The 53,427-nt window shown below is 55.9% G+C and overlaps 2 protein-coding genes across 5 annotated transcripts in view; one reads left to right on the top strand and one right to left on the bottom strand.

Annotated features, from left to right (window-relative positions):
• Positions 1-22,562: 22,562 nt before the first annotated feature.
• On the top strand, positions 22,563-43,439 carry TRPV4 (transient receptor potential cation channel subfamily V member 4; the record flags this gene model as incomplete). 4 transcript variants are annotated; one of them, XM_084254323.1, is made up of 15 exons in its annotated part: positions 22,563-22,976; positions 23,967-24,139; positions 28,868-29,020; positions 29,946-30,086; positions 30,662-30,960; positions 32,363-32,542; positions 33,903-34,061; positions 34,308-34,400; positions 34,671-34,744; positions 36,253-36,418; positions 36,664-36,730; positions 39,091-39,407; positions 40,240-40,367; positions 42,734-42,855; positions 43,282-43,439. In XM_084254323.1, 15 exons carry the CDS (start codon positions 22,591-22,593, stop codon positions 43,437-43,439), a joined length of 2,616 nt encoding a protein of 871 aa, XP_084110449.1. The 4 variants fall into 4 exon arrangements, with proteins under 4 accessions (XP_084110449.1, XP_084110446.1, XP_084110447.1 ...); XM_084254320.1 differs by lacking the exon at positions 29,946-30,086 and having other exon boundaries at positions 22,591-22,976; XM_084254321.1 differs by lacking the exon at positions 32,363-32,542 and having other exon boundaries at positions 22,591-22,976.
• A 9,856-nt stretch (positions 43,440-53,295) lies between these two features.
• The window catches only part of FAM222A (family with sequence similarity 222 member A), a gene marked incomplete at its 5' end in the record, with an annotated part of 16,845 nt that continues 16,713 nt past the window's right edge, over positions 53,296-53,427 (bottom strand). The window contains one exon of the mRNA XM_084253862.1: positions 53,296-53,427. This exon is cut by the window's right edge and continues 1,374 nt beyond it.

Here is a 53,427-nt window from a genome sequence, read left to right as displayed (position 1 = left end):
GCTCAGGGCCTAGCACCTAGAGGGTGTTGATAAAGGGCAGCTATGAGGGTGATTAGCCCATAGACCCCTCCATCTGTGCCTGGAGAGAATTGTCTTCAGGGTGAGTCATTCGAGCCCTATTTGCTGAGCACCTTCATACAAGACTGGGGGTCCTGCAGGAACAACATAGATCAGATAAGATCATAGATCAGATCCCAGGGACTCACGGTGCACTGGAAAGATTTAGATGGGGATGCCAAGGAGGGCCTCCCTGAGGAGTGGCATTTGAACTGAGATCTGAAGGAGGAGAAAGCCCATGAGAAGTGGCTGACTACAGCCAGTGCAAAGGCCCCAAGGCAGGTGAGAAAACCTGGGTTCTGAGGATGAGGAGAGGCCAGAGTCCTGGAGTCCGGAAACCAAGGGGATCGACAATGAGAGATGAAAGCTAGAGCTGAAGCCAGTGTGGTTCTTGTTCTAAGAGCCCAGGAAGTCAATAAACTTTTATGAGTAGAGGCTCACAGAGCCAATTCGCATGTTTAACATTTTTTTTTTTTTTTTTTTTTTACTTAAGAAACAATGGTTTAGGGCCTCCCCGGTGGCGGCGCAGCAGGTGCGAAGCTGCCTGCAGCCTCTGCAGCACAGGTTAGATCCCCGGCTGCTCCCCGGCCACCAGAGGAGGGTCCCGCATGGCGCGCAGACCTCTCCTGCCGCCCGCTGCTCCCCTCAGCAGTGTACTTCGGTCCTTCTGCCTGCTCTGCTCCCCACTCTGGCCCTGGTGAATTCTCTCACCCTCCCGCGCCTCTGACTGTACCCAGTGCTTGTATAAATGAATGAATGAATGAATGAATGGATGGATGAATAAACAAATAAATAAATAAATCTTAAAAAAAAAGAAACAATGGTTTATAACATACAGGTCCACGGAATATGTGTTAGACCAACACGCACACACTCGCACTCGCGCACACACACATGCACGCACAATGGAATACTATTCAGCTTTAAAAAAAGATGAAATCTCACTGTTTGCAACATGAACCTAGAGGGAATTATGCTTGAAATAAGTCAGATGGAGAAAGATACAGTATGACTTCACTGATATGTGGAAGATAAAAAAGTAAAACAATGATCAGGCAAAATAAGTGCTTAGCCCGTAAGAATAGAGAGGTGGATACCAGAAGGGAAGAGGAAGAGGGTGGATAAATCCGGTGAAAGGGGCCAATTGTGTGGTGATGCAGACTTTGGAGGTACTTTGAAAAGTTGTTAGCCAGGATCTGAACACACCCCTTTCCTGGACTCAGAAAGGGGCTGTCTCCCCCCCAGTCCTGGACTCCATCCCCACCTCCTCCCCAAGCTCTGCTTCCTTGCTGGGAAAATTGAACCTTCATCATCTACATGCTGGGGGCCACAGGCCTCTGTGACAATCAGGGAACTTTCCAGAAAATGCTTATTCATCCCTCTCAGTTTTACTCACATTCCAGCTGTCTCCGTGGACACCCAGTAGCACCACCCCCCCCAACCAGGGACCCCAGCTGGGCAGCCCTGAATTACTAGGATGCTGCTGGCTCCAAGGCCTAGATGCCCCCTCCCTCTTCATGCTGCTGTCAGAGGAAGACTGTCCTTGAAATGACCGTCCAGCTGTGGCTCCTCCACACCCAGGGCACCAGGCCTGATGCCCAGGAGTGGAAATCTCAGCCTGAGCCTGTGGCTGTGCCCATGGCAACGGTCATCTGAGGGAAAGGACTTCCTCCCTACCTGGCCTCAGGTTTCTGCCCCAGGGAGAATTCCAGAAGAGCCTCATTGAAGGTCCCTGGTGGGGTGGGTCTTCTGTCTGTGGGACAAAGCCAGTTATTTGCAGGTACTGGGTGGACAAACCAGTTGATTGTCTCAGTCTCCATATCCTGTCTCCATGGTTTCTCGGTCAAGGTGAGAGCCTGTGATTTCATGGGGTGTGGGGAGAGGGCTGCTGGCATGGTGGCCAGCTCCCAGAGGAAGCCCATCAGAGCTATGTGAGCTCAGGCAGGCCCCTGGACCTCTCTGGGTGCTTCCCTCCCTTCAGCTGGGTGGCGGGAAGGGGTAGTCCATGAGGCTAAAGCCTGCCCCCCACACAGCACGGCCTGTAACATGGGCACCTAGCTCTTGCCGCCCACCCTCTGCCCGCAACAGTTTCTTTGCTGTTTCTTCTCCTCACCATAACTTGAGCCTCCTCTTGGAACCCATTAGAGAAAGAGCTTTAAAAAAAAGTAAAAGGGGCCTCCCCGGTGGCGCAGCGGTTGAGCGCTGGGTTGCGAAGCTGCCCACAGCCTCTGCAGTGCTGGTTCGATCCCCGGCTGCTCCCCGGCCACCGGAGGAGGATCCCACATGGTGCGCAGACCTCTCCTGCCGCCCGCTGCTCCCCTCAGCAGTGTACTTCGGTCCTTCTGCCTGCTCTGCTTCCCGCTCTGGCTCTGGTGAATTCTCTCACCCTCCCGCGCTTCTGACTGTACCCAGTGCTTGTATAAATAAATAAATCTTTAAAATAAATAAATAAATAAATAAATAAATAAATCTTTTTAAAAAAAAATAAAATAAATACAAAAATAAAAAAAGTAAAAGCGTGCAAGTTGGTGCCTTTGAGCATATTCACAGAGGTGTGCAACTACCTCCAGAGTCAAATTTATTTTTTTTTTAAGATTTATTTATTTATGCATGCAGGAACTGGAGTGTAGACCAGAGTTGGGGGGGAGGGGGGCAGTGAGAGCAGCAGCTGAGACAGGAGAGGTCTGCTGCGCCATGTGGGTCAGCTCCCTGATTGGGGATCGAACTCATGCTGCAGTGGCTGCCAATAGCTTGATAGCGCTGTCTTTAACCCCTGTGCCACCAGGAAGGCCCTATTTAAAATTTTTTTTTAAAGATTTATTTATTTATTTATGCATACAAGAGCTGGGGTACAGGCCAGAGGTGCAGAGAGGGTGAGAGGACCCACCAGAGACAGAGTGGGGAACAGAACAGGCAGATCCACTGAAATACACTGCTGAGGGGAGAAGCAGGCGAGACAGGAGAGGTCTGCTGCGCCATGTGGGTCACCTCCTTGGTCGGGGATCGAACTCGTGCTGCAGACTGCTTCATGGTGCTGAGACTTAACACCTTGTGCCACCAGGGAGGCCCCCTGTGCTATACCACAGAGTCTGCCAATCTTGGGTTCCCATCCTCTGTGGGTCACAGGCGAGTCAGCCCTCTGTGTCCTTATCTAGAGGATGGAGAAAGGCCCCTCCCTCCCTTGCAGGCTGTCAGATGAACTGTGTTGCTGGCAGCATCAGGGCTATGGCAGCTGAGGTGCGCTTGTCTTGTGTTTTCTACCCTAGGAGTGTGGGCAGGTGTAAAGTCCTGGGGTGCTGACTCATCTGACCTACCCAACTCTCCCCAGCACCTGGCACTGAGCCTGGCATACTGTAGGTGCTCACTAAGTGCCAACCCGCTGCACTGCCCAAGCAGTGGAAGTGGTCAATACCCTCGGGCCATGCCTGACCCCAGGTGGCCAAAGTTGCTGGGCCCCCCTGGAGCCTCCGAGGGACCCCTGGAATGACATTTTTTTATTCCCCAAGAGGGTAAGTTTTCCTGTCTGTCAAGAGTCTCTTGTCCTTCTCGGCCAGAGACTGGAGTTTCACCAGAAAGAAAAACAGTAAAATCACGGCAGGCCCATCCTAGGAGTGGCTCCTGTTCATTTTTGATAAAATCAACAAGTGTTTTCTGGCCGCCTGGAGCTTGGTGCCTAACTTGCTCTCTGGACTCGCCCTCCACCAAGCAGACCTTCATGTTCCCAATGATCGGGACAGAAAGGAAATCACCACTACCCTCCTGGGTTCTTCTCAGCGGGCAAATAACCCAACACACACCAGACAGACTGGTCAAAAAGTCCAAAAGAAGTTTAATAATAACATGGATCCCTCCTGTCCACATGGGAGAGGCCCAGTGTGGCTGCTTCAGACCCTAAATAGCTGAGCTACAATAAAGGGGCTGGGGGAGGCCAGGTAGGAAGTTAACCGAGGCAGACACAGTTAAATAAAGTTCTGCAGATTAAGTTCTGCCTTCTCCATTGAAAGAAGATACGGAGATAGAGAGAGGTCTTCCCTGCATAGCGAGGAAGAAGCTCTTATAGAGAGAAGTGTTTACAGGGAAATGTTTTTTTCAAAAGCAACCTCTACCCAGCCGTCAGCGCCCCTTCCATGAAATGAACCTTCTGCCAGAAAGACATGTTTTGGGGGCCTCCCCGGTGGCGCAGCGGTTGAGCGCTGGGTTGCGAAGCCGCCCGCAGCCTCTGCGGCGCCAGTTCGATCCCCGGCTGCTCCCCGGCCACCGGAGGAGGGTCCCACATGGCGTGCAGACCTCTCCTGCCGCCCGCTGCTCCCCTCAGCAGTGTACTTCGGTCCTTCTGCCTGCTCTGCTTCCCGCTCTGGCTCTGGTGAATTCTCTCACCCTCCCGCACTTCTGACTGTACCCAGTGCATGTATAAACAAAAACAAACAAACAAAACCAGCAAACAAATAAATAAAGCATGCCTCTATAAAAAAAAAAAAAAAAAGACATGTTTTGGGGTGGCAGGCATTTGCTCACCTACAGTAACCAGTTCTTTAGTCGTGAAATAAACATGTAACATATAACCCAGCACCTTAAGCTACTTATCCATGTACAGCTCAGTGGTACACACAGGGTATTCGCGTTGTACAAACATCACCACCCTCCCCCATAATGCTTTTCATCTTGCAAAACCTAAACTTTCTATGTACCCACTAAACAATGACCCACTGTGCCAGCTCAATCAACCAGGATTTTTAAAGCACCTACTAAGTGCCAGAAGCAGGTTCTGCAGCTGTAAACAAAACAGACATGGTCCCTGCTTCATGGAAACTGATACACATTTTTCAAATGAGGAGACTGAGGTGTTTATGTTGGGGTTCAGTGCGTGGGGTTCTAGGATCCCTCTGAGAAAGAATTCAGCAGATTGTTCCCATTCATTAGCACAAGGCAAGTTTATTAAGGAAAAGACACAGGGGGGCAGGAGAGCTGCATTTGCCAGTGCAAGGGGTGTCTTTTGTAATGTTCTTTGAAGGAATTATTATGGAAATTATCACCGCGGGGTCAAGTTGAGTTGGTTTTCTGTGATTGGTAATCCTCTCTGCCCCTACCTCTAGATAATCTCTTCTGACCCTACCTGGATTTCCTAGAAACTTCCATAGCCGGTTTTGGTTTTTAGTTTAAGATTCATCAGTGGTTCCCACCCCCACTTCTGGTGAGACCTTCCAGCTAAATTTTTCTGCTCTAAGCTTCCCTCCCTAAGAAGGAGAGGCTCTGGCGCTCAGCTCCCTACTCAATGACAAGGGAGAATTTGAATCTGGGCACTTGACCCAGAGGCCAAGAGCCAGCATTCTGGCCGATGAGAGAAGTTTGCACGGGGGAGCCCCAGTTGTCCATTCTGAGAAGTAGGGGTCAGGAGGGAGTCAGGTTAGCTACAGGAATGCCGGGATGTCAGGTGCTGGGCCCTGAGCTAGGAGAAGAACATTCCCAGCCTCATCTCCATCAGGTGCCTCCTTCAGCCTCCTGGAAGCTGGGATTGGCCTTGTCATCTTCATCTGAGAAGGGCTTTTCTGCAGGCCAGCTCTGCTCATCACTTCTGCACGCCCCGGCCTGGGAGGCCCCACAAATAGGCTTTCTGTCAGGGAGCTGCGAGGGGCTCTCTGTTTACACTCCTCACCTCTGCCAGATCGCTGGCCCTTTGCTCTTTTCCCAGCAGGACAAGGTCCTTGTTCTCCCTGCCCTCACCAGGAAGGCAGCAGCTTTGGGAGGGGCCACCCTCTCTTCTAAGCCTCAGTTCCCATCTGCGAAAGGAGCACAGCAATCTTCACAGCCTGCATGGGAGGGAAGTTTACTCGGCAGCCCCCCCCACCCCCCCCATGTTCCATGAGTCGGTTACTAAGGCTTATTTTTGGTAAATATTTCTCATGGGCCTCCCCTGGTGGCGCAGCGGTTGAGCGCTGGGCTGCGAAGCTGCCCGCAGCCTCTTCAGCGCTGGTTCAATCCCCGGTGAGGGTCCCACATGGCCCGCAGACCTCTCCTGCCGCGCCCGCTGCTCCCCTCAGCAGTGTACTTTGTCCGTCTGCCTGTTCTGCTCTCCCCTCTGCCTCTGATGAATCCTCTCACCCTCCCGCCCTTCTGACTGTACCCAGTGCTTGTACAAATAAATAAATAAATAAATCTTAAAAAAAAAAATTCCTCGTGAGCAGTTTGAACACATCTTCTGTTCAGCTTCTAAATTTCCACTTTCTAACTGCTGGGCCAGCACCTCACGGGGGCTGTTTCTCTTGCAGGCTGAGCAGGAAGGACCTGACCCCACCGTCTCAGCGAGAATGAGAGAAAAGGCTCAGCGCATCCCTGGGGCCCCGCCTGCCCCCTGCGCTCCCAGCGGCTTCTCCGAGGCGGGGAAGTGGGAATGTGGCCGCACCCCCCACCCCCCCGCAGTGGGGACACTGAGGCCCGGAGGGGAAGTCGCTGGCTGCTCAGCTGGAGAGTCTCAGAGCCGGGCTTGGGCTCGGGGGTCTGGCTCTGGGGTCCGGCGCCCGGGGCTGCAGTGGGCCTGGCAGACGTGACTGCGGCGCGTGGGGTGTTCGGGAGCCGGGGCCGCAGTGGGCTGCTTGCCCGGCTCCCCCGGTGCAAACGGCTCGGGACGCGCCCGGCTCCTGCTGAGCGCGGGGTGGAGACTCACTTTGACTTAGTCCTGGGCCCACCTGCGGGCGCCCCCGGGCCGGGCTCGCGCCGCCTGCGGGCAGGGACTGTGGCGGCCCAACCCGCGAGCCGGCGCCGGGAGGGGCGCGCCCCGCGCCCCGCGCCCCGCGCCCCGCGCCCCGCGCCCCGCGCCCAGCAACAGTCCCGGGGCGCGGGCCGGGCGCCCCGACCTCCCGACCCCAAACCGCGGGCCTCTCCGAGGAGCGCCTGCCCGGCCCGGGGTCCAGGTGAGGAGCCCCCGCCCCGCGAGGGCAGAGCGCGGCTCCCCGGGGCGGGCGCGGGGGGCGGGGGGCGGGCGGGGCGCGGCGCTGGAACCTGAGCCGGGGGTGGAGAGTCGCGGGCGGGCGGGCGGGCGCCGGGCGGCCGGCGGGGATTCAGGAAGAGCCGCGCTCCCGGCCGCCGGCGCCGCGCGTCCCGGAGGTGAGTGGGGCCGGCGTCCCCCGGGGCAGGACCCCGAGACCGGTCGACCCAGCCGAGATCCCCCGGCGCCCCGGGGTGGGGGGACTCGCAGGCTGCGAAGCCCCAGCCCGGCGCGCGCGAGGCGGCAGGAGCGGGGTCCCGCGGGCCGCGCTGTCCCCCGGGTGCCCGGGGGCCGAGCTCACCTTCCTGGGCTTCACTTGATCACCTGTGAAATGGGAGCCAACGTGGGGCCTGGGGCGCCAGGATCCCGGCCCCCGAGATCCAGCCCAGGCACTCAAGGCAGGAGCCGAGGCCGCAGCCCAACTTGGAGACACCCCCTGGCAGGAGGCTGGGAACAGGGCGCGGGGGGCCTGAGGTTTGCCCTGGGCAGGGAGGGGAGCCTGGAACTTCCAAAGGCCGCTTCGTATAGTTACTGAGTCCCAGAGAGGCGGCGCTTTCCGCAGAGGCCGGCGATCTTTACCTCAGCTCTGCCCGCCGACAGCCAGGGGGTCCCCAGGACGGGGGGAGACCTCCCACAGCCTCGCTTGCCTGGGGATGCCAACCCCAGGCTGCCCGAGCCACCTACCAGCCCCTGCCCGGCCTACTCCCACCCGGCCTCCCCATTCTGCTGATGAGGAAACTGAGGCTCGGCCCTGCAATGTAGCCAAGTAGAATTTAAGGCCGGCGCTGTCTGCTCCACAGCCTTCCCCGCCTGGCGCCCCGGGGCCCTGGAGGTCACCAGGGAGAGGGGGAGCTTCGGATGCTCTGGCTCAGCATCTAAGACAAATGTCTGTGCTGGGGATAGGGGTGAGGGTGTGAACCCCTGAAATTCTAAGCCAATGACCTGTGTGAGGTCTGATAGGGGTCAGCTTGGCCACTTCAGCTCTGAGCGAGGATGGGGGGGTAACTCGGCGACTTCCTCCAGAGGGGGGTGAGAAGAGGCGGCCTCCTTAGGGTGCTGGGGTGGAAGAGGGAGGCCCGGTCACCGAGAGGTCAACAGCAGGGTCTGTGGCTGGAGTCCCCACTCTGCCACCCCCTGCAGTGTGGCCTTGGCTAGTCCCTCAGCCGCCCGAGGGGCAGCTCATCTGGAAAATGGGGCGGCACGAGGGCCCCGCTGGCCGGGGAGGGGCTGGCGCTGTGCCCGTGCACCCCCGCGCTCAGGGTTAACGGTTGTGGTTGCCGCAAACACATTCTTTTTTTTTTTTTTAAATAATAAATTTTATTTTTATATTCCCCATACAATTGCAACCCCCCCCCATTTTGACCCCAATCCCTCCCCTCCCACCCCTCACCCCCCAAAAAGTGTCTCTGGTTCATAGTTGTTTGTTGATTTTGATTTTCACTTTCTTATAGTTATTCTTTTTCCTGGTCCCTTATTTAGGTTTTCTAGATTCCTGCTATGAGTGAGACCATCCGGCATTTTTCTTTTTCTTTCTGGCTTATTTCGCTGAGCATGATCCCTTCCAGCGCCATCCATGTTGCTGCAAATTGCATGTGTTTATCTTTTTTGAATGCTGAGTAATCTTCCATGGTGTGTATGTACCACATCTTCTTAATGAAAGGAGGTGGTTGGCCAGTTCCACGTCTCTCTAGCTCACTCTGCTTGAAGGACAGTAGGAGCTGAAAGGCTGGCTCGCCTCTCCCACCTGTACTGGCAGCTCAGGGTGGGGAGGGTTTCACAGAGCGAACAGAGAACGGCAGTGACGGCCCGTCAGGCTCAGCTTTGTAAAACCATGTGGGGCACTTTCCGACAGGGAGGTTAGCCTGGGTTTCGGGAATGGTCCCTTGAGGAAAAATGTGTCGGAGTGAGCCCCTGGGAAGATGCCTGGGGTTCCCCGGTGAAATCCTCTCCAGATGCCTTTTGCTGGGCGAGGGGGGCTGTAGAAGCTCCCTCACCTCATCTAGTGTGAGCTGAGCCTCAGCCGTTTCCTCCATCCTCCATTTCTAGAAAGCCCACCTGGATACTTGGGCCCAGCCTGGGTTGGACTCTGAGGCAGCTTGGCCCTCAGCCCAACTCCAGCCCAAGGGGGTATGGATTGGGTAGACCTAGAGAGATGTGAGATGGGAAGAAGGCCAGCTCCGGACAGCCGCCTCCCTGCCCCAGGACTAACCCTCGTGCCAGCTGTGACCACCAGTGGGCAGCACCTGTACCTGCGTCATGGACACCCAGCAAGCTGGATGTGCATGGTAGATGCATGGCCAATGGGGGCTGTTGACCCAGTGGTGGCCCGGGCACAGTGGGTGGAGGAGCAGAGGGAGAGGAGATCAGGGAGGGCTTGATCAAGGTGGTGATTGAGCCACTCTTGAAGAATAAACACATATGTAGGGGAAAGGGAGCAGCACTAGCAAATACCTGACTTTACCTGTTTGCAGTGGGCAAAGCAGGGTTTGTGGAACTGGAAATCATTTTGTTTGTCTGGACTATGCGACATGAACAGGAAAGGCAAGGAATTAGACAGGCAGGGGCTAGGTCAGACCCAGAAGCCCTTAAAGTCCAGACCAGGGGTGGCGGGCTCTCGCAGGATGTGTGGTCTGGAAAGGCCCCTCTGGCTGCAGAGTGGGCCCAGAAAGGGAGGCCAATCCTCAGGCTGGGGATTGGGGCCTGGGGACGCCACCTAGGCCTTGTTGAGGGGTGAAGAGGAACTGCTGGAAGGAGATGTAGGAGGGAGAGACACACATGAGGGCCTCACTGTGCCCGGCACAGTAAATGTCGGTGGCACAGTTGAGTGACTGCACACATTAGGAGAGGGCCAAAGTCTTTTGAGCTCCTCAGTCTGTTCCCAGGGCATAGTCCACATGGAGTGGGTGTCCCCACCCCTCCAAGCCCCTGATCTGCTGTCCACTGCAGGTTCCTCCATCAGATTCTGGGGAAGACACTCCAGGTCTCTCTCCAAATCACAGGGACCCAGGGGACAGCGCCTCTTCTTGTCACACATAGGATCTGGGGAGCCAAGAAAACATTTCATGCCGGCTGGCCTTCTGGAATGCTCCGCATCGCCAGTCTGCAGCGGAATTCACCTGTTAAAGATTAATTCACATTTCTTGAGATACTTGTCCTGTGCCCGCAGCTGCCACTCTGAGTTCTGGGCGCAGGGTTCTGCTGGCTTTACCCCCGCTGGGTCGCCCCAGTCATCACGATGGGACCTGGTATTTACTGAGCACTTACTATGTGCCTGGCGCTGGGCCAAACACTGTCAGTACATTGGATCCTAATCTTATTGTACATTGGATCCTAATCCTAATCTGCTTTGAGAGGGAAGAACTGAGGTTTGGGTGGCTGAGTTTGTTGCTCAGGGACTTTTTGCTGGGCACCTGAACTCCATCAGCCTGATTCCAGAATCCATGCTCTTAACTTCCGAGGTGGCCCATGCCCCTTAGTCTGGTCCTCCCTGGGGTGCCCACAGTGGTGGGAGAAGCTTTGTGGCACAGAAATAAGGAGCTGAATTGCTCAGACTCAGCCCCTAGGCTGCCGCTCCCTCCCCTGGGGACTTTGGCCAAGTCACCTGGCCTCTCTGAGCCTCTGTTTCCTCCTCTGCCAAATGGGCCCTCAGTTCCCTCTTTGCAAGGACCACCCAAGATATATGGGCAGGGCGCAGCGGCATCTTTGTCTGCATCCTGTCCCCTGACCTGTTCCAGGACGTGTTTTCCTCCAACTCACCCCTAGGGGCCTCGTGGGAGCCCCTGTGTGCTGGGCGAGCTGGCGCAAAGTCGCGGGGCAAAGCTAGACTTGCGTTAGGATAAAGGAGGCTGCCTCTCAGCTATGAAGTATTTAAAGGTGTTGACTGAGCGCCAGGAGCTGTTGACAGATTTAATGCTTCAAAACTGGGGCTGGGGTTTGGTTCCGATCCCAGCTCCCAACACATTCGCTCACTCCTTGGGCCCCGGTGTCCTCATCTGTGAAATGAATGGCATCTGGGATTAATGACGGGGCATGCTTTGGGGTGGGAGGGGTGCAGACAGGCTGCAGAACAACGTGGACTGTTTTGTTTATAACTAATGTCTGCAGCCTGATGTTGGCTTGGGGAGTGTCACGGCCTTGGCAGAAGCAGGAAGGCTGAGTCCCATTTTACAGCTGAGGAAGCTGAGGCTCAGAGAAGTGGGTTGCCCAGAAACACCCTGCTCGTGGCAGAACTGGACCCACGTAACTGGTCTGCTTGCGTCCCTGAAAATCTCAGTGGCTGACTTAGCTTCCTTCCTGGAAAGTCACCTTGGACTCACCCTTCTTGGAGTCTGATCCGCCACTCACTGCTGTGTGACCTCCGGAAGTGGCTTGGCCTCTCTGTTCCTGGGGCTACCACTCAGGATTTGCTGAAAGTCAGAGTTTTGGCAACTTGAGGGGGGTTCGGGTTATTCTGCCAATCATTCCCACCCCGGCCTGGACACCTCCTGTTTGGGGTACCCCTGGTCCTGCGAGTTGGCACCCTGGCTGGGCAGGAATGAGGAAGAGAGGCCAGGCCCTTGCTTTCTTTGTGACTGACTTCCTTCCTGCCTCTGCAGCCTTCCTGATCATCAGTTTCCCCTTTCTGCCATGAGCCCTGGCCGCTGCTGGCTGTATGACCCCAAGGAGGTCACCCCACCTCTCTCTGACCATATTTCATCATCGGTGAGGGAGGAGCACAGAGACCAGGCCTGGGCACAGGAAGGCCTCCATAGAAGCCCGCTGGTCTGCTCCAGATGAGGTCAGAGGGTGGAAGGGCCTCAGAGGGTGGTAGGGTGCCAGGCACACAGGCAGGCCATTGACCAAGCGGGAATACTCTTATTTTTCTTGAGGTGGTGAGTAACAGCCGCCCCTCCCACCTGCCTGCCCCCACAAAGGGCTCCTCAGTGTCCAGAGGTGGCTGTTTCTCCCTGAGGATGGACTGGCCTGGGTTCCACCCAACTGACCTGGAGGACTGACCACCCCTGGGACAGCTCCTCGTGGTGTGTGTGTCGGAGGGGGGCGCCCACTTCCAGCCTAAGGGCTCAGAAGAAATCCCCACAGACAAGGGGCCAACTGACCTCAGGCTGGGACCCGCCCTGAGGCCTCATTCCCTCCTGGGCCGGGAAGGGCTCGGGAGCACCTGCAGCAGCGTGAAGGAAGGAAGGAGTGAGTGAGTGACTGGACAGGGCAGGGGAGAGAGAAGGAACTGCCTGTGAGGATGTAGCCTCGGGCTCTGAGACGGAGTGAGCTCGCCCAAGTCTCCGAGCCTTTCTGAGCCTCCGCTTCCTCATCTGCAGAAGGGACTTGTGACAGCTGTGGTCCTCGCGGGCCCTGGTGTCATAGCGCACAAGCTGGCAACAGCGATCTGTTAGATGGGAAGGAGCTAGTTAGCAAGACGTTAGTTCAGGAGAGCTAGTTAGGTCGAGGTTCAGAGGGTGGCCTGCCCTGTGGAGAATGACTAAGCTTGTCTTTCCTTTCACTTGTATCCATGCGTCCCTTCATTCATTCATTCAGCAAGTGTATCTTTTTATTTTTTAAAGCCTTTATTTTTTATTTTTTTATTTTTTAAGATTTATTTATTTATTCATACAAGCCCTGGGTACAGTCAGAAGCGCGGGAGGGTGAGAGAATTCACCAGAGCCAGAGCGGGGAGCAGAGCAGGCAGAAGGACCGAAGTACACTGCTGAGGGGAGCAGCGGGCGGCAGGAGAGGTCTGCGCGCCATGTGGGACCCTCCTCTGGTGGCCGGGGAGCAGCCGGGGATCGAACTGGCGCCGCAGAGGCTGTGGGCAGCTTCGCAACCCAGCGTCAAGCGCTGCGCCACCGGGGAGGCCCCAGCAAGTGTATCTTGAGCACCTACTATGTGCCTCATCTTGTTCTGGGGATGCAGTGGTGCTTGGAGCAGGAGTCCCTGCCCTCCCGGGTGTTGTCTCCGAGTTCCCCTCATTCCACACAGTCTTTTGGGGCTGCACTTTACGAGGCTCTGACACCCACAGCGACCGAGGGATGCAGTGGGGGGCGCTGTGACTAGCTCCCTTTTAGAAATGAGGTAACAGGCTCAGAGAGGTGAGCTGGTCCACCCGGAGTCCCACAGCTACTAAGCGGGAAAGTCAGATGACCTGTGCCAGCCCCTCTCCCACTGTGCCAGCCTGCCCTGCCCCGTGAGTTCCAGGGGCCACGGAGGCCTCAGGGACAGGACTTCATAGACCCTGAAGGGATGAAGCCCAAAGAGTTCAAAAGCAGGTGCTGGGACTCCTACCATACTCCCTGCCCGTTGAGTGGTGACCTGGGCGGGGGGCTGGGTATCTCGGTCTCCCCCAGGCTTAGTTTGCTCATCCGTGAAATGGGGATAACAATAGTGCCTGCCGTGGGCGGGAGGTCAAAGTGCAATTTCTGTGCCTGTGGAGAAATGCCAGCCCCCCACATTCTCCTGGGACTTAGCTGGGGCATCCGGAATGGAAACAATATCTGACTTCTAGAGTTAATCATACAACTTGGACGAAAGCAGGCAGAAGATGCGGGGTGCAGCGGCCCCGCCTAGCACACTCCCTGTGCACACACATGCGGCGGGAGCCTCCAGGTGATTCTGAGCCGCCCCCTGGGCGGCGGCTGGTGCGGAGGCAGGCGGGGGCAGCACCGGGCTCTCACCAGGGGCTTCTCCCGCTCCAGGCTCCCTTGCCCTGGCGCCGGCCCTCCTGCCCCATTCACTGCACGCGCTGCGCTCCCTTCCGACTTGTGGCCTCAGACCCTGGTCCCCGGGAATGAGCTGAAGGGGCGTGGGTGTGGGGACCTGCCCCGCTGACTCAGTGTCTGTCCTGACGGTTGGCAGGGATGGCGGCAGAGGAGATGAGAGGCCTGTTGGAAGTGCGGGTCCCTCTCAGCCTCTCCCGTGGTGGAATGCTGGCTGTCCATGGGGAACTCTGAGAATAAAAGGAAAAGGCGCTGGGCCTCCCCGGTGGCTCAGTGGTTGAGCGCTGGTGCAAAGCTGCCTGCAGCCTCTGCAGCACCGGTTCGATCCCCGGCTGCTCCCCGGCCACCGGAGGAGGGTCCCAGATGGCGCGCAGACCTCTCCTGCCGCCCGCTGCTCCCCCCAGCAGTGTCCTTCGGTCCTTCTGCCTGCTCTGCTCCCCGCTCTGGCTCTGGTGAATTCTCTCACCCTCCCATGCTTCTGACTGTACCCAGTGCTTGTATAAATAAATAAATAAATAAATCTTTAAAAAAAAAAAAAAAAAAAAGGGAAAAGGCACTGCCGCTTGGCGAGCACCAGGCAAGGTCTTGAACTCCCGCCATCACACTCAGGCCTCACGGCAGCCCTTGTCGGTGGCGGGGAGTGGGGGGTGGGGGGTGTCCTCTTCTTTTCTTGTTTAAAGCCTGTACAGGACAACGAATATCTACAGAGCAAACAGGCTCACCCCTCCCTGGTGGCAGGGATGACTCCCCTCTACAGGTGGGGAAACTGAGGCCCAAAGAGAAGGGACTCACCCAGCCAGCGAGTGTCAGGCAGGGAACTGAACATAGGTCGGCAACTCTTGCGGCTGCCTCTTCCTCCCGGGGGTGGCCGTGATGGTCCTTGGGGAGGGGCTGGGGTGGGGAGGAAGGGACGGTCAGGTTTGGGGGCTTCCCTCCTCCTGGAGATCACGCACTGAGGGTGCAGCCCCGAGCTGTGCTCTCCCGGGAGGAGGGAGAGGAAAGGGAAGACGGAGCTTGAGACTCCTGGGACCCTGGACTGCGGCCTTGAGCGCTGCCGTGTGCCCTGCCCTGTGCTCGAGCCTTGGGGCAGTTTGGGTCCTCCTGAGGTCCCCAAGTTGCACGAGGAGACTGAGGCCGGGCCAGGAAAGCGCTTGCTGAGCCAAGGTGGCCACGCAGGCAGGGCCCTCGGGATGCCGTGACCCGCATGCCCTCCGCCATGACCCGCATGCCCTCTGGAGTGTGCGCGGCAGCGCTTCTTCAGTGCCGTCGGGGCTGCACAGACACCGCCGCTTGCTAGTTCCATCGTCACCTCCCAAAGGGGCCCTGTACCCGTCAGCAGCCCCCACCCCCACCCCCTTCAGCCCCTGGCAAGCCCTGGTCAGCTTCCTGTCTCTGGATTTGCCTCTTCTGGGCTTTTCCTGTAAGCAGACTCACGCCCCATGTGGCTTTGGCGGCCGGGGCAGGCTCCTAAACTGCGGGGCCCCTGCGCCTGGCCCCTCCCGGGGCGGGGACCCATGAAGGCTGGAAGGGGAGTCGTGTGCCCCGCGAGCCCCGCTGAGCCCCACTGCCCCGACTTGCGAATGACTGACTGCCACAGCCAGGCTGGCCTCGCCTTCCAGGGAGCCCGTGAGTCACCCTAACCCTGCTCCGCCTGGGTGGTGTGAGCATGAGGGGGGCACCCTCCTGGGTGGGGGGCCCCGACAGGACAGTGGGGCTCTGTCCTGGACAAGCCACCTCTGTGCAGCAAACAGGAAGCGGGCTGGGCCGAGACCTGCTAGGTAAATACAGGCCGGCTGGGGAGAGTGCCCGGCATGGCGTGATGCCCCCCCACTGCTGCCCGGCGGGGCCAGAGCCGCAGGCAGCCTGGCAGGCAGCGGGTTTCACCCGGCCAAGGGCCGGGGCTCCCAGGCGGCCGCCAGAGTCCACCTCCCAGGCCCTGGGCCCAGCCACTGCTCCCTGTCTGGCTGTCGTGCCTTCTTTGGGCCTTGGTGTGTTTACTCAGCCTTCCCGTGCTGCTGCTGCTGCTGCTGCTGCTGCTAACAAGAGCCACCCTTAAAAGAACCTTCTATTGAAGTGACAATGCCTTGTGACAGTTTCTGGCCCGTGTCCCCACCCCGCCCCCTGCACCCCACCCATCCCGCCACCTTCCCCCTCTCCAGCCCCCTGGTTCTCATCAGCATCCACCAAAGGCCCCGGTGCTGGCTCTAATCCTCCTCCCCCTCTCAGGGGGGAGGCGACACTGAACATGTGGCTCCGCCCCTCCGAGCCTCAGTTTCCTCACTCGGGAGGGTTTTCTTTTTGGCGCCAGCAGACCGCGGATCTCTGTCCTTCCGGTCCCTTCCCACCCACACCCCCTCCTGAGACTGCCCTGGAACGACAGGTGCTCGCACGTGTGTTTACCCCAGGGTGCCGCAGACGAGGGCGCAGGCGCAGACGGGGCGAGGAGCCCAGGAGGGGGCAGGAAGAAGGGCTTTATGGGGGACAGCCCCAAACGTCCCTCCTCTGCGTGTCTTCTGCCCGCCTGCCCGCTCCCCTTCTCTTTCTCCTTCCCTTCCCTTGCCCAGTGTCGCTGGCCACACTGCTCCGCAGCGCACCCCGACTTTCCCGCGTCCACACTGGACCCGTCATCTTCTCTGCCCTTCATCCCGGCTCAGTGTGAGCAGCCCGCTGCCCGCCCGCCCCTCCCCAACTTCAGAGGCCCCTCGCTTGTCCACGTCCTTTTGGGCTTGGCTAAATGCTGGGGAGACCGCAGGTGCAGGGTAGTCCCCGCTGCTTGAAGCCAACATTCTCGAGAAGAGAGAGGGTGAATTTAAAAAATAGAAGCAAGTAAAGGTTGCATCCTGAGAAGACCTCCGGGAGAGGCTGCCTGAGAGAGGCTGTGGATGCCCGTTTAGACTGGGGGCCAGGGAGCCCCTCCGGAGGAAGTGCAGGTTGAGAGGCGCCCTGAGGGGGAGCCGGTGAGAGAGGGATGAGCACCCCAGGTAGAGGGGACAGCCTGGGCAGAGGCCTCCGCCTTTCCTCCTCAGCAGGGCACTCCCCGAGCTTCCCCCCTGCTTTGCAGGCGGCCCCCCCCCCCCCCCCCCCCCCCGCCTCAGACAGGTGGCCCCAGGGCTGTTGGTGTGAACCCCTTCCAGGAGGAGCAGCTCCCAGGAATCCTTGCCCCTGGGGAGCGACCCTGCATGGACTTGCCCCCAGATTTAAGCCGCTCTCCTCCCTCACGTCATCAGGAGGTTGGGACTTGACAGCGTGCCTGGGTTTCCATGAGATCAGGCAAAGCCGTGGGATAACTCCAAGGATGCAGTCGAGGGACTATTTATACAGGCCCGCTGCGTGCCAGGGGCTGGCCTTGACTTACAGAATTCTCACAGGGCCCCAATTCAGGTCCCCCGGGGCAGGTGAGGAAAGTGAGGCCCAGAGGGGGAGGCCAGGCAGCGTGCTTGTGCCCTCCAGCTAGGGCAGCGGGTCTGGGTCCAAATGCTTAGCCTGGCCCCCCCAGGTGCCCCTCCAGGGAGGGCGTGGGTCTGGTCACGCCCGCTGAGTCCCCAGGGGCTGTCAGGGCGGCAGGCAGGTTCTGGGAAACCTCTGTCCAGGGCAGAGAGGACTTGGAGACTCTGGCTCCGCCCTGTGTCCTCACTCTGCGTGGACCCCTGCACCCCGCCCCTCCCGAGCCTTTTGGTCTACACAACCCTACACACCACCGGCCGGGACTCAGCTCCTGGGTTTGCCCGGCTCTGCCCGCAGGAGGTCAGCAGGGTGGGGGCTTCCTCGGGTTTGTTCAGGCCCGTGTCCAGGGCCCAGCACAGCGGGGACTGCGGCGAGTCTGCTGAGCGGTTGACGTGAGTTGACGTGTCCGATCCTGCTCCTGGGCACTGTGATTGCGACCCCTCCGCCCACCCTGCCGTAAGTATTGCTTGTGCAGGGCGGATAGTTTAAAAATGGAAGGATTTGAAGGCTTACAGCGAGAATGCATGGACCCGCTCTTCAAAGGCGCCTCATGGCACGCCGCGTGTGGGGCCCTTCACGCTGCCTCATAAATATCCTGGGTGGAAGCCCGGATGCCCCGGAGCCAGCCGGGTGCTGCCTGCTGCCCAAGTGCTCCTGGCAGGGGTGAGTCCCTGCGGGCAGGAGAGCCCTGTTGAGCGCGGGCACACGCACGCACACGCGCGGGCACACCGGGAAGGACACGGGTGTGTGGACATGACATTCAGGGCAGAGGAGCTGCTGGAGGACTCAGCCTCGCCGCCCCCCCCCCCCCCCCCAGTCTGGCAAGGGTTTGGAATGTGTAATAACAGCCTACAGGGCAAATTAGAACAGGGAGTGAACTCTTCCCTGACCACAGAGACAGGCTAGTGTTTGGGGAGGGAGTTGCCACAGAGTGGTGGAGCAAGCCCTCTGTGTGTGTGTGTGTGTGTGTGTGTGTGCGTGTGCATGCTGGGGGGCGCACACGCCTGGGTGCTGTGGCGTGGAAGGAGTTCAAGGTCGGGAGTCCAGAGGTCTCCAAGGTCAGCGACTCCTTCCGTGGGCTCCTGGAGACTCGGTTTCCTCAGCCGTCAAGTGGGAACAGCCGCCCGACCTCGCTCATGAGATTCTGGGAGACTGGGGGAGGGGGAGGGGTGGGGCCTGGCTGATGAGTCTTAACAGGGGCCCCAGTGCCAGGTGGTGACACGTGTGTGCGGGGGAGGAGGTGGGGCGGGCTGGGGTTGGGGGCCGTTGTGACGACGCCCGTGCAGGCTTTTGTCAAGAGCGTATTTGGTCCCCGTGAAGCCCTGACCTGCCGCCCATCACGGCCGCTGCTTTGCAGTTTTCAAAACCGGATTCGGAGGGGCTGGTCGTAATGACCCTGACCAACGGCCGGGCTGTGCCAGTCTCCTGTGGGGTGAGGGCACCCGGGACTCCGCAGCCACCCGCCAGGTGGCAGGACAGAGTCCTGGCTCTGTCCCCAACCTGCTGTGTGGCCTCAGGCAAGCCACGAAGCCTCCCTGAGCCTTTGTTTCTGCCTCTGTGAAATGGGCATCACAGCACGGCCCCCTCTAGGACAGGCCCCCCGGCCCCGTCACCGCTGATGTTCTGGGCAGAATCCTTCCTTGTGCTGCTGGCTGCCCCTTGTGCCAGGGCTGGTTGGCAGCGCCCTGACCGTGACCGCTGCATGCGAGCAGCCCCTGCACAACGCAGCAGCCGCACACGTCCCCACACACTTCCCCGGCCCCTGGGGAGCAGGATGACACCTCCCGCTGGGGTGCGCCGGGCCAGGGCTGCAGTCAGGCTCAGAGAGAGCCCGTGCACCCACCGTGAGCGCCAGACAGTCACCACGCGCCGGGGGCTCGTTCCATTGTTACTGTTTCATTGCAGTTAAAATGCTCATAATGATCACTGTGCTCCTTGCTCAAGACTGAGCTGTGACAATGACTGGGAGGGGATTTGACCCCAGGGCCGGCTGCTTCCAGACCCTCTGGTGTGGAGCCCCCTGAGACTCCTGGCCCCTCCAGATCGGGATTTCTCAGGGGCAGGTGGGGGCGGGGGTGGAGGCCCTCCTTGCTGCTGCCTCTGGCCTGAGGGGGGTGGGGGGGGTGGGGGGGTGTCCCTTGTGTGAGGGCTCTTTGTTTGGTCTTGCCTCAGTGGGAGTGTGGGGGGGGGGGATAAATAGGAGGGTGTTGACAGCGGAAGGGACGAGGCCGAAGCCTCCTCCCTCCCGGATTGCTTGTCCCCAGTGAGAGGACAGGACTGGTCCCCGTCCCCGCCTGCACCCCGGCTTGCCTCAGTTTGCTCCTGAGTCCTGCAAAGTCCAAGCTCTTGTGGTAGCTGTGGGGGGCCCGAGGATCCAGGGCTCCCCTGGTGGGGGTCTCACCTGGTGGGGCGATGGGAGGTGGCGTTTCCTGAGGTCCTGCTCCGTGCCTGGCCTGAGTGGGTGCTTCAGATGCTGAGGGTCGCTGCCATCTCCCAAGAACTCCAGGAGGAGGTGTGGTCGCCCGGGCTTTACAGGGAAGGGAACCGAGGCTGAGAGAGGAAGAGACTGACCCAAGATAACTCCGTTGCCAGGGCCCACAGGACCAGGTAGATCTCATTTCAGAACCTGGGCCCCTTCCTGCTTTGATTACAATCATCGAATCCCAGGGTCAGCACATGCCTGATCCCATTTGATTCTTCCTGCAAACCTATGGAAAAGCTCCTGCAAGTGTCCCCAGGTTACAGAGGAGGAAACTGAGGCTCAGGTCACCAAAGTGATCTCCTAAGGTCGCACTATGCAAAAAGCAGAGCTGAGACGAGGAGCCAGGCTTCTTGAATGACCTTACATTCCAGGCTGTCCCTCCCCACTGGTGCCCAGAATGGGGCCCATTCTGGCGGGAGCGCTGACCCTCCATGTGCCCCTGTAACAGGGTGGTCCCCAGGAAAGGGGGAGGTTCCCTGCCCCACCCAAGGGAGGGTGGAGTTGAGCAGGAAGAGGAGAAGCTGCAGAAGAGACTGAGGAAGGAAGAAGCAGGATGGAGCCAGGAGACCTGGAGGAGGCGCATGGAGCCTAGAGACACGTAAAGAAACTGTGCTTGTCTTTTGGTCGTGGACGGGGTGACACAGATGTGGGTGAGACCCGTGGGGAGGTGACCATGGCAGCTTTTATCTTGATGTTGATTTTGCTCTTTTCCTTCCGTGCCTGTCTGGTTGTTTCTGGCCCTTTTCTGTGGGTCCCCACTGGAAGATGCTTTAGACTTGCGGCAGGCTTTGGGGCCTTGCTCTGGGCCGATCCCATATGGATGGACTTTTACCCACGAGGGGACGGGTAACTTTGGGTGCTTCATTTAGAAACTAGACTCTTGGCCTTACCTGTATTGTTTCCTAGTTTTATTAAAGTTCCTTCCCATTAACGTCTCCTATGTTTTGTGTTGATGCGGCGGATGGCAGAACCCATTCAGAATAGGCAGGTTTGCGGGGGTTTGGGCTGCCCCTCTCCCTGCCCTATAACACCCTTACGTGCCTGCCAAGAGGGGCCTCTTGCTCCCACCTCTCTGGCCCAAGTCTACCCTCCTGGCAGCCACAGGACAAACAAGGTGGGAACCAGTCTTTATTTGTTCCTCTGCTAATGTGTCGGGCAGGGAGGGAAAAACGTAGAAAAGAGGGCTTTTCAGACATCTCCCTGTAGTGTGGGTGGCATGAGGGTGTTCCAGGAAACTCACCCCGGGTGCCCAGCCCTGCCCGCCCAGCAGAGCCGCAGGGGGCGCGGGGCTGACAGCCAGCCTGGGCTGGGGCCCTGCCCCTTCCTGCCCTTGCTACTGGCTACCCTTGGGGCGGATGAGAGAGGCCTGGGGTTCAAGGCCGACTTCTCTCCTTCAAGTTGCATGACTCCCTCCTTTTCCACCCCGCGAAGCTCCAGTTTCCTCATCTAAGAAATGGGGACAAATAATACCTTTGTCATAGGGTGCCTTGTGGGGTGTCCTGTAGGTCCTCGGGACTCAGGAGTGAATAAGGCAGATGCGTCCGGCCTCCTGGCACCCAGGACCCAGGAATGAATGAAGCCCGTGAACGCGTGGGATAGGCCCTACGAGGAAGGAGCTCTGGAGGGTCAGTGAGGGCTTCCTTAAAGAAGGGACGAGTGATTAGCTTTTTTCCTGGTCCCTTAGTTAGGTTTTCTAGATTCCTGCTGAGTGAGACCATCTGGTATTTTTCTTTTTCTTCTGGCTTATTTCGCTGAGCATGATCCCTTCCAGCGCCATCCATGTTGCTGCAAACTGCATGTGTTTATCTTTTTTGAATGCTGAGTAATATTCCACGGTGTATATGGACCACATCTTCTTGATCCAGTCATCTATTTTTGGGCATTTGGGCTGTTTCCAAAGCTTAGCTATTGTAAACAGTGCTGCTATAAACATAGGGGTGCAGGTGCTCTTTGGAATTGATGTTTCTGTGTCCTTTGGGTAAGATAATAAAGAAAAAGTCAAAATCAACAAGTAACTATAAACCAGAGACACACTACGGGGGGCGGGGAGAGGACAAACAAGGTGGGAACCAGGGAGGAGAGGCGGGATTAGGGCCAAAATAAGGGCGGGTGGGAATTGTATGGGGAATACAACCAAGGTGAAAATGCAGACATTGTGCAAAAATGAAAAATGATGTAAGAATTATATAAAATAAAATATTAAAAAAACAAGGGACAAGTGAGCCGGGCCCCCCTGGGTAGGGGGCAGCGGAGAGGGAGGGAGGGTTCAGCGCTGCGGGGAGTAGACCGAGACTGGTTTCTTCTGCTAAACGAGGATCTGCTGAGGACGCGGGACGGGCTTACGCGGCAGGTGCAGGCGTTTTGTGAGCGCCGCAAGGTGAAGCGGGCAGTTCAGGGTGATGGCTTAGCAGGTGCTCGCGGCACATCAGGCCCTGTGTTGCCCGCGGACCACTCGCTCTCCGCGCCGGCGCTCCCATGGTACAGGTGGGGAACCAAGGTCCTGAAGTGGCCACTTGCCCAACATCCTGCAGCTGCTAAGCGTGGAGCCAGGGTTTGAGCTGTGCTCCGTGGGGCTCTGGTCAGGAATAAGCCCCCGGCTCCAGGTTTGGGGTCCCAGTGTGACTCTGAGGCCTCTTCTCCAGCGAGTGCCCAGGGCAGCTAGGTCTGAGGCAGAGATGCGTTTCCAGGTCCTTGAAAGAGGCCCCTGTATAGCTCCTGCCCGGGCCGGCAGCCAACCACATCTGGGAGCGGCCGCCTGACGCCCCGTCCTCACAACAGTGGCTTTGAAGCAGCTGGCAGCGGTGCTGTTTGCCCGTGTGGGAGGGGGCTTCTGGGAGCCCCCACCACTGGCCGGGCTCCCCCTGACTCCTCTCCTGTTCTCTTGCAGGCCAAGCAGTGCGCACCAGTCCAGGGTTGGCATGGCGGATCCCAGCGAAGGCCCCCGCCCAGGACCTGGAGAGGGGGCCGAGCCCCCTGGGGATGAGAGTGGCACCCCTGGCGGAGAGGCCTTCCCCCTCTCTTCTTTGGCCAATCTGTTTGAAGGGGAGGATGGCTCCCCCTCGCCTTCATCAGCTGATGCTGGTCGCCCCTCTGGCCCAGGGGATGGACGACCTAACTTGCGCATGAAGTTCCAGGGTGCCTTCCGAAAGGGGGTGCCCAACCCCATTGACCTGCTGGAGTCCACTCTGTATGAGTCCTCGGTGGTGCCTGGACCCAAGAAGGCACCCATGGACTCGCTTTTTGACTATGGCACCTACCGTCACCACCCCAGTGACAACAAGCGATGGAGGAGGAAGGTCATAGAGTGAGTATTGCTGGCTGTCTGGCAAGTGGTCTCTTCTGTGTTGAGTCCATCCACCCATCCATCCATCCATCCATCCATCCATCCATCCATCCATCCATCCATCCATCCACCTACTCATCCATCCACCCATCCACCCACCTGTCCATCCATCCATCCATCCACCTACCCACCCATCCATCTAACCCACCCATCCATCTACCCATCCAACCATCCATCCATCCATCCATCCACCTACTCATCCATCCACCCACCCACCTGTCCATCCATCCATCCATCTACCCACCCACCCACCCATCCACCCACCCACCCATCCATCTACCCATCCATCCATCCATCCAACTACTTATCCATCCACGCACCCGCCCATCCATCCATCCATCCATCATCTATCTCCATTTCCTCATTCATTCAGCTACTTATCTTTCTACCTAATCATCCACTTATCCAACCCATCCACCTATCATCCATTCACTTAAATGTCTATCTACCCATCCATTCATCTGTCCAGCCATCCACCCAGTGACAGCACCTACCATTTATTGTTTACTGTATGGTGGGCCTTGAACTAAACACCTTGAACGAATCACCTATGTACATGATCTCATTTTGGCTCAAGTGTTAGTTGAATGAATAATGAGTGACTGATTGAATAAATGGGTGAGTTGCTTTACCTTTTTGTCTGTGTTTGGGTGTTCCTCCTTTTTTTTCTCACTGTCTTTGTCCCTTCCAATCTCCATCTGGTTCAATAAGTGACAGAGGATGGGTGGGTGGGTGGTTGGATGGGTGAGTTTACTTTTGTCTTTCTACCTGGAAGACTGCAGGTACCAGGTAGTTTATTCCTTTGTAACTCCAGCTCTCCCTCCCTCCCTCCATCTGGTCTGTCCTGAGGGCTCCCACTGTCCCTACTCTCCCACCCTTGGGTCCCTACAGCCAGCGCTGATGGGTGGGCAGGGGATGAGCTCTCTCCTCACCCTGCCTCTCCCCTTCCAGGAAGCAGCCACAGAGCCCCAAAGCTCCTGCGCCCCAGCCACCCCCCATCCTCAAAGTCTTCAACCGACCTATTCTCTTTGACATCGTGTCCCGGGGTTCCACCGCTGACCTGGATGGGCTGCTCCCCTTCTTGCTGACCCACAAGAAGCGCCTGACTGATGAGGAGTTCCGGGGTGAGCCTCTCAGGCAGGGGTAGGGGGTGGGACAGCCAGGGGTTGTGGGAGGCCTGGCATTGGGGGTCCCCTTTCATTTTGTCATGTCCTTGGGCCCATGGGCTCACTGTATGGGAAGTGCACTGGAAATAGAGTCTGGTCCTGTGTGTCCTTCACTATATTACTTAACATCTCTGGGCCTTTGCTACCTCTTCATTCATTCAGCTCTTCTTTTTTCAGCTTTTTAATTTTTTTAAAAGATTCATCCATTTATGCATACAAGAGCTGGGGCACAGGCCAGAGATGTGGGGGATGAGTGGATTCACCAGAGACAGAATGGGGAACAGAACAGGCAGACTGACTGAAGTACACTGCTGAGGGGAGCAGCAGGCGAGACAGGAGAGATCCTTGGCCGCCCGGGGATCGAACCCGTGCTGCAGAGGCTGCGGGTTGCTTTACAGTGCGGCGCTCAACCCCTTGCACCACCAGGGAGGCCCCATTCAGCTCTTTATGAAAAGGCTAGTGTAGTAGGTAAGCAGGATCTATTCACCTCCACTGCCAAGGGACCTGGGGCCTGCCTGGGCCTCTGAGAAGAAATCTTTCCAGAACACAAGGCAACTGGGGTGCCAGGAGCCCCTGCTCCCTCTGAGGGGTCCTCTGGAAGGGCCAGAATATTGGGCCAGGACTCCTGCGTCTGCTTCCTGGACCCTGCCCCACCCTACCCAGCTTTCAGGCTCCCCGCCCTAGGCTTCCCATCACCACAGTCCCTACGACTTCTGCCAGCTCAGAGAGCTACCTGGTGCAGGCTCCAGACACCCCCCTCAGGACACCAGCTTCCACCGCTACCTTCCCTGTAAATTGGAGAAGTTGGCCTGTGAGCCCCTCAACCTGAGTCTGCCACCTGCCATGTGCCAAATACCAGGTGAGCCAGAATCCACTGGCTTGGCGAGCCTCCAGCGTAAGCTGTCGAGAACTGTGGCACCTGCTACAAAGGAGGGTCTGTCTCAGGAAGGCTGGCTGCCACCCTCAGCTCAGGTCTGGGGAAGCTTCTGGGAGGCCATTTCTGAGACCTCGGGCATGTCCAGTAAGTTAAATGCCAAATGAATCTGTGGCATGTTTCATGTCTGCCTTCATCAGCCTGATTCTTGGGGCACTGAAATGGTACCCACAGGTCATGCTGTCCATCAGGAGAGAATTACCAGATTTAGTTATTTTTTTAAAGGTTTATTTATTTATACAAGAACTGGGGTACAGGTCAGAGGTGCGGGAGGGTGAGAGAATTCACCAGAGAGAGCGGAGAGTAGAACAGACAGACAGACCGAAGACACTGCTGAGGGGAGCAGCGGGAACAGCGCTCAACCTGCTGCGCCACCGGGGAGACCCAAGAATTACCAGATTTATTAAAGAAATATTCACTGGCTGTTGCTGGCTTGACCACATGCTTTGGTTTGGGACATGAGCCCCGAGTTGGAGGGTCTCCATGACACTGCAAATGATCCCATTTGGAGATTTAATAAGCTCTGGCCAAATGGCCCCTCTGAGCCCCCCAGGTTCATTTGGCAAAAGCAGGGGACCCCTACAAAGTGGGGCCATGGTGTCTGCCTCTACAGGGCAGTGCCAGGTTTGCCAAGGCTTCTGGCTCCTGAGTGCAGGACTGAGTGGGAGGTCTTAGCCTCCTGAGCATGGATGGGGCAATGCTAAGATAGGCTGGGGTAAAGGGTCCCTGCAATTGGAACGTGTGTCTATAGGGGCTTACAGTGAGGCCCATGATGCTAATTGAGCACCAGGGCCTCTTGCTTGCTCTGGCCCCTTCTAAGGCATTTGATTTGAATTTGATCTTTTTTTTTCTTTTTTTTTTAAGATTGATTGATTGATTGATTGATTTATACATACAAGCACTGGGTACAGTCAGAAGCGCGGGAGGGTGAGGGAATTCACCAGAGCCAGAGCGGGGAGCAGAGCAGGCAGAAGGACGGAAGTACACTGCTGAGGGGAGCAGCGGGTGTCAGGAGAGGTCTGTACGCCATGTGGGACCCTCCTCTGGGGCCGGGGAGCAGCCAGGGGTCGAACAGGCACTGCAGAGGCTGCGGTCAGCTTTGCAACCCAGCGCTCAACCGCTGCGCCACCGGGGAGGCCCTGATTTGAATTTGAATTCATAATTATATATTCACTTTTGTGTAAGTCTAAGCTCCACAAAACCTGGATCTGTCCCTACGTGTTTTTTTAGCCAGAGGCTCACGAGCTTGTCTGATTCTCAGAGCAGCCTGCAACTACCCCTCCCATCTCCCCAAAATTGACAACCTCCAATTTGATGGTCAATTTAAGGCCATTCACTCCATCAGCCCCTGTGAGCAGAGCCACTTCGCCACCTAGTGGTCATGGCCTGGAACTGCATGTCCCTCCCCTCTTCTGGAAAGTTGCTGTTCTTGGCATCTCATCTCAGGACCTAGACTGGCAGCCCCCGCCTGCCTCCCCACCCTTCACCCTCCCCCCTCCCCCGCCATCCCCCTCACTCTCTCCCACTCTAAGCTGGGTCTGGGGGTGTGGAAGCCCAAATCCAGCATCTAGTTCCACTCTCCACACAAGCCACTTTGGGTGTTTGTGGTTTGGAATTACCGTGGTACCCAGCCCACTGTTTATTAAATGTTTAACTCAGCAAATGGTTAATGGAGACCTAGCGCGAGTCAGGTGCTGTGTCCGGCGAGCAGTGGTGAATAGCTTTCTTCGTGACCCTGTCCTCAAGTTGCTCACGGCCTCCTGAGTGAGACTCCTACATTGATCAAGCCGTCTCAGGAATAAACACACAGTTCTACGCTGTAAAGTGGACCAACAGGAGGCAGTGTGGGAGCTTTTGACCTAGTCAGGAAAATCTAAGAGAGCTTCCTGTAGAAAATGACACTTGAGTCTGGACAAATTGCAATTAACCAGGTGGAAAGAAGCACAGGACTGGGGAGGGTGTGAAGGGGCAGAGGCCTGTGACTCACTGCGGTCAGAGTTTGTACTTTGAGAGGCCCACTCCAACCCCGATGTGGGAAATGGATTGGAAAGAAGGGAAATGGGGCAGAACGAGGCAGGTGTTTTAGGCATGGGGGGAGGGGTGACGGGCCAGGGTGATGGCAGCGGAGGTAGATAGCTGTGGAGGGATTGGAGAAATAGTAGTTAAAATTGATAGAACATGCTGGAAGGGGACGGAGAAGGGCAAGGATGACCAGAGGTCCTGGCTGGCTGGCCATCCCCTGAGAGGAGTGCCCGTGCAGGCCGGGGTGGGTTTGGAGGCAGACATGATGTCAGCATGGAGCCTGCGGCTGCCTGACAGTGAGCAAGCACTTAGAGAAAGAGCTCAGCCCTCCCAGGAGGCCAGAATTGAGTGTGGGTGTGTGGACAGAATCCCCACAGCCCAGCATTCAGGGGCGCACACTCCCCTTATGCAGATGGGGAATTGGAATCTGCTAGACATTCAGGAAGTTGTTACCTGCTGTTGGCTCTGGGCTGGGCAGCAGGGAGTGACTGGAAAAAGCTTATCCAAGTAACTTCTCCCCTGGGAGGGTCTGAGAGTTCCCTGAGTTCTCCTCGCTGATTCTCTGCATCAAGGCAGCAGCTCTGGAGGCACCTCCTGTGGAATAACAACTACAGTGGCAATATTTATTAATTACTAAAAGTCAGTTGATGAAAAGAATACTTACCGATTGCCAGCTGCCCGGCCGTGGGCTCATCAACAGCGATCCATTAGCTCATTGATTTCCCTTTGTGGCCTCCAGTTAGCTAGAAGGGAAGCTGAAGCCGAGGGAAGCTTGCATGGGGTTTGGGAGCAAAGCCAGGATTTGAACCCCAAGGTGCCTGGCTCCAGAGCGGGCATCTCAGCCACGCCTGCACCTCCCCATGCCCACCCCATTCCTGCATCTGGCTGTTCCCAAGCCCCCAGCACCGGTAGGCCAGTGGCTGGCACACAGGGGAGTCTCTTTTCAGTGGTTTGCTCTCTGAAGCTGTAAATCAACTCAGGTAACCATCAAAATTAACAGAAGGGAAGGAGACTTGCAGAGACAGCAGCAGGCATTCCTGGGAGGTGTCTAGGACCCGGTGGCACCAGATGGAGACTGACTTCCTGAGAGAGATGTGGCCACGACAAAACCTTGCGCTCGGCGCACCTCACTATTGCTATTGCTGCACCGGCGGAAGCCCCAACGTCCTCGCCAGCTGCTCCTGAGTTATTCATACCTGGGCCGTGCAGGCCACCCCTCGATGCCCCTCTAGGGGCCACTAGATCACATGCTTCCTGGGGAAAGGATTCTAGGCTCAAGCAGGGGGTCGGGGCTGCGAGCTGTGTCCCGCTTTTATGGGTTCACAGCCCCCCAGCATGTTAAAGCCTCTGACAAGTCCTGTAGTGAGGAAATACGTTGACTTTGCTTAATGCTGCATCCCTCCCCTGCCCTCCCCTCCCCACCCCTCCCCTCCCCTGCCCTGCCCTGCCCTGCCCTGCCCTCCCCTCCCCCTCCCTTTATTTGCTTTTCAGAATTCCCTCCACACATGCTTTGCTAAACATCCACCTCTGCCCCGGCTGTGGCTTCCCACGCTTCAGCCCCTCTGCTCCCGAAGTCTACCTGACCCTCTGGGCTCCGCGAGGCAGGTGGGGAGCAGGCTCAGAGAAGAGTTAAGACGAGTCAGGGCCTCTGGCTTCCCGCGCAGCGCCCTGTCCCCCACTTCTGGGCGAGGGGCTGTGAGCTGAGCACCCTTCCGCCTTCTCTCCCCCAGAGCCCTCCACCGGGAAGACCTGCCTGCCTAAGGCCCTGCTGAACCTGAGCGGCGGCCGCAACGACACCATCCCGGTGCTCCTGGACACGGCCGAGCGCACGGGCAACATGCGCGAGTTCATCAACTCACCTTTCCGGGACATCTACTACCGAGGTGGGGCTCGGTGTGCCCCCAGCGCTGTCTGACTCCCAGCGCTGCGGTCTGGATTCCAAGTGCCAGCACATGCCCAGAAACCAGTTTGTTTTTTTTTTTTAAGATTTATTTATTTATGCATACAAGAGCTGGGGTATAGGCCAGAGGTGCGGGGGGTGAGAGGATTCACCAGAGACAGAGTGGGGAGCAGAACAGGCAGATTGACTGAAATACACTGCTGAGGGGAGCAGCAGGAGAGACAGGAGAGGTCTGCTGCACCATGTGGGTCACCTCCCTGGCCGGGTTTCAAACTCGTGCTGCAGAGGCTGCGGATTGCTTCATTGTGCAGTGCTTAACCCCTTGCACCACCAGGGAGGCCCAGAAACCAGTTTTTTGAATGAATAAATGTATGAATGGAAAAGGGGACAATAACTACTCCCCTGACCGTGATATTCTGAGTTTCAGAATCAAAACTTCCAAGATGCTGTGAGACTAGTGATCGGTGAACTTGGGATTCTGGGCCTGAGGTGCTCTGGTTCCAGATGCTCTAGAGTTCTGTGATAGCGAGTCTGCAAGGCAACAGCTTTAAGAGGCAAAAAAGTCACAAGCCCCAGCTCCCAGGGTCTAAGTTCTGAGATTCGAAGTCTCAGACTTGTGATCTCACAGGTTTTTGGATCTAAAGAGAGAAAATGAATTTTGTATTCCAAGTTCAAAATTCTGTGAGATCAAGATGTTTCCTCTCCTTTAGGATTAAAGCCTCCCGTGAGTGTGCAAAATTCCCATATTTGGGATCCAACAAACCTCAAATTCTGCTCACAACGATTCCACATTCCAAACTCATTTGCTGCCCTTGGGTGGAGCCGGCCCAGGCTCTACCTTCAGCCTGCACCCCGCCTTCATGCCCACTCAGGCCTCTGCCCCAGTGACCTCCCCCACCCCCCTCCAGGTCAGACCGCCCTGCACATCGCCATCGAGCGCCGCTGCAAACACTACGTGGAGCTCCTGGTGGCCCAAGGAGCCGACGTCCATGCCCAGGCCCGGGGCCGCTTCTTCCAGCCCAAGGACGAAGGCGGCTACTTCTACTTTGGTGAGGAGGGGCCTGTGGGGCTGGGGGCTGGCGGTCCATGGGGGTGCCACAGACATGACTATTCCCCAAACACCCAGCCCCAGACAGCCCCCTGCATGTGGGGGTCCTGCTGGCCTTGATCCCAGATTCTTGCCTTGAGGGGTAGGGCTCTGCCTCACTTCTCTGAGCCCCAGCTTCCTCCCCTGGGGCTTATGAGAATGCAAAGTGTGATGGGGTGCGCAGAGTCAGCACGCCCCCACCTTACTGTGGGCATCCTTTTATCCGAGCTGGGACCGAGTGTCAGAGAGCTCGGCCCAAACCCCATTGCTGCCACATTGTCCCAGTTGGACAACTGAGAAAATTTGAATTTCACCCCCGCTTAAAGGCACGTCATTTGGGGTTCAGGGGACAAAGTCTTTCCTAGAATCTCTCCCAGCCCCCAATCGCACGACCAGGTCCCCAAATAGCCATGCCTGTCACTCCGGCCTCACCCACAAACATGTCCGGCCACCCTGCGACACTTAGAGGCTTGGGGCCCAAAGCAGCGCAGGCACAGCCCGCTCCGGGCCCCCGCTGACCCCGCCACCCGGCTGCAGGCGAGCTGCCCCTGTCGCTGGCTGCCTGCACCAACCAGCCCCACATCGTCAACTACCTGACGGAGAACCCCCACAAGAAGGCAGACATGCGGCGGCAGGACTCGCGGGGCAACACCGTGCTGCACGCGCTGGTGGCCATCGCCGACAACACCCGCGAGAACACCAAGTTCGTCACCAAGATGTACGACCTGCTGCTGCTCAAGTGCGCCCGCCTCTTCCCCGACAGCAACCTGGAGGCCGTGCTCAACAACGACGGCCTCTCGCCCCTCATGATGGCCGCCAAGACAGGCAAGATTGGGGTGAGTGTGGGGCCGCGGGGCCCAGCTGTACACACACACACACACACACACACACACACACACACACACACACACACGCGCGTACGCACGCACGCTTGAGGCAGCTGCTGGCATCATGAGCATCCATATGCTTACTCGCCTCCCTCCCTGCCCACCTTGGTGGGCAGATGCCCTGACTCAAGAACCTGCTCTGGCTCCCTAGCATCCAGCCAACCTACTCACCTTCACCCCAGAGCGTCTTTCCTCACCCACCCTGGGTGCTCGCTTCCCCTCCCCACCAGCCAGGATGGGTCAGTGATGTAAGAGACACCCACCCTACGTCACTCCCATCTACCCCACCCTGGTCTGGCCCCTGGCCTGCCAAGTGGCCTGCCCAGCTCTGCCCCTCTCCGCGCCTCACAGCGCAGGGCCTAGAGAAGGGTTTCTCTAGACATTTGGGTGGGAGGGTGTTGCGGCGGCGGGGTCATCTGTGCACTGCAGGATGTTGAGCTGCAATCCTGGCCTCACTGGCGATAACTAAAAGTGTCTCCAGGGTCACCACATTGTCCCCTGGGGACAGCATCACCTTGATTGAGAGCCAAACCTGGAGCCTTCCAGAGTCAGTGGCACTGGGCCCCAAGGACTGGAGCTGCCACTTGCCATCGTGACCTCAGCCCTCTCACCTCACCTCTGTGTGCCTCAGTTTCCTCAGTAACTTGGGATAATAGTCCCCTGTGGTACAGTGTCCTGTGTCAACCAATTGAGAGGATCCACTTAAAGCTCAAAATAGAGTCCCGGATTCCCGGATCAGGAGTAAGTGCTCAGGAAATAGCAGGGGGCATTGTTGCTCTATTAAAAAAGCAGCAAAAATTACTAAGATTGCAATTGGACCAGAGTCCTGAGTGAGTAGAAAAGGCCTGTGTTGAAATTCTGGCTTCACCCTACTCACCCTTGTGGCCTCAGGCAATTCCCTCCCCTTCTCTGTACCTCAGTTTCCCTGTGCGTCAGCCCCCGGGCTGACAATAGGGAGAACCAGCTATGAGGATTATGACTAGAATTAACATATTAATGGGCCTGATTAATTGCTGCTTTAATTACATCAAGGAGATATTCATTACAATTCAGGATGTGACGGCTGGTTCAGTTGGGCTTCAGCTGACTGCTTGTGTGGCTTCAGGGAGCACCCCCACACACATGCACACACACACACACACACACCACCTCCCTTTGTGCATCTGTAAATCAATCTGGTAAAAGGATTAAAACAAGATTATGTGAGAAAAGGGTCCGGCACCTAGTGGGTGCCCCAGAAATATTTTCCCTGCCCTCTTTCTTGCTCTCTGGGAAGGTCCCAGGTCCTGGGGTCCCTCTGATGAGAGGGGCTGAGCTGCGGGACCCTCTGCCCCTCCCTTCTCCCATGCAGATCTTTCAGCATATTATCCGCCGGGAGGTGACAGACGAGGACACGAGACACCTGTCCCGCAAGTTCAAGGACTGGGCTTACGGGCCCGTGTATTCCTCGTTGTACGACCTCTCCTCCCTGGACACGTGTGGGGAGGAGGCCTCTGTGCTGGAGATCCTGGTGTACAACAGCAAGATTGAGGTGCTGGCTGGGCTGAGGGTGGGCCCGGGGAGGGGGCTGGCACTGGGAGTTGGGCAGGGGAACTGGGGCTGGGAGTGGGAGCCCAGGCATGGGCCCCCTAAAGCAGCAGGTCTGTGGGCTGAGTGCAAAAGAAGTTGCCGACTATGTGCCTAGAAGGGGGGTGGGATGGGGAGGGTGGGTGTGGAAATGGTAGGACTGTAAGATCCAGGCGTCAGGGTGAGCAGGACTGGTTTGGGATCCTGGCTCTCTATCACTTAACGTGCTCTGTGACTCAGGACAAGTGACCCAACCTCTCTGAGCCCAACTTCCTCTTTTGTAACATGGGGAGATAAGGATGGTGCCTATCCCTGTCGGGTTATTGGGAGAACCAAATGAGTTCACTTCAGCACCGCCTGGCACAGAGCGAACATTACGTGTCGGCTATTATCATTAGTAGTAGTCGTTATAGGAAGTTTTGAAAGCCCCTTTTTTCAGTTAGCAGTATTTTGTGAACATCATTCTGCACCATTAAATATTCTTCTGCAATATCAGTGCAGCATGTAAATGTACTACAGCCTAATTAACCATTCTGCTATCCGCGTTTATTTGGGTCTGTTTCTGTCTCAACTATCAGGAATAATAGCACAATAGCATCTTTGTGGCTACAACGTTGCTCAAACCCATGGTTATAAAGAAACTTGAGTCATTAAAGGGACAGGATGCTGTTCAAACAGGGCAGAAAATACTGGGGACTGGCTGCAGGTCTCCTTTTCAGCCCTGACTCTGTGAGCTGGCACAGATATCTTCCCTCGCTGGAGCTCACTTCCCTCATCTTTGAAATTAGTGATCCGCTTGGCTCAGATTAGAACTGGTGGGAGGTTTAGCATCTCTGGTGCTGATTGATTGATAGTGTCTTCCCTAGGACTGCTTCAGAAGCTATTGTGCAGGGCTCGATTATTGATGTCTGCCCTGCATTCAGAATTGGAAAGTTGTGATAAATCAAGTATTTATCATCCTTGTGCTAAATATCCCAATCCTGCTTCTTGAATCAAAGTTTCTGAGTATGGAGCCGCAGAGGTGCTTTTGCTGCCAGCAGCTTGTTAGCATCCGCAGATTGGAATTTGGTGACCATGAGGTTAGCTTTCTGGTTCTGGGCTCTGTGAACCTAGAATAGGCTGGAGAGGTGAGTTGGGGCAGAATTGGGCAGAGCCAGGAGTTTGGGGTTGATTCTGAACCCCCATCCACCTCCCTGTGAATCCTTGAGTGTCTCCGAAGAATGGGTTTGGAGGAGAAAGCACTCTCAGGGCAGAGGGTGGAGGAAGATGCTGGGCTCTGACCACTGAGGTCCCCAGGTCAGCCCTGCCCACCCCGCCTCCCACAGAACCGCCACGAGATGCTGGCTGTGGAACCCATCAATGAGCTGCTTCGGGACAAGTGGCGCAAGTTTGGGGCTGTCTCCTTCTACATCAATGTGGTCTCCTATCTGTGTGCCATGGTCATCTTCACCCTCACTGCCTACTACCAGCCACTGGAGGGCACTGTGAGTGAGCTGAGCCCAGCTGGATGGAAACTGGGGCCCAGTCGGGTCCTCCTGCTCCCCCTAACCCATGGAAGGGATTGGAGAAGGCTTAAGAACAGACTGGGAGGCGCCCCCCAACACCCAAATGGGCGAGAGGGAGGGAGGAGGCTCCATGGAATCCAGATGTTCAGGGCTCTGGGGAGCATGTGGATCTGGAGCCCGAGGTTGGCGGGGCATCATGAGGACCTGTGTGCCCCCATCCCTCAGCCACCATACCCTTACCATACCACGGCAGACTACCTGAGGCTGGCGGGCGAGATCATCACACTCTTTACCGGGGTCCTGTTCTTCTTCACCAATGTGAGTGCTTGGCCCTCAACCCACCCACCCGCTGCCCCTGCCTTTCCCTCCTCCACCTGTGGTTTCCCTTACCTCTCCCCCAACTTGTCTCCTCTCCTTCCTTCTCTCCCCTCCATCTCTTTCTCTGCCCTAAATTCTTCTTTGCTCTTCCTTATCCTCTTTTCTGTGTACCACACTCTGCCTACTTCTCTTCTCTCCGTCCCTCGTTCTCCTCCCCTGGACACGCCTGCCGACTCTGCCCCTCTCACATGCCTCCTCTTCGGCTTCCAGATTAAAGACTTGTTCATGAAGAAATGCCCCGGAGTGAATTCTCTCTTCATCGATGGCTCCTTCCAGCTACTCTAGTGAGTAAGGTCTCCAGGCTGGCAGCTTCTGGGTGAAGAAGGTAGCGTTGGGCTGGTACATTATCCAGCCTGGGGGAGGTGACTCTAGTAGGAGTGAATTTACCCAGCTTGGACAAGTGTAGCCCAAAGTCAGGGCAGGACCAGTGACAAGAAAATGGAACTTCTGATTAAAAGAAGATTCTGGTTGTTAGGGAATTACCACCATATACACCAAGGGTAGAAATAATCTTTTCTCCCCCCCATTTTTTTATTATTACTTTTTAAATTTTATGTATTTTTACATCATTTTTCATTTTTGCACAAATGTATGCATTTTCATCTTGGTTATATTCCCCATACAATTCCCACCCCCCCTTGTTTTGATCCTACTCCCTCCGCCTGCCCCCATAGTGTGTCTCTAGTTTATAGTTGCTTGTTGATTTTGATTTTTACTTTATCATAATTAAGTCTTTTTCCTGGTCCCTTATTTAGGTTTTCTAGATCCCTGCTATGAGTGAGACCATCTGGTATTTTTCTTTTTCTTTCTGGCTTATTTCACTGAGCATGATCCCTTCCAGCTCCATTCATGTTGCCACGAATGGCATGAGTTTATGTTTTTTGATTGCTGAGTAATATTCCATGGTGTATATGTACCACATCTTCTTGATCCAGTCATCTATTTGTGGGCATTTGGGTTGTTTCCAAAGCTTAGCTATTGTAAATAGTGTTGCTGTAAACATAGGGGTGCAGGTGCTCTTTTGAATTAATGTTTCTGTGTGCTTTGGGTAAATACCCAGGAGTGGGATTGCTGGATCATATGGCAGCTCCATCTTTAGCAGGTTGAGGAATCTCCACACAGCTCTTCATAGAGGTTGGACCAGTTTGCACTCCCACCAGCAGCGCAGGAGAGTTCCTTTTTCTCCACATCCTCGCCAACATTTGTTGTTGCTAGTTTTTTTACTATGTGCCATTCTCACTGGTGTAAGATGGTATCTCATGGTAGTTTTGATTTGTATTTCCAAGGGTAGAAATAATCTAACTTCGTATGTAGGTGGTTGATTGTTAATGTCTGTCTGGAGTGCTTGTTGAGAAGACTCTTGAGGCTGTGTCTGTATTTCTTAAGAATGAGAGCTGTACTTGATTATTGATGTCTGCCTAGGGCATAGGATGAGTTGCTGTATGTGTGCTGTATCTTTCCCCTTTCCTTAGTTAGAGAACAGTGAATTTCACTCAGCCATGAAAAACTCCATTGAAGACCACTGGATCTTTCTCTGGCAGTTCCAAAGGAAATCACTTTGGGATCTTGCAGTACCCCAGGGTCATTATACACACAGTAATTGTGTGTGAATTGAGCTTTTGGGTTAACCAAATGCTGGGGAAACCCAATGAAGTCACTTTGTTTCTCTTCTGCAATCTAGAAGGCATCAGGATATCCTGGTACCCTGGAGGCATGGGGGCATATCTCCTCTCCAGGACCTCATTGTCTGCTCTCCCCTCTTGCCTCTCCCCTGGTCCCTGCTGCCCTTTAGCTTCATCTACTCGGTGCTGGTGATTGTCTCGGCGGCCCTCTACCTGGCAGGAATTGAGGCCTACCTGGCTGTCATGGTCTTTGCCTTGGTCCTGGGTTGGATGAACGCTCTTTACTTCACCCGTGGGCTGAAGCTGACAGGGACCTATAGCATCATGATCCAGAAGGTAGGGGATAGGGGACCTCCATATCACATATCCTTGGAGGGAATCACACACACCATATACATGTCTTAGGTGTACAGATAGTGCTGCAGACCCAATGCTGCAGGCGCTGCGGGGGCAGAAGGCAGGAACTAGACATTGGGGAGGGACAAGGGTGGAACTAGAGAGAAGATTTGGGATGGAGGAGGTGGGAAAGTGAGGGCCCACGTGCCTTAGCTTTGCCTCCATAAATCTGCTGGTGTCTTTAGATCCTCTTCAAGGACCTTTTCCGCTTCCTGCTCGTCTACTTGCTCTTCATGATCGGCTATGCTTCAGGTGAGCTTGGGTGCCCTGGCAGGGTGGGGTGAGGGCTGGGGCAGCAGATGACACCTGGAGCTTGTTCATATTCAGTGTTTGGAGTGTTCTCACTGTGTGCCAGGCACCAGGCTAAGTACTTGCCCATCCCTGCCTCACTAAATCCTCCAAGTCTATAAGGCCAGTGCCTTTATCACCCCCTTTTATAGGTCAGGAAACTGAGCCTTAGAAAGGTTAAGTAGGGCCTCCCTGGGGTTAAGTCTCAGAACTATGAAGCTATCTGCAGCCACTGCAGCACGAGTTCAGTCCTCGGCCAGGGAGCTACCCACATGGTATGGCAGACCTCTCCTGTCTCGCCCGCTGCTCTCCTCAGCAGTGTATTTCAGTAGATCCACCTGTTCTGCTCCCCACTCTGTCTCTGGTGATCCTCTTATCCTCCTGCACCTCTGGCCTATATCCCAAAGGTACAAGCATAAATAAATAAAATGTCTTAAAAAAAAAAAAAAAAGGAAAGATTAAGTAATTTGCCCAAGAAGGTCAAAAGCTAGGAAATGGTAAAACTAGCTACTTAGCTATTGTTACAGAGGAAGCCACTCAAAGTTAAACAATACTCGTTGGTTATTGCTCACAAATCTATGCATGGTTGTGCTGACCTGGGCCAGTTCTGGCTCATCTCAACAGGCTACTGTGCCTGTGGTCAGCTGGCGGGTTGGCTGCCAACTGACTAGTCTAGCTGGGATGGCCTTGGCTGAGAGCAAGGGGCAGCCTTACTCTCCTTCACGTGGTCACATACCCTTCAACCGGCTAGCTTGGGCTTATTCATAGGTGGTCTGGGGTTTCCAAAAATGTGAATGGAAGGAATTGTTCAAGGTCATTGCCTGCCATGGGGTCACTTCTGCCTCATTATATTGGCGAAAGTAAGTCTCAAGGGAAGGGTGAATTTTAATAATTAACCAGCTCTTATAGGCTTTTTAAAAAACTCAATATTGGCTCCCTCCAATATGCCCTCTCCATGAAGGCAAAATTCCATGGGACCTCAAAGGCAGAGCATGAGGGAACCAACCAAGCCACCGTGCTGGTCCCCAAGGGGTGGGTGATCTGCCATCTAATGACCAGCACCCAGATGGGAGTGGAAATCTCAGCCTTCACCAGGCTACATTCACATCTGAAGAGGTTGTTGATCTGGGAACTGACACTGAAACAGAGATCTGCTGATGGTGATATGTTAGCCTGATTGTGCCAAGGCTCCGTGTGGAACACGAAGTGGCATTGTAGCCTTAACTGGGGAGACTGGACAGGGTACAGTCCCTCTCAGGGATAGGACTGCGGGGAATTAGACTACATGTTAAGGACTGTAACAGTTTGGGTTTCAAATCAAGAATTCAGCACTTCTACAGTCTAATTATAGAAATGGAGGCAGAAACTTAGAGGTTGGTTAGCTACTTGGTGGCCAGCTTGATCCCAGGGCTTCTGTGAGGGGGCACTACACCTCCAAACTATTCATAGGCACTGATGTTACCCATTTTTATGCCCAAGGCAGACATCACTAATGGATCACAGAACAATTTTTTTCTTATAAGTGCAGATGAGGTCTCAGAATCCCCAACACGCATTTCAGCAGCCATTACACTGAAGAAGCGTTTGCATATGAGTTGAAACCTGCCCACTCTAATCATGGGGTGATGGTACTACTATGTTCTAGGCCCCTCTCACAAAAGGGACTGGACCCCCTCATCTCCCTGCCCTGGCTGGTGCTGGGAAGGTTGCTGCTGCTAGAGCATGTTGAGGAGGACTCTGAAGCTTTGTTTGGGCTTAGCAAAAGGGAGAGGTATCTCATCACTTTGAGAGATCTGGAGGGGGCAGGCCTCCGGCAAGCATGACTTTAGCACAGTTTGCTTCCACCTTTTCTCTTTGAGCTGGGAAGCAGGAGCACAAGAGAGAGTCTTCCCCCCAAAGCATTGGCATTCCAGACTCCAAGACCTCTGAGAATGGTAGGCTAGACTAGGGGTTCTCAGCCTTAACATTTAGGGTCAGATAATTCCTGTGGGGCCATCCTGGGTATGGTGGGTTGTTTAACCATATATCTCGGTTCTACCCACCAGGTGCCACTCCTCCAGGTAGGACAACCAAAATGTCCCTAGGCATTACCACATGTCCCCTGAAGAGTGCCAGACTAGATCCTGGGGACCTCTTCCTTGTTAGCTAGATTTGTAGAAAGAGGAAAGGCTTTGGATTTAGGAGGAGCTGGGTTTGACTCCAGGTGTGGCTCACATGCTGGGAAATCTTGGCCCCGGGCTCCCTATCGCCAAGCTTCAGCTTTCCCCTCCGTCAAATGGGAATGATTCTCCTCATGCTCATGCTTGTCGCCCGGCCCTCCGCAGCCCTGGTCTCCCTCCTGAACCCGTGTGCCAACATGAGGGTGTGCAACCAGGACCACTCCAACTGCACAGTGCCCACGTACCCCTCGTGCCGCGACAGCGAGACCTTCAGCACCTTCCTGCTGGACCTTTTCAAGCTGACCATCGGCATGGGTGACCTAGAGATGCTGAGCAGCACCAAGTACCCCGTGGTGTTCATCATCCTGCTCGTCACCTACATCATCCTCACCTTTGTGCTGCTCCTCAACATGCTCATCGCCCTCATGGGGGAGACGGTGGGCCAGGTCTCTAAGGAGAGCAAGCACATCTGGAAGCTGCAGGTGGGTCCCTGCTCTCCCACCCCTACCCCTTCTCTTGCCGGCATGGGTGCCCTGATGCACCAGCAGCCTCAGCCATCTGCTTTGGGCGAACCCCTGCCAGTCATCCTGCCTCTACCTCCCTGTCTGTGAAACTGGCCTCGAAGGTGTGGCCTGCCTCCCTAGCCACCTTGTGGCTTTCTGGGTGGCTTTTGGCCTGGCTACCAGCAAGGGTCCCAGTCACCTCACGGTCCAGCTTGTGGGACACACTCAGTTTCACTGGGGCCTCCTGGGTGGGTTCAGTCAGCACAGGGAAGGTGCGGAGAGTGTGGGCATTTCAGCAGAGCTAAATGCCAGCGCTAAACCTAGGCAGCTTCCCTGCACCACCATACACCCACCACAACCCCGGGGAGATGAAACTGGGGAGGGGGTACTGCCCACATCAGCTCCTCCTGTACCCGGCCCAGTCACAGGCCCTGAGCAAGCTCTTACAGAAGCAGAGGTGGGCCCAGGATTTGCCCGCACAGGGGAGTTGCTGCCATTACGTGCTGAAGATTTCTTTGCAAGTTTCTAAAAGATGGGTGTGTGCACCCTGGTTTGCCCCAGGCCCTGCTCTGCCCTGGTGTTCCTGACACTGAGGGGCAACTGCTGTGTGTGTCATGGGGCTTGGGCTGCAGCCCTCTGCATCTGCTTCTACTCTACGTACCTGTGCTCCCTCACCTTCGTTTATAAGCCCATATCTGGGGGCAGTGGGAGCTGGAAAGCCTGGTTTGCAGCACGCCTGGCCGTTGCATCATTTCTGCCATTAGAGCAGAAGGACCGGAGGAGGCTCACCAATGCCCCTCTCCCTCCACAGTGGGCCACCACCATCCTGGACATCGAGCGCTCCTTCCCCGTGTTCCTAAGGAAGGCCTTCCGGTCTGGTGAGATGGTGACTGTGGGAAAGAGCTCGGATGGCACCCCAGACCGCAGGTGGTGCTTCAGGTGAGCCGGGGAGCCATCTGCCAGATCAGGCCGCCTTACTTTTATACCCACTGCAACTGCCTGAGCCACTGATGTCTGGATCAGTTCTGCTGGGTGATCCTGGGCAAGTCAGTTCACTTTTCAGCCTTGGTTTATTCATCTGTGAAATGGGGCAATGATAGCGCTGTGTCTAATCCACTAGACAGGGGGCGAGCATAGAACACGGGCTTGGCTGGTGCCACAAGCACATTGGGACCTCCCCCACCCATAGCAGCTCTGTCCCTTGCTGGAGGAGGTGGAGACTTGGAGACTCATCTTGGGTCTCACATTTTATCAACAAGACAACAGGTGGGCTTCGCTGCTGCTTCCACTGCAAGGGGGAAACTGAGGCATCAGCGCTTCCAGGTCCTAGGGCCTTATCCAGTGGGCAGGGAATGCCAGCTCTGTGTAGGGGATCCCCTGGGCGAATCTTCATTGGTGAAGCGATCACAGGCATAGAGGACAGTCAGTCCTCACCTGACGTCATCGACAGGTTCTTGGAAATGGTGAATTAAGCGAAACAACGTGGAGGAGAGCAGATCCTGAATAACTTTGTTTCACTCAGCTTTGACCGGGATGGCTTTTTCTCATCAATGTTAGAATGAAAGGACTTTGACTAGAATGACATTATTCAAGGATCTGCTGTGTAAACATCATGTTTGGGGTCAGGCAAAGTCAGCTTCCTTGTCCGCGAGGTCAGGGGACTAATAGCACCAGCCCCCAGTCCCGTCAAATCCAAAGTCCAAATCTCGACTCTCGCTTACGAGCCCTGAGACATGGACAAACTGTGTAATATGCCACAGTCTCCTCTGCAAAATGGGAACAGCGAGTGTGTCTTCCTCGCTGGGTCCTGACACAGCAGTTCCTCAAAAAATGGAGGCTGTATGAAAAGGGCAAAAAGTAATTTTCAAAAGCAAAAATTCTATAGAGCCAAATCGGGCCCACGAGGCTGAAATCTGACTTTTAATGGGGGTCTCAATAGTGGGAGGCAAGAGGGAGAAAATACCCACCCATTACACTACCAACAGGGGTTAATGTCTAAGACACACAAAAAAGCTTGTTACACTTAATAACAACAAAACCCAAACCACCCAATTAATAAATGGGCAGCAGATATGAACAGACAAATTCACAGAAGAGAAGATCCAGAAGGCCAGGGGACAGATGAGAAAATGTCTAGCGTCACTTTTAATAAGGGAGAAGCAGGTCAAAACGCCGATGCCCATGAGACTGGCACATGTCAAATAGCCCCACCCACCACCAGTGCTGGGGAAGGGAAGCTGGTGCAGCTCTTCTGGAAAGTGATCTGGTTTTACCTTAAAGCAGAAATGGAAATACCCTATGACCCTATGAGCCTCCCTTTGGGCATCTATCTGAAGACCGTGAAACCATCAACTTGTGAAGCTACGTGCCTACAGTGTTTGTTGCCGCATGATTTACAATAACTAGGTGACAGAAGCAACCTCAGTGCCCACTGGTAGAGAACTGACTGGAGAAATGGAGGCCCACCCCTCTCTGGGTGCTGTTTAGTCACAAGGAAAGACAAATGTCAGCATTTGTAACAAAATGCAAGAGAATGAGTGTCGTTAAGCAAGACAGAACAATGGCAATAAATGTTAATAAATGTTGGATGTTTTCATACATGTGAGTAAAATAAGGAATCAGAATGAGTGACTTAACAAGGCAAAATGTGTGTAAACTAGGGCATACTCCTAAAGGAATTGCGGTTCCTGAAGTTAAGAAGGGGGAGAAGAAGACAGGGTCATCGGGGGGGGGGGGGTGGTAGAAAAAATAAAATAGCAATTAAAAGTAATAACAAGAGGTGAGAGTGTCTAGGAGGATGACCATCAGCACATGAATGGATAAAGAAAATGTGGCATATCTATGCGGTGGAATAGTATTCAGCCAGGAACAGGAACGAAGCTCTGATCCAGGCTGTAAGATGGATGAACCTCAAGACATGGTGCAGAGCCGCACCCCAAAGGCCACATGCTGTATGACTGCATGTGTAAATAATGTCCAGAATAGGTAAAACGGAACAGAACAGCGTGGCCAGGGCCTGGGGGAGGGTCCTGGGGAGCTCCTAGCTGGTGGAACAAAATTTGTTTGGGGGTGATGAAAAGGTTCAGGAAATAGTGGGGATGCTTGTGCTACCTTGGAAATAGAATGACTGCCTCAGAATTGGATCCTTAAAAATGGTTAAATGGCAAATTTTATGTCCCGTGTGTTTATGACAATACAAAGGGGAGCACTGGGGAGGCTGGGGCAGGGCGGCTGCCTGCGGGTGGCGAAGGGGGTTGTCTCGGTGGGGGGCGCCCCTGACGCTCCCTCTGCTATGGCCCCACCAGGGTGGACGAGGTGAACTGGTCTCACTGGAACCAGAACTTGGGCATCATTAATGAGGACCCGGGCAAGAACGAGACCTATCAGTACTACGGCCTCTCGCACACCGTGGGCCGGCTCCGCAGGGGTGAGTGGAAGGGGCGCCCGACCTGTCCTCACCGCTAGTTTGCTGTGAGCCCCCCTGTGCCTTCTCTGAGACTCAGCATTTATGCCTGTGGAACGGGGGGCTTGGCCAATGGGCTGACGGCTGTGCTTCCTCAGCTGCTGCGAGTACCGGGGGCACCTCATCTCCAGTTTCCTCTGCTCTGGGCGCAGGAGGCCGGGAGCACTCCGTTCTCACCCGAGCTCCAATGCTCCTCCTTCTGCTTCCTCCTGTGTGTGTGCTCTTAGGTGGCCGCCTTCACCTCTCTGAGCCCCAGTTTCCACCCCTGTAAAATGGGGATAGTAATACCTCCCCTGTGAGATCCCCAGGGCTGCCCGCACACAGTAGGTGCTCAGTGTATGCGTGTGCAGGGTCCACCGACCCCCACCTCCCGCCGCTGTGTTGCTGCAGATCGCTGGTCCTCGGTGGTGCCGCGCGTGGTGGAACTGAACAAAAACTCCAACCCGGACGAGGTAGTGGTGCCTCTGGACCACGTGGGGAACCCCAGCTGCGATGGCCACCAGCAGGGCTACCCCCCCAAGTGGAGGACTGATGACGCCCCCCTCTAGGGGCTGCAGGCAGGGCAGGGTCTAGCCTGCAGCCCTACCCTGTCCCTTCCGCCCACCCATCTCTAGTCCACCTGCATTTCAGGGGTGCCTCTGGAGTGCGCCCCATACCCTCCTTCAACTCTCAGAGGTGAGGGCCAGGCGCAGATGCCTGGGAGGCCCTGGGACCCTCTGGTCCGCGGCTCTGCCTCCCACCCCAGGCCCGGGGCTCCTGGCTGCCGGTCTCACACCCATGGAGTCACATACGCCAAGCCGGGGCCCTTCCACCCACGGGGCTCAGGCCCCTGGCCCTCCATTATTTATTTGCTCTGCTCTCAGGAAAGCGGCGTGACCCCTGCCCCCACGGAGCTCTGCCAGCCGAGCCCCCGGCCGAGCACACGCCCCGGGCCGCGTCCACCACCCAGTGCTGCCGTGGGTGGCTCTGCCGACCGGCCGGCGTCCTTGGGGTGGACCCCGCTGTCTGCTCGGAGGGGCCCTGGGACTTGTTGGTGCTCAATAAATGGTCATTCTTTGATGGTGGAGATGGCGGGGCCGGTGGTGGGGTGCGCGGCCGCAGGCATGGGGATGACGGCACTGAGAACTGTCTGGCGTGGGGGTGGCGGGATAAGGCTGGTGGGGAGACACATGCTTGTTCAGGGGAGCGAAACTGGGGGAAGAGCAAAGGTGGGGAGAGGTGGGGGGGAGCAGAGTGGTGTTGGGGGAATTAGGTACACTGGGAGGGACAGTCTGCCCGAGGGGTGGGAAAGCTGGTGTAGGTCGAATGGAGGTGGGGGTGCCAGCTCAGGTGAGGGGTGAGTCATCAGTCTCAGCAGTGGGAAACGAGGAGGGCGGCCTCAGCCAGGGTGACAGCAGTAGGCACAGTTAGAGAGTTTATGACCCTGGGGTGGACACGGCACCTCCCGCCCGTCTGAGGAGCCCATGTACCTTCAGGGATGTGAATGGGAGCTGGGGTCGAAGGTCCCCTCCTGGGGGGTCATTCACTGCTGATCCAGCCTGGGACAGCGCCAAGCCTCCTGTCATGAAGAGGGACCCCCACGAATACCCCAACCTGTTGCCTCTGCCCTGGAGTGGAGGAACCTGCAATTAGCTGAAGCTTCCCCCTGACCTCTGCAGGCCCCCGGGTCCTGGCTTGGACTGGGGTCTCTTGTCCCCTCAGAGAAGAGCATGGGTCCCCCAGAGCTTGCATGGGAAAGGCGCAGGCATGGGGGCTGCAGACTTCCGTTTGGACCCTCTGGCTAAACCTTGGCAGTGGGTCACTGTCTCCCTGGGTGCGTGGCCCCGTCTACCAGAGGGTCGGAGTCATGACAAAGGGTCGGAGTCATGACAAAGGGTCTATTCTTGTGTCTGAGGAAGGGCTGGGGGCCTCCAGCCTTCCCATCGACCTGTTTCTTTCCACCTCCCCCCACCTTGCCTTCCATGGGCCGGCTGTCTTTCCTGTTCCACAGGTGGCCCCACTTTCCCTGGGGTTACCCATGTCCTCATTCTACCCAACACACACACAGAAGGTCTTCACCCAGCGTTCTCAATGGGGGCAGAGTCACAGGAGACATTCTGCTTGGGTCACCCGCCATGCCTGAGCCAATCCTGTGGCCAGTGGATGGGGCGCCCGCCCTGGTGGACATGAGCCTTCTGGGTAACTGTGGGTAGGACATAAACTCTGAGCCTCAGTTTTTTTCTATAAAATGGGGCAAAACTTTTGTGAAGATCAGCGAATTCCACGGGCTTTTGTAAGAAGAGAGGATTGTTGCAGCGTTCGTACAGTGATATGACTGGGGCAGAACGTAACAGAAAACTTACAGTGGCGTGAAGAAAAAAGATTGATTGTCTTGGATGGCAGGAAGTCCCAATCGGGCTGTTAAATTCACAGTCTCATGGACACAAGTTGGTGCCAGTGCTCCAGGCATCACATCCAGATTCAGCGCCCTCGGGAGGAAGCAAGATGGCGCGTCCCATCTCTATTTATGAGGGGGGAGGCCTTGCCCGGAAGAGGTCCAGTCAAGCTCCTCGGTGTTACTGGTCAGGATGGTGTCACGTGTGTCACGCGTCAGCCAACCAGCAGGTAGGAAGTAACTGGTTCTGAAGGGGCGGAGGGCAACATGGAGGAAGGCAGTAGCCCAGCAGGCATCGTTCTGTGGAGAGGATGGTTGGACGATATTGTCTGTAGCCTCTGCTACAGGACTTTCCTCAGAAGCCCGCCCTCCACCCCGCCTTGCTGGTGGAGGAGCCATTTTCGGGTTCATTGTCATCCAGAATGACTGTGGCTCACTTTGGGGCCGTAAATGAGAGGCCTCTTCTCTAAGGCTTTAAGGGATAGACCTGCCCGTAAAATCAAAACCCCCTCTCCACCCCAAGGAGCTCTGCTTACCGAGGTGAGTGTTGAAGTCCTTCATTTTTTGAGAAAGCACCACCGAGTCCTAACTGCTAGGCCACCAGGGAACGCCCTTCATTGTTTGAGTAATGGGATAATTACAGGCTATGAATTTTCCTCTGTGGGCCTTTTTGGCTAAATATGTAGCAACTTTCTCCACGGTGGTTTTCTAAATATTTGATGTATTGGGTATTGTGTTTAACTCAAAAAGCTGTTCAGGGAGAATTTAAAATGTTTTCAAGTTGTGAAAATTTGGTTTGTTCCAGTAAGACCTTAAAAATGACCTTTTCTGATGTCCTTAAAGTGTGAGACATGCCCAGAGGTAGGCCAGGGGATTTTTAGGCGACACAGCGGGCAGAGAATCACTTAGAGGAAAACATCATCCCGTCCCATTCTCTGTCCTCCAGATTAGGTCAAGGTCTCAGTTTCATGCGTCTGTGGTTTTGATGCTCCCCTAGTGCGCACTAATCTCTTTCATGGAGAAAAGCTTGAAGCTCGGAACCCCTGAAAGGCAGAGCTATAGCTCCCCACCCCATGAGCCCTCCACTGAGAATAGGGGGCCAGTTCCCCAGGCAAGTCAGAATATTGCAGCTGGGCTGGACTGCGCCAGAGCCCCTAACCCCAGTCTCCATCCCGCCTTCGCAGTGTGAGTTTGTGGTGTTCTCCCACTATGAGCGACGTGTAATCTCCACACCCGGGCCTTCATCATGGGCTCCTTTTACCCAATAGGGTGTTAGCAGATGTCCTGGACTGGCCCCCAGGGGGAGGATGTGAGATGTGGAGCAGAACTAAGTCACCCAGGTGAGATCAGAGGATCCCCAGGGATACCGGAGAAATAAGTGCTTTTTGTAGTCCGCAGAATTTTTGTCATTTTTTAAGCGCAGGCATTAATTTTATGCGATAGCTACTGTGCCTTCACCCACTGCATCCCTCACGTTCTAGACGAGGCAACTGCGGCTCAGAGAGATACAGACTTGCCTGGGGCATCTGGCTGGTGAGATGGGATCCCATCGTGGCGGTGGGATTCGAACCCGGGCATTGTGCCGTCAGACCCTACCCAGTGGAGAAAATATTCTGATCCCTGAAGGGTGAGAGGTGACAAGCGGGCCACTTCATAAAAGACCCTGGCTGTCGCCTGCCACTTATGCTGAGCCCCCGAGACTGTCAGCTCCCATTTAGAAGCGTCTCCCTTTGAACATACCCCCTAACTTTATTCCGACAAGGATTTCTTATTATGTGCGTGTATGTGTATTTAATAATGATAAAGCACTTGTATGTCATATTTGACAGGAGGGCTTTTTTCATCCCAAGTTTAAAGCACTACTGGGAAATAATTAGTGCTACTGGAGTCAAAAACAAAGGGGCCCCATCAGAAAAGACAGTCTCAGAAACTCTTGGATCTTAATTGAACAATTACCTCTTATGCCTATGAATAGTTCATTATTACATGCCCTGTTATTATTAGCTGTTATTATTGTTTTAGATGAATGCTAGGGATTTTTAAAAATCAAAAGCCATTTTCAACCACACTGTTCAGCTCCCCCCCTCCGTGCACGCTTCTGACATTTCTGAATGTACTAATGTCACGGGCTGCCGTCCCCGCGCCTCGCCCAGATAACGGTGCAGTCTGATCGCTCCGGTCCTTTGCACGGGGCGGTTAGATACTCCAGGTCTCAGTTCCTACTGTGGTTAATTTTTGACTCCCTGGCGAAAGCATTTACATGAGAATCAGTCACCTACCTTTTATTTTTTAGGGATCCAAAGTCACTGGGGACAAGGGGGAGATTTTTGCTCACCCCAAGGTTTTGAGAGCGAGGGGGAGGGAAACAGAGGATGCTGGGAGGGGCGGGCGGGGGGTCAGTGGAGGCCCACGGTCCTGGGAAGGAGGGTGGGAATTTGGGTCAGGAAAGGCCAAACTGGGAGCCTTGTCTTCTTGGAGGGAGAGTCTATGAGTGGATGCAGATCAGATACCTCCCAGGCGAGGGAGGCACAGTGCTCGGGTGGGGCACTGGCGACGCAGGAAGCCTGTGCAATCCTGTGCATGGCCTTGACGCTGCCCCGGAAGTCATGTACCCTCTTCCTTATTCACAGCACCTCCTTTTGTTCAAGTTGTCCACTCTGCTCCACAGTCATGCACTTCCCTGAGCCAACCGCTGGAACTGCTTTCCCTTATCGGTGCAGGACTAGCCATGTGAACCAGTTCTGACCCTTGAGACAAAGAGGGGAGGTCTGCTGACGGGGAGGGACTTCTGGCAAAATAAGAGAAGTAGAGGAAGGCACTGTCGTCTTTGCTAGGTGCTGTCAGGTCTAGATGTGGTGTCTGGAGCTGCAGCAACCATGTTGTTATGGTGAGGGGGTTCGTGGAATAGAAAGATGAAAAGGACCTCAGCCCTTGATGATACCATTTTGCTCCTGAGGTCACCAACGCTGGGCCACCCTACCTTCTGATGGTTAGTTGACATAATAAATGTTCTTTCTCATTTAAACCAGTTTATCTGCGTTACTCGGCAGATAAACCATTACTCTGCAGATACAAGAACAAAGTTTTACCCTCACCCCCTTTTATAGATGAACAAAGTGAGATTCAGTAAAGTAAACACACTTGTCTAAAAACACACAGCCTGCATGGTGCAGAGTCAGGATCTGAACCCTCTGTCTTTGGAGGAGAAACTTTGGCAGGAGTGGGGTGTGGTTTTTGTGTTTTGTTTTAAACATCGTGTTTCTGGCTTTTCCAAGGCAGTGCTCATTCCATTGCTTCACACAGATGAATGGTCTCCAGCAGCTGAAGACAGGGAAGATTGGGTGGGTCTGGGACTCACACCCAGGCTCATGGATTTCAGCTCAGTCTTCTCAGCATCTGGACGTGCTCAGTGACATCAGAGAGCCCCCATTTGCTCTTAGCCCCCCCTCATTTTGGTCTGACCAGGGTGGGGCTGGCGATCCTGGAGAGTGGCCACCAGGGGCCACTGTTGTTACACGCAGTGGCCTGCTCAGAGCAGGGCTGAGGAAAACTTGGAATCAAGGGGGACATATGGTGTTGCCCTGAGGCTTTCACACTCATGAAGTTACCCACCCCTTCCCTCCCACGTCCACGCCCCCTGCAAGGAGAGCAGGCAGCCTAGATTCGCCACTGGAGGGTTAGAACCTCACTGCTGGGTGCCCTCAGGCAAGTTGCCTCCACTCTCTGAGCCTCATTTTCTTTATTTTCAAAATGGGGGTATTCATCTCCATTCCTCAGATGAGGGTTTCCTCCCCATGGCGGGGTGGGGGGCTGGGGGTTCCCCCATCCCCCTCCTTTGGGCATACACCCTGGACAAAGACCATTTAGGATGTGTCTCAGGCCCCGCGACTCTAGCACACAGTTCTATTCCAGTCTTTGCTCTGCCATAAACTCATTAGGCGTCTTTGTTGGAGAAACTGGGGTCTCCAGCGGAGAAGGAACTTACTCATTTCCCCCGGTTGCAACACAAGAGGTAGGACTCAGTATTTTCTGAAGTCTGATTTGTTCCCTGGGATGTTAAAGTAGAGAAATAAAGATGCAGATGATCAGAAGTGAGGATGCTGGTTAAAGCTGAAAGCCCAGGTATCTTGACTGCACGACTTTCCAGAACATTTAATATGTTTAATATGCTAATATGATTTCTACATCTCCAAGGGGTGGGGGGTGGGGGGGCGAGGTGGGGTGATGTATAGGAATCTGTTTCTCAAGCTCCTTTGACCTGAAAACCCACTTTCCAAGATGAAAATCAGCTGGACATGGTGATGCCAGAAAAGCAACCTTTCACGTCATTGGGTGTGTTCTCTGGAACAGGACCCCTGCTGTCCAGGGGATCTGGCCAGCGTCTCCATGTTCACCCCTACCTGGCAGATGCTTGGGAATACCCGCCTCTTTCCAGCTGAGAAATAAGTCAGAGAGGGGAGGTCCTTGCCGCAGGCCACTCTCCTGCGAGGGGTGAAGGGTCAGTTCCCTCCCACAGAGCCCATCGTCCTGATCACCATCACCTGGTGCCAGGCCAGTCCTTCAAGTACCTCCCCACCCCCACAGGTGAAGTCAGTTTTCCTGCCACTCTCTGGTGAGCTGATAATGATGGTGATTTAAAGGAAATTCCTTTGCCTGCTGGGCTTCCACCCCCAGGCCCGTGCTGGGGTGGGGTGAAGCGGGCCCTTTAGGAGCTCTGGGGTGCACAGCAAAGCCTGGCCCCTGAGCGGGTGCACGTGGAGGCCATGGAGACCGCGAGGACGCCCAGGCCCCTGCCCGGTCCCCCTGCAGCTGGGCCGTGCCGAGCGGGGTCGAGGGCGCTGTTTGCAGGTGAGTTTGGGGTCGAACTTGTCTCTCCTGCCCTTCCCCTGAGCTTGGGAGTGATCCAAAGACTGGCACAGGAGTCAAGGAAACACGGAGCCACCCTGAAAAGGTGAGTGAACCCTAAACACTGGCGCCTCCCTCAGTACTCGACCACGGGGCGGGTCAGATGGTGGCAAAATGGGAGATTCTCTGGCGGTCGTGACGGCGAGTGGTGACAGAGCGGTGTGTGTGCCGGCCACGGGGCGACGGGGCAGCACCGGGCAGCACAGCTCTGGGGGTGTGAGCGCAAGACCCCAGCTCCAGCCCATGCAGAGGAGCCGGCAGTTCTGGGGGGCGGAGTGGGGTCTGTGCAGGAGGGCGCCCTCCCTCTGCCTGCGCCTCACGCCATGAAGTCCAGCGGGCGTGGGAACCGCGGCTGGACCCAGGTTTTGGAGTCAAATAGGCTGTATTTGGCGATCTGGATAGCGGTTTTCTGTGCTCTGCAGGAGGACAGTACAGCCTCAGGCCAGTGAGAGGCCTGCTGGCGCCAGCCTCCCTCCACCCGCAGCTGTGTGGCCTTGAGCAAATGACCGCCCTTCTCGGGATAAACCGCAGCACCTGTGTGGGGTTGCGTGGCTGGGCGGCTAAGTACTGTTCAGCGCCGAGCCCCACCAACCCGCCTGTGGAACTGTGGGTGCCAGTAAGGTCAGTGGCCCCTGAGCCGCCCCCCTCTGGGGACAGAATGGTTCAGGGTCACGCCAAGCAGTGATGTCAGGACTACGAGGTCCAGCTCACTTCAGAGGCTGGGTCCACTGTGCCCCAGCGGCCTCCCTGGGCCTGGTGGTGCCCCCAGGGGGCTTCAGCTGTGTCTGAGGGCGTGTTGGGAGGCAGCAGGGCCCTGGTGCGGGGCTCAGTGCCAGAACCTGGCTCCCGGTGACCACTGTGTACCATCCCGGGCCGTTCTCACCTTCTGTGTCCTCACCTGTAAAATGGGGATGCGTTGCTGGCATACCAGAGGGTTGTTGTGAGGCTGTTAGCAGAGGCCAGAAAGCATTTTCCCAGCTGCTGTTTGCATGCCGGGGTTCCTCCCAGTGCCTTCCCGCTCAGCCCTGACTTCCCAGCTCGTCACAGAGCGGGCTCCTGGTTCCAGCTCCCCAGGGCATGGGGTGATGGGCTTGGGTCATTGGCCCAGCTCAGAAGGGCCCAGGGCCTGCCTCAGACATAGCCCTGTCTTGTCCAAGCCTCTGTTTCCTTTTCCCTGGACTGCTGGTTGCTGTGAGGCCGGCGGAGAACTGGGTGCCCTGAGCCCAGCATGCTCCTGGGCACCCGGCTCTGCGCGCCACCAGGCTCGGGGACCCTGGCCTTAGGGAGGTGGATGTTTCCACTGTAGTGTCACATCCAGGTTGTCCGCGCTGTCCCCACCTCTGCCCCAGACTACACCCCACCAGCCACTGGCTCCACACATGGGAAGCCTCAAACTGGGGGCACTCTCGGGGCCTCCCCAGTTCCCAGCCCAGATGCCTCACCAGGCAGGCCAGGGGAGAAGAGCCAGGAGGCAGCAAAGGTGGGGACAAAATAGGAGGAAGAGCCCATGCTGTGGGGCTCAACTCCAGCTCTTCAGACTCGCTGTATGACCTTGGGCAGGTCACTTCACGTCTCCGAGCCTCAGTTCTTCCCTAGAACACCCTTTCTTTGCAAGGGTGTGACCGGGAGCCAATGACCTACAGTGTAGATGAAAATGCCTGGCACACAGTAGTGCCTGTAAAGTGCTGAGCGCCTTGGGACAGACTGACGACCTGCAAACTCCCAGGTACCATGGCATGGGGTAGGTGCTGGCTGGTCAGGGAGATGGCCACGGCCCGACCATTTTGGCCTGTCCCAGCCACATGCCCCATGGAAGCTTGGAGAATGCCAGGCACAGAAGCTGGAGAGTTTAGTGGTACAGGGGGGAACGCCACCCCCAAACCACCACCACACCATTCAGGGAACCAGCCAGAAGGGCCAGGTTCCGTTACATCTCAGCCGCTCCATGGGCCAGTCACGCACGGCGGCCTGGTGGCCAGCGGCCCAGCTCCGTGGGTGCCAGGAGGCGCCCGGCCTGTGTCTGCGGGGAGACGGCCCCTTTTACTCTCAAGGGGAGGAAGAAAGAACAAAACCGAGAGCTACAAAACAATCCCACAGCTGAGACACCATCTGTGTTTTCCTTTTTTTTTCTTTCTCTTCGTTTTTAAAACAATATAGTGCAGGCTGCACTTCTCACAGTAGAATATAATGGTCAATTTTAGTATAAAAAAAAAACATTCTCAGAGATTTGTAAATGCACTTAGTGCTTGAGCAGGCCTTGGAGAGAGATACAGTACCGCTTTTGGAACGCCAGAGGGGGCGGGGCGTGGGGAATACGGGCCTTGGGGACATAACAGGGGGCCCTGCCCGCCTCCCCCTACCCCTGATGGTGCCGGGCAGGCTTTGGGGGGCAGCTTGTGTGACTGGGATGGGATTGCCCAGTTAAAACCAGCAGGTTTCCCCTTGCTGGCTCCCAGGAGACCTCCCCAAGAAGGCAGAGCGAGGTCCCTCTGACCGGGGTCTAAGACCGCAGGCCCATGGGTCATCCCTAGGGTGCCTTTGTGCGAAGAGGAACCGGCACCCCTTCCTTGGGTTTGGGAAATCGCTGTAATAACTACACAAGGCTAGGGTGCAGGTGGGATCTCCCTGGACGAGGTGCCCTTGTGCAGTGCGCCGTCTGCACCCCTGTGCCCGGCAGCCCTGTGAAATGTGCTGGAGGGAAGGGGCCGGCGGCAGCCGGGGTTTGGAGGGTGGGGGATGGGAGCGTGGTTCTGTGTTGGGAAGGAATGGGGAGCGTGGGGGAGCGTGGGGGAGGGGAAGGAGAGTCTAGGGGCGGCGCGGGCGGGCTGGCAGTCCTGGGGCCTCTATGAGAGTGGTCTTCACCTGTCCTGGCCGATGAGGGGGTGCTATGGGCCCCGTGACTTCCTACAGGCCCCCTCGACTTTTCTAGGAGACTGAGGAGTCTGGGGCCAGGAGAAGCTCTCGACTTCTGAGTCGAGACCATCATCTTTCCTCCTGCCTCCCACCCTGGCCCCGGCACCTTTCCCGGGAAAAGCGGAGGGAGCCATTCCTGTTCCTCAGTGGTTTCTCTCTCCCTGTCTCTGCCAGCTTGGATGGAGGAAGGCATGGAGGTCAGCGGCTGCCTCAGGCATGCCCAGGGTCCTGGGGCAGCTGGGGGGGCCCTTAGTGAGCGAGGTCACTCTGCCGCTCCCAGACAGGCGCCTGGATGGTAGCAGCCAGCCTGGCTTCCCTGTGGGCACCAGCGGGCAACCAAGCAC

This window comes from Talpa europaea, assembly GCF_964194135.1.
Source record: "Talpa europaea genome assembly, chromosome: 14".
NCBI classification, from domain to species: domain Eukaryota; kingdom Metazoa; phylum Chordata; class Mammalia; order Eulipotyphla; family Talpidae; genus Talpa; species Talpa europaea.
Note: the sequence above shows the minus strand (reverse complement) of the source record. Positions and strands in the feature narration are given on the sequence as shown.